This window comes from Leptodactylus fuscus, chromosome 7 (assembly GCF_031893055.1).
Source record: "Leptodactylus fuscus isolate aLepFus1 chromosome 7, aLepFus1.hap2, whole genome shotgun sequence".
NCBI classification, from domain to species: Eukaryota; Metazoa; Chordata; class Amphibia; order Anura; family Leptodactylidae; genus Leptodactylus; species Leptodactylus fuscus.
The window spans coordinates 155,075,807-155,136,754 of NC_134271.1; the positions used below are offsets into that span (position 1 = coordinate 155,075,807).

The 60,948-nt window shown below is 44.0% G+C and overlaps 1 protein-coding gene across 1 annotated transcript; it reads left to right on the forward strand.

Moving 5' to 3' along the window:
• The first annotated feature begins 48,326 nt into the window (after window positions 1-48,326).
• ADAR (adenosine deaminase RNA specific) lies at window positions 48,327-60,603 on the forward strand. The gene is made up of 15 exons (XM_075283323.1): window positions 48,327-48,406; window positions 49,044-50,332; window positions 50,451-50,631; window positions 50,708-50,838; window positions 50,917-51,052; window positions 51,934-52,148; window positions 52,276-52,429; window positions 57,178-57,349; window positions 57,423-57,516; window positions 57,591-57,710; window positions 57,811-57,944; window positions 58,030-58,212; window positions 58,595-58,707; window positions 58,784-58,908; window positions 58,992-60,603. The coding sequence occupies exons 2-15, from the start codon at window positions 49,701-49,703 to the stop codon at window positions 59,230-59,232; spliced, it is 2,631 nt and encodes an 876-aa protein (XP_075139424.1). The 5' UTR covers window positions 48,327-48,406; window positions 49,044-49,700; the 3' UTR covers window positions 59,233-60,603.
• Window positions 60,604-60,948: the final 345 nt, after the last annotated feature.

A 60,948-nucleotide genomic window follows, 5' to 3' on the forward strand; every position in this document is an offset into this window, starting at 1 on the left:
GATACACAGCTCAGTATACAGTATATCACACAGGATAGGACTAGATACACAGCTCAGTATACAGTATCACACAGGATAGGATTAGATACACAGCTCAGTATACAGTATCACACAGGATAGGATTAGATACGCAGCTCAGTATACTGTATCACACAGGATAGGATTAGATACACAGCTCAGTATACAGTATCACACAGGATAGGATTAGATACACAGCTCAGTATACAGTATCACACAGGATAGGATTAGATACACAGCTCAGTATACAGTATCACACAGGATAGGATTAGATACACATATCAGTATACAGTATCACACAGGACAGGATTAGATACATAGCTCAGTATACAGTATCACACAGGATAGGATTAGATACACAGCTCAGTATACTGTATCACACAGGATAGGATTGGATACACAGCTCATTATACAGTATCACACAGGATAGGATTAGATACACAGCTCAGTATACAGTATCACACAGGATAGGATTAGATACACAGCTCAGTATACAGTATCACACAGGATAGGATTAGATACAGCTCAGTATACAGTATCACACAGGATAGGATTAGATACGCAGCTCAGTATACTGTATCACACAGGATAGGATTAGATACGCAGCTCAGTATACAGTGTCACACAGGATAGGATTAGATACACAGCTCAGTATACAGTATCACACAGGATAGGATTAGATACACAGCTCAGTATACAGTATCACACAGGATAGGATTAGATACACATCTCAGTATACAGTATCACACGGGACAGGATTAGATACACAGCTCAGTATACAGTATCACACAGGATAGGATTAGATACACATCTCAGTATACAGTATCACACAGGACAGGATTAGATACATAGCTCAGTATACAGTATCACACAGGATAGGATTAGATACACAGCTCAGTATACTGTATCACACAGGATAGGATTGGATACACATATCAGTATACAGTATCACACAGGACAGGATTAGATACATAGCTCAGTATACAGTATCACACAGGATAGGATTAGATACACAGCTCAGTATACTGTATCACACAGGATAGGATTGGATACACAGCTCATTATACAGTATCACACAGGATAGGATTAGATACACAGCTCAGTATACAGTATCACACAGGATAGGATTAGATACACAGCTCAGTATACAGTATCACACAGGATAAGATTAGATACACAGCTCAGTATACAGTATCACACAGGATAGGATTAGATACACAGCTCAGTATACAGTATCACACAGGATAGGATTAGATACAGCTCAGTATACAGTATCACACAGGATATGATTAGATACGCAGCTCAGTATACTGTATCACACAGGATAGGATTAGATATGCAGCTCAGTATACAGTGTCACACAGGATAGGATTAGATACACAGCTCAGTATACAGTATCACACAGGATAGGATTAGATACACAGCTCAGTATACAGTATCACACAGGATAGGATTAGATACACATCTCAGTATACAGTATCACACGGGACAGGATTAGATACACAGCTCAGTATACAGTATCACACAGGATAGGATTAGATACACATCTCAGTATACAGTATCACACAGGATAGGATTAGATACACAGCTCAATATACAGTATCACAGGAGAGGATTAGATACACAGCTCAGTATACAGTATCACACAGGATAGGATTAGATACACAGCTCAGTATACAGTATCACACAGGATAGGATTAGATACACAGCTCAGTATACAGTATCACACAGGATAGGATTAGATACACAGCTCAATATACAGTATCACACAGGATAGGATTAGATACACATCTCAGTATACAGTATCACACAGGATAGGATTAGATACACAGCTCAATATACAGTATCACAGGAGAGGATTAGATACACAGCTCAGTATACAGTATCACACAGGATAGGATTAGATACACAGCTCAGTATACAGTATCACACAGGATAGGATTAGATACACAGCTCAGTATACAGTATCACACAGGATAGGATTAGATACACAGCTCAGTATACAGTATCACACAGGATAGGATTAGATACACAGCTCAGTATACAGTATCACACAGGATAAGATTACATACACAGCTCAGTATACAGTATCACACAGGATAGGATTAGATACACTGCTCAGTATACAGTATCACACAGGATAGGATTAGATACACAGCTCAGTATACAGTATCACACAGGATAGGATTAGATACACTGCTCAGTATACAGTATCACACAGGATAGGATTAGATACACAGCTCAGTATACAGTATCACACAGGATAAGATTAGATACACAGCTCAGTATACAGTATCACACAGGATAAGATTAGATACACTGCTCAGTATACAGTATCACACAGGATAGGATTAGATACACTGCTCAGTATACAGTATCACACAGGATAGGATTAGATACACAGCTCAGTATACAGTATCACACAGGATAAGATTAGATACACAGCTCAGTATACAGTATCACACAGGATAAGATTAGATACACAGCTCAGTATACAGTATCACACAGGATAGGATTAGATACAGCTCAGTATACAGTATCACACAGGATAGGATTAGATACACAGCTCAGTATACAGTATCACACAGGATAGGATTAGATACACAGCTCAGTATACAGTATCACACAGGAGAGGATTAGATACACAGCTCAGTATACAGTATCACACAGGATAGGATTAGATACACAGCTCAGTATACAGTATCACAGGAGAGGATTAGATACAGCTCAGTATACAGTATCACACAGGATAGGATTAGATACACAGCTCAGTATACAGTATCACACAGGATAGGATTAGATACACAGCTCAGTATACAGTATCACACAGGAGAGGATTAGATACACAGCTCAGTATACAGTATCACACAGGATAGGATTAGATACACAGCTCAGTATACAGTATATCACACAGGATAGGACTAGATACACAGCTCAGTATACAGTATCACACAGGATAGGATTAGATACACAGCTCAGTATACAGTATCACACAGGATAGGATTAGATACGCAGCTCAGTATACTGTATCACACAGGATAGGATTAGATACACAGCTCAGTATACAGTATCACACAGGATAGGATTAGATACACAGCTCAGTATACAGTATCACACAGGATAGGATTAGATACACAGCTCAGTATACAGTATCACACAGGATAGGATTAGATACACATATCAGTATACAGTATCACACAGGACAGGATTAGATACATAGCTCAGTATACAGTATCACACAGGATAGGATTAGATACACAGCTCAGTATACAGTATCACACAGGATAGGATTAGATACACATATCAGTATACAGTATCACACAGGAGAGGATTAGATACACAGCTCAGTATACAGTATCACACAGGATAGGATTAGATACACAGCTCAGTATACAGTATATCACACAGGATAGGACTAGATACACAGCTCAGTATACAGTATCACACAGGATAGGATTAGATACACAGCTCAGTATACAGTATCACACAGGATAGGATTAGATACGCAGCTCAGTATACTGTATCACACAGGATAGGATTAGATACACAGCTCAGTATACAGTATCACACAGGATAGGATTAGATACACAGCTCAGTATACAGTATCACACAGGATAGGATTAGATACACAGCTCAGTATACAGTATCACACAGGATAGGATTAGATACACATATCAGTATACAGTATCACACAGGACAGGATTAGATACATAGCTCAGTATACAGTATCACACAGGATAGGATTAGATACACAGCTCAGTATACTGTATCACACAGGATAGGATTAGATACACAGCTCAGTATACAGTATCACACAGGATAGGATTAGATACACAGCTCAGTATACAGTATCACACAGGATAGGATTAGATACAGCTCAGTATACAGTATCACACAGGATAGGATTAGATACGCAGCTCAGTATACTGTATCACACAGGATAGGATTAGATACGCAGCTCAGTATACAGTGTCACACAGGATAGGATTAGATACCCAGCTCAGTATACAGTATCACACAGGATAGGATTAGATACACAGCTCAGTATACAGTATCACACAGGATAGGATTAGATACACATCTCAGTATACAGTATCACACGGGACAGGATTAGATACACAGCTCAGTATACAGTATCACACAGGATAGGATTAGATACACATCTCAGTATACAGTATCACACAGGACAGGATTAGATACACAGCTCAGTATACAGTATCACACAGGATAGGATTAGATACACAGCTCAATATACAGTATCACAGGAGAGGATTAGATACACAGCTCAGTATACAGTATCACACAGGATAGGATTAGATACACTGCTCAGTATACAGTATCACACAGGATAGGATTAGATACACAGCTCAGTATACAGTATCACGCAGGATAGGATTAGATACACATCTCAGTATACAGTATCACACAGGATAGGATTAGATACACATCTCAGTATACAGTATCACACAGGACAGGATTAGATACACAGCTCAGTATACAGTATCACACAGGATAGGATTAGATACACAGCTCAATATACAGTATCACAGGAGAGGATTAGATACACAGCTCAGTATACAGTACAGTATACAGTATCACACAGGATAGGATTAGATACACATCTCAGTATACAGTATCACACAGGACAGGATTAGATACACAGCTCAGTATACAGTATCACACAGGATAGGATTAGATACACAGCTCAATATACAGTATCACAGGAGAGGATTAGATACACAGCTCAGTATACAGTATCACACAGGATAGGATTAGATACACTGCTCAGTATACAGTATCACACAGGATAGGATTAGATACACAGCTCAGTATACAGTATCACACAGGATAGGATTAGATACACAGCTCAGTATACAGTATCACACAGGATAGGATTAGATACACAGCTCAGTATACAGTATCACACAGGATAAGATTAGATACACAGCTCAGTATACTGTATCACACAGGATAGGATTAGATACGCAGCTCAGTATACAGTGTCACACAGGATAGGATTAGATACACATCTCAGTATACAGTATCACACCGGATAGGATTAGATACACAGCTCAGTATACAGTATCACACAGGATAGGATTAGATACACAGCTCAGTATACAGTATCACACAGGATAGGATTAGATACACAGCTCAGTATACAGTATCACACAGGATAGGATTAGATACACAGCTCAGTATACAGTATCACACAGGATAAGATTAGATACACAGCTCAGTATACTGTATCACACAGGATAAGATTAGATACACAGCTCAGTATACTGTATCACACAAGATAGGATTAGATACACAGCTCAGTATACAGTATCACAGGAGAGGATTAGATACACAGCTCAGTATACAGTATCACACAGGATAGGATTAGATACACAGCTCAGTATACGATATCACACAGGATAGGATTAGATACACTGCTCAGTATACAGTATCACACAGGATAGGATTAGATACACAGCTCAGTATACAGTATCACACAGGATAGGATTAGATACACAGCTCAGTATACAGTATCACACAGGATAAGATTAGATACACAGCTCAGTATACAGTATCACACAGGATAGGATTAGATACAGCTCAGTATACAGTATCACACAGGATAGGATTAGATACACAGCTCAGTATACAGTATCACACAGGATAGGATTAGATACACAGCTCAGTATACAGTATCACACAGGATAGGATTAGATACACAGCTCAGTATACAGTATCACACAGGAGAGGATTAGATACACAGCTCAGTATACAGTATCACACAGGATAGGATTAGATACACAGCTCAGTATACAGTATCACAGGAGAGGATTAGATACAGCTCAGTATACAGTATCACACAGGATAGGATTAGATACACAGCTCAGTATACAGTATCACACAGGATAGGATTAGATACACAGCTCAGTATACAGTATCACACAGGAGAGGATTAGATACACAGCTCAGTATACAGTATATCACACAGGATAGGACTAGATACACAGCTCAGTATACAGTATCACACAGGATAGGATTAGATACACAGCTCAGTATACAGTATCACACAGGATAGGATTAGATACACAGCTCAGTATACTGTATCACACAGGATAGGATTAGATACACAGCTCAGTATACAGTATCACACAGGATAGGATTAGATACACAGCTCAGTATACAGTATCACACAGGATAGGATTAGATACACAGCTCAGTATACAGTATCACACAGGAGAGGATTAGATACACAGCTCAGTATACAGTATCACACAGGATAGGATTAGATACACAGCTCAGTATACAGTATCACAGGAGAGGATTAGATACAGCTCAGTATACAGTATCACACAGGATAGGATTAGATACACAGCTCAGTATACAGTATCACACAGGATAGGATTAGATACACAGCTCAGTATACAGTATCACACAGGAGAGGATTAGATACACAGCTCAGTATACAGTGTCACACAGGATAGGATTAGATACACATCTCAGTATACAGTATCACACCGGATAGGATTAGATACACAGCTCAGTATACAGTATCACACAGGATAGGATTAGATACACAGCTCAGTATACAGTATCACACAGGATAGGATTAGATACACAGCTCAGTATACTGTATCACACAAGATAGGATTAGATACACAGCTCAGTATACAGTATCACAGGAGAGGATTAGATACACAGCTCAGTATACAGTATCACACAGGATAGGATTAGATACACAGCTCAGTATACGATATCACACAGGATAGGATTAGATACACTGCTCAGTATACAGTATCACACAGGATAGGATTAGATACACAGCTCAGTATACAGTATCACACAGGATAGGATTAGATACACAGCTCAGTATACAGTATCACACAGGATAAGATTAGATACACAGCTCAGTATACAGTATCACACAGGATAGGATTAGATACAGCTCAGTATACAGTATCACACAGGATAGGATTAGATACACAGCTCAGTATACAGTATCACACAGGATAGGATTAGATACACAGCTCAGTATACAGTATCACACAGGAGAGGATTAGATACACAGCTCAGTATACAGTATCACACAGGATAGGATTAGATACACAGCTCAGTATACAGTATCACAGGAGAGGATTAGATACAGCTCAGTATACAGTATCACACAGGATAGGATTAGATACACAGCTCAGTATACAGTATCACACAGGATAGGATTAGATACACAGCTCAGTATACAGTATCACACAGGAGAGGATTAGATACACAGCTCAGTATACAGTATATCACACAGGATAGGACTAGATACACAGCTCAGTATACAGTATCACACAGGATAGGATTAGATACACAGCTCAGTATACAGTATCACACAGGATAGGATTAGATACACAGCTCAGTATACTGTATCACACAGGATAGGATTAGATACACAGCTCAGTATACAGTATCACACAGGATAGGATTAGATACACAGCTCAGTATACAGTATCACACAGGATAGGATTAGATACACAGCTCAGTATACAGTATCACACAGGAGAGGATTAGATACACAGCTCAGTATACAGTATCACACAGGATAGGATTAGATACACAGCTCAGTATACAGTATCACAGGAGAGGATTAGATACAGCTCAGTATACAGTATCACACAGGATAGGATTAGATACACAGCTCAGTATACAGTATCACACAGGATAGGATTAGATACACAGCTCAGTATACAGTATCACACAGGAGAGGATTAGATACACAGCTCAGTATACAGTATCACACAGGATAGGATTAGATACACAGCTCAGTATACAGTATATCACACAGGATAGGACTAGATACACAGTTCAGTATACAGTATCACACAGGATAGGATTAGATACACAGCTCAGTATACAGTATCACACAGGATAGGATTAGATACACAGCTCAGTATACAGTATCACACAGGATAAGATTAGATACACAGCTCAGTATACAGTATCACACAGGATAGGATTAGATACACAGCTCAGTATACAGTATCACACAGGATAGGATTAGATACAGCTCAGTATACAGTATCACACAGGATATGATTAGATACGCAGCTCAGTATACTGTATCACACAGGATAGGATTAGATACGCAGCTCAGTATACAGTGTCACACAGGATAGGATTAGATACACAGCTCAGTATACAGTATCACACAGGATAGGATTAGATACACAGCTCAGTATACAGTATCACACAGGATAGGATTAGATACACAGCTCAGTATACAGTATCACACAGGATAGGATTAGATACACATATCAGTATACAGTATCACACAGGACAGGATTAGATACATAGCTCAGTATACAGTATCACACAGGATAGGATTAGATACACAGCTCAGTATACAGTATCACACAGGATAGGATTAGATACACATATCAGTATACAGTATCACACAGGAGAGGATTAGATACACAGCTCAGTATACAGTATCACACAGGATAGGATTAGATACACAGCTCAGTATACAGTATATCACACAGGATAGGACTAGATACACAGCTCAGTATACAGTATCACACAGGATAGGATTAGATACACAGCTCAGTATACAGTATCACACAGGATAGGATTAGATACGCAGCTCAGTATACTGTATCACACAGGATAGGATTAGATACACAGCTCAGTATACAGTATCACACAGGATAGGATTAGATACACAGCTCAGTATACAGTATCACACAGGATAGGATTAGATACACAGCTCAGTATACAGTATCACACAGGATAGGATTAGATACACATATCAGTATACAGTATCACACAGGACAGGATTAGATACATAGCTCAGTATACAGTATCACACAGGATAGGATTAGATACACAGCTCAGTATACTGTATCACACAGGATAGGATTAGATACACAGCTCAGTATACAGTATCACACAGGATAGGATTAGATACACAGCTCAGTATACAGTATCACACAGGATAGGATTAGATACAGCTCAGTATACAGTATCACACAGGATAGGATTAGATACGCAGCTCAGTATACTGTATCACACAGGATAGGATTAGATACGCAGCTCAGTATACAGTGTCACACAGGATAGGATTAGATACCCAGCTCAGTATACAGTATCACACAGGATAGGATTAGATACACAGCTCAGTATACAGTATCACACAGGATAGGATTAGATACACATCTCAGTATACAGTATCACACGGGACAGGATTAGATACACAGCTCAGTATACAGTATCACACAGGATAGGATTAGATACACATCTCAGTATACAGTATCACACAGGACAGGATTAGATACACAGCTCAGTATACAGTATCACACAGGATAGGATTAGATACACAGCTCAATATACAGTATCACAGGAGAGGATTAGATACACAGCTCAGTATACAGTATCACACAGGATAGGATTAGATACACTGCTCAGTATACAGTATCACACAGGATAGGATTAGATACACAGCTCAGTATACAGTATCACGCAGGATAGGATTAGATACACATCTCAGTATACAGTATCACACAGGATAGGATTAGATACACATCTCAGTATACAGTATCACACAGGACAGGATTAGATACACAGCTCAGTATACAGTATCACACAGGATAGGATTAGATACACAGCTCAATATACAGTATCACAGGAGAGGATTAGATACACAGCTCAGTATACAGTACAGTATACAGTATCACACAGGATAGGATTAGATACACATCTCAGTATACAGTATCACACAGGACAGGATTAGATACACAGCTCAGTATACAGTATCACACAGGATAGGATTAGATACACAGCTCAATATACAGTATCACAGGAGAGGATTAGATACACAGCTCAGTATACAGTATCACACAGGATAGGATTAGATACACTGCTCAGTATACAGTATCACACAGGATAGGATTAGATACACAGCTCAGTATACAGTATCACACAGGATAGGATTAGATACACAGCTCAGTATACAGTATCACACAGGATAGGATTAGATACACAGCTCAGTATACAGTATCACACAGGATAAGATTAGATACACAGCTCAGTATACTGTATCACACAGGATAGGATTAGATACGCAGCTCAGTATACAGTGTCACACAGGATAAGATTAGATACACAGCTCAGTATACTGTATCACACAGGATAGGATTAGATACGCAGCTCAGTATACAGTGTCACACAGGATAGGATTAGATACACATCTCAGTATACAGTATCACACCGGATAGGATTAGATACACAGCTCAGTATACAGTATCACACAGGATAGGATTAGATACACAGCTCAGTATACAGTATCACACAGGATAGGATTAGATACACAGCTCAGTATACAGTATCACACAGGATAGGATTAGATACACAGCTCAGTATACAGTATCACACAGGATAAGATTAGATACACAGCTCAGTATACAGTATCACACAGGATAGGATTAGATACACAGCTCAGTATACGATATCACACAGGATAGGATTAGATACACTGCTCAGTATACAGTATCACACAGGATAGGATTAGATACACAGCTCAGTATACAGTATCACACAGGATAGGATTAGATACACAGCTCAGTATACAGTATCACACAGGATAAGATTAGATACACAGCTCAGTATACAGTATCACACAGGATAGGATTAGATACAGCTCAGTATACAGTATCACACAGGATAGGATTAGATACACAGCTCAGTATACAGTATCACACAGGATAGGATTAGATACACAGCTCAGTATACAGTATCACACAGGATAGGATTAGATACACAGCTCAGTATACAGTATCACACAGGAGAGGATTAGATACACAGCTCAGTATACAGTATCACACAGGATAGGATTAGATACACAGCTCAGTATACAGTATCACAGGAGAGGATTAGATACAGCTCAGTATACAGTATCACACAGGATAGGATTAGATACACAGCTCAGTATACAGTATCACACAGGATAGGATTAGATACACAGCTCAGTATACAGTATCACACAGGAGAGGATTAGATACACAGCTCAGTATACAGTATATCACACAGGATAGGACTAGATACACAGCTCAGTATACAGTATCACACAGGATAGGATTAGATACACAGCTCAGTATACAGTATCACACAGGATAGGATTAGATACACAGCTCAGTATACTGTATCACACAGGATAGGATTAGATACACAGCTCAGTATACAGTATCACACAGGATAGGATTAGATACACAGCTCAGTATACAGTATCACACAGGATAGGATTAGATACACAGCTCAGTATACAGTATCACACAGGAGAGGATTAGATACACAGCTCAGTATACAGTATCACACAGGATAGGATTAGATACACAGCTCAGTATACAGTATCACAGGAGAGGATTAGATACAGCTCAGTATACAGTATCACACAGGATAGGATTAGATACACAGCTCAGTATACAGTATCACACAGGATAGGATTAGATACACAGCTCAGTATACAGTATCACACAGGAGAGGATTAGATACACAGCTCAGTATACAGTGTCACACAGGATAGGATTAGATACACATCTCAGTATACAGTATCACACCGGATAGGATTAGATACACAGCTCAGTATACAGTATCACACAGGATAGGATTAGATACACAGCTCAGTATACAGTATCACACAGGATAGGATTAGATACACAGCTCAGTATACTGTATCACACAAGATAGGATTAGATACACAGCTCAGTATACAGTATCACAGGAGAGGATTAGATACACAGCTCAGTATACAGTATCACACAGGATAGGATTAGATACACAGCTCAGTATACGATATCACACAGGATAGGATTAGATACACTGCTCAGTATACAGTATCACACAGGATAGGATTAGATACACAGCTCAGTATACAGTATCACACAGGATAGGATTAGATACACAGCTCAGTATACAGTATCACACAGGATAAGATTAGATACACAGCTCAGTATACAGTATCACACAGGATAGGATTAGATACAGCTCAGTATACAGTATCACACAGGATAGGATTAGATACACAGCTCAGTATACAGTATCACACAGGATAGGATTAGATACACAGCTCAGTATACAGTATCACACAGGAGAGGATTAGATACACAGCTCAGTATACAGTATCACACAGGATAGGATTAGATACACAGCTCAGTATACAGTATCACAGGAGAGGATTAGATACAGCTCAGTATACAGTATCACACAGGATAGGATTAGATACACAGCTCAGTATACAGTATCACACAGGATAGGATTAGATACACAGCTCAGTATACAGTATCACACAGGAGAGGATTAGATACACAGCTCAGTATACAGTATATCACACAGGATAGGACTAGATACACAGCTCAGTATACAGTATCACACAGGATAGGATTAGATACACAGCTCAGTATACAGTATCACACAGGATAGGATTAGATACACAGCTCAGTATACTGTATCACACAGGATAGGATTAGATACACAGCTCAGTATACAGTATCACACAGGATAGGATTAGATACACAGCTCAGTATACAGTATCACACAGGATAGGATTAGATACACAGCTCAGTATACAGTATCACACAGGAGAGGATTAGATACACAGCTCAGTATACAGTATCACACAGGATAGGATTAGATACACAGCTCAGTATACAGTATCACAGGAGAGGATTAGATACAGCTCAGTATACAGTATCACACAGGATAGGATTAGATACACAGCTCAGTATACAGTATCACACAGGATAGGATTAGATACACAGCTCAGTATACAGTATCACACAGGAGAGGATTAGATACACAGCTCAGTATACAGTATCACACAGGATAGGATTAGATACACAGCTCAGTATACAGTATATCACACAGGATAGGACTAGATACACAGTTCAGTATACAGTATCACACAGGATAGGATTAGATACACAGCTCAGTATACAGTATCACACAGGATAGGATTAGATACACAGCTCAGTATACAGTATCACACAGGATAAGATTAGATACACAGCTCAGTATACAGTATCACACAGGATAGGATTAGATACACAGCTCAGTATACAGTATCACACAGGATAGGATTAGATACAGCTCAGTATACAGTATCACACAGGATATGATTAGATACGCAGCTCAGTATACTGTATCACACAGGATAGGATTAGATACGCAGCTCAGTATACAGTGTCACACAGGATAGGATTAGATACACAGCTCAGTATACAGTATCACACAGGATAGGATTAGATACACAGCTCAGTATACAGTATCACACAGGATAGGATTAGATACACATCTCAGTATACAGTATCACACGGGACAGGATTAGATACACAGCTCAGTATACAGTATCACACAGGATAGGATTAGATACACATCTCAGTATACAGTATCACACAGGACAGGATTAGATACACAGCTCAGTATACAGTATCACACAGGATAGGATTAGATACAGCTCAGTATACTGTATCACACAAGATAGGATTAGATACACAGCTCAGTATACAGTATCACAGGAGAGGATTAGATACACAGCTCAGTATACAGTATCACACAGGATAGGATTAGATACACAGCTCAGTATACGATATCACACAGGATAGGATTAGATACACTGCTCAGTATACAGTATCACACAGGATAGGATTAGATACACAGCTCAGTATACAGTATCACACAGGATAGGATTAGATACACAGCTCAGTATACAGTATCACACAGGATAAGATTAGATACACAGCTCAGTATACAGTATCACACAGGATAGGATTAGATACAGCTCAGTATACAGTATCACACAGGATAGGATTAGATACACAGCTCAGTATACAGTATCACACAGGATAGGATTAGATACACAGCTCAGTATACAGTATCACACAGGAGAGGATTAGATACACAGCTCAGTATACAGTATCACACAGGATAGGATTAGATACACAGCTCAGTATACAGTATCACAGGAGAGGATTAGATACAGCTCAGTATACAGTATCACACAGGATAGGATTAGATACACAGCTCAGTATACAGTATCACACAGGATAGGATTAGATACACAGCTCAGTATACAGTATCACACAGGAGAGGATTAGATACACAGCTCAGTATACAGTATATCACACAGGATAGGACTAGATACACAGCTCAGTATACAGTATCACACAGGATAGGATTAGATACACAGCTCAGTATACAGTATCACACAGGATAGGATTAGATACACAGCTCAGTATACTGTATCACACAGGATAGGATTAGATACACAGCTCAGTATACAGTATCACACAGGATAGGATTAGATACACAGCTCAGTATACAGTATCACACAGGATAGGATTAGATACACAGCTCAGTATACAGTATCACACAGGAGAGGATTAGATACACAGCTCAGTATACAGTATCACACAGGATAGGATTAGATACACAGCTCAGTATACAGTATCACAGGAGAGGATTAGATACAGCTCAGTATACAGTATCACACAGGATAGGATTAGATACACAGCTCAGTATACAGTATCACACAGGATAGGATTAGATACACAGCTCAGTATACAGTATCACACAGGAGAGGATTAGATACACAGCTCAGTATACAGTATCACACAGGATAGGATTAGATACACAGCTCAGTATACAGTATCACACAGGATAGGATTAGATACACAGCTCAGTATACAGTATCACACAGGATAGGATTAGATACACAGCTCAGTATACAGTATCACACAGGATAAGATTAGATACACAGCTCAGTATACAGTATCACACAGGATAGGATTAGATACACAGCTCAGTATACAGTATCACACAGGATAGGATTAGATACAGCTCAGTATACAGTATCACACAGGATATGATTAGATACGCAGCTCAGTATACTGTATCACACAGGATAGGATTAGATACGCAGCTCAGTATACAGTGTCACACAGGATAGGATTAGATACACAGCTCAGTATACAGTATCACACAGGATAGGATTAGATACACAGCTCAGTATACAGTATCACACAGGATAGGATTAGATACACATCTCAGTATACAGTATCACACGGGACAGGATTAGATACACAGCTCAGTATACAGTATCACACAGGATAGGATTAGATACACATCTCAGTATACAGTATCACACAGGACAGGATTAGATACACAGCTCAGTATACAGTATCACACAGGATAGGATTAGATACACAGCTCAATATACAGTATCACAGGAGAGGATTAGATACACAGCTCAGTATACAGTATCACACAGGATAGGATTAGATACACAGCTCAGTATACAGTATCACACAGGATAGGATTAGATACACAGCTCAGTATACAGTATCACACAGGATAGGATTAGATACACAGCTCAGTATACAGTATCACACAGGATAGGATTAGATACACAGCTCAGTATACAGTATCACACAGGATAAGATTACATACACAGCTCAGTATACAGTATCACACAGGATAGGATTAGATACACTGCTCAGTATACAGTATCACACAGGATAGGATTAGATACACAGCTCAGTATACAGTATCACACAGGATAGGATTAGATACACTGCTCAGTATACAGTATCACACAGGATAGGATTAGATACACAGCTCAGTATACAGTATCACACAGGATAAGATTAGATACACAGCTCAGTATACAGTATCACACAGGATAAGATTAGATACACTGCTCAGTATACAGTATCACACAGGATAGGATTAGATACACTGCTCAGTATACAGTATCACACAGGATAGGATTAGATACACAGCTCAGTATACAGTATCACACAGGATAAGATTAGATACACAGCTCAGTATACAGTATCACACAGGATAAGATTAGATACACAGCTCAGTATACAGTATCACACAGGATAGGATTAGATACAGCTCAGTATACAGTATCACACAGGATAGGATTAGATACACAGCTCAGTATACAGTATCACACAGGATAGGATTAGATACACAGCTCAGTATACAGTATCACACAGGAGAGGATTAGATACACAGCTCAGTATACAGTATCACACAGGATAGGATTAGATACACAGCTCAGTATACAGTATCACAGGAGAGGATTAGATACAGCTCAGTATACAGTATCACACAGGATAGGATTAGATACACAGCTCAGTATACAGTATCACACAGGATAGGATTAGATACACAGCTCAGTATACAGTATCACACAGGAGAGGATTAGATACACAGCTCAGTATACAGTATCACACAGGATAGGATTAGATACACAGCTCAGTATACAGTATATCACACAGGATAGGACTAGATACACAGCTCAGTATACAGTATCACACAGGATAGGATTAGATACACAGCTCAGTATACAGTATCACACAGGATAGGATTAGATACGCAGCTCAGTATACTGTATCACACAGGATAGGATTAGATACACAGCTCAGTATACAGTATCACACAGGATAGGATTAGATACACAGCTCAGTATACAGTATCACACAGGATAGGATTAGATACACAGCTCAGTATACAGTATCACACAGGATAGGATTAGATACACATATCAGTATACAGTATCACACAGGACAGGATTAGATACATAGCTCAGTATACAGTATCACACAGGATAGGATTAGATACACAGCTCAGTATACAGTATCACACAGGATAGGATTAGATACACATATCAGTATACAGTATCACACAGGAGAGGATTAGATACACAGCTCAGTATACAGTATCACACAGGATAGGATTAGATACACAGCTCAGTATACAGTATATCACACAGGATAGGACTAGATACACAGCTCAGTATACAGTATCACACAGGATAGGATTAGATACACAGCTCAGTATACAGTATCACACAGGATAGGATTAGATACGCAGCTCAGTATACTGTATCACACAGGATAGGATTAGATACACAGCTCAGTATACAGTATCACACAGGATAGGATTAGATACACAGCTCAGTATACAGTATCACACAGGATAGGATTAGATACACAGCTCAGTATACAGTATCACACAGGATAGGATTAGATACACATATCAGTATACAGTATCACACAGGACAGGATTAGATACATAGCTCAGTATACAGTATCACACAGGATAGGATTAGATACACAGCTCAGTATACTGTATCACACAGGATAGGATTAGATACACAGCTCAGTATACAGTATCACACAGGATAGGATTAGATACACAGCTCAGTATACAGTATCACACAGGATAGGATTAGATACAGCTCAGTATACAGTATCACACAGGATAGGATTAGATACGCAGCTCAGTATACTGTATCACACAGGATAGGATTAGATACGCAGCTCAGTATACAGTGTCACACAGGATAGGATTAGATACACAGCTCAGTATACAGTATCACACAGGATAGGATTAGATACACAGCTCAGTATACAGTATCACACAGGATAGGATTAGATACACATCTCAGTATACAGTATCACACGGGACAGGATTAGATACACAGCTCAGTATACAGTATCACACAGGATAGGATTAGATACACATCTCAGTATACAGTATCACACAGGACAGGATTAGATACACAGCTCAGTATACAGTATCACACAGGATAGGATTAGATACACAGCTCAATATACAGTATCACAGGAGAGGATTAGATACACAGCTCAGTATACAGTATCACACAGGATAGGATTAGATACACTGCTCAGTATACAGTATCACACAGGATAGGATTAGATACACAGCTCAGTATACAGTATCACGCAGGATAGGATTAGATACACATCTCAGTATACAGTATCACACAGGATAGGATTAGATACACATCTCAGTATACAGTATCACACAGGACAGGATTAGATACACAGCTCAGTATACAGTATCACACAGGATAGGATTAGATACACAGCTCAATATACAGTATCACAGGAGAGGATTAGATACACAGCTCAGTATACAGTACAGTATACAGTATCACACAGGATAGGATTAGATACACATCTCAGTATACAGTATCACACAGGACAGGATTAGATACACAGCTCAGTATACAGTATCACACAGGATAGGATTAGATACACAGCTCAATATACAGTATCACAGGAGAGGATTAGATACACAGCTCAGTATACAGTATCACACAGGATAGGATTAGATACACTGCTCAGTATACAGTATCACACAGGATAGGATTAGATACACAGCTCAGTATACAGTATCACACAGGATAGGATTAGATACACAGCTCAGTATACAGTATCACACAGGATAGGATTAGATACACAGCTCAGTATACAGTATCACACAGGATAAGATTAGATACACAGCTCAGTATACTGTATCACACAGGATAGGATTAGATACGCAGCTCAGTATACAGTGTCACACAGGATAGGATTAGATACACATCTCAGTATACAGTATCACACCGGATAGGATTAGATACACAGCTCAGTATACAGTATCACACAGGATAGGATTAGATACACAGCTCAGTATACAGTATCACACAGGATAGGATTAGATACACAGCTCAGTATACAGTATCACACAGGATAGGATTAGATACACAGCTCAGTATACAGTATCACACAGGATAAGATTAGATACACAGCTCAGTATACTGTATCACACAGGATAAGATTAGATACACAGCTCAGTATACTGTATCACACAAGATAGGATTAGATACACAGCTCAGTATACAGTATCACAGGAGAGGATTAGATACACAGCTCAGTATACAGTATCACACAGGATAGGATTAGATACACAGCTCAGTATACGATATCACACAGGATAGGATTAGATACACTGCTCAGTATACAGTATCACACAGGATAGGATTAGATACACAGCTCAGTATACAGTATCACACAGGATAGGATTAGATACACAGCTCAGTATACAGTATCACACAGGATAAGATTAGATACACAGCTCAGTATACAGTATCACACAGGATAGGATTAGATACAGCTCAGTATACAGTATCACACAGGATAGGATTAGATACACAGCTCAGTATACAGTATCACACAGGATAGGATTAGATACACAGCTCAGTATACAGTATCACACAGGATAGGATTAGATACACAGCTCAGTATACAGTATCACACAGGAGAGGATTAGATACACAGCTCAGTATACAGTATCACACAGGATAGGATTAGATACACAGCTCAGTATACAGTATCACAGGAGAGGATTAGATACAGCTCAGTATACAGTATCACACAGGATAGGATTAGATACACAGCTCAGTATACAGTATCACACAGGATAGGATTAGATACACAGCTCAGTATACAGTATCACACAGGAGAGGATTAGATACACAGCTCAGTATACAGTATATCACACAGGATAGGACTAGATACACAGCTCAGTATACAGTATCACACAGGATAGGATTAGATACACAGCTCAGTATACAGTATCACACAGGATAGGATTAGATACACAGCTCAGTATACTGTATCACACAGGATAGGATTAGATACACAGCTCAGTATACAGTATCACACAGGATAGGATTAGATACACAGCTCAGTATACAGTATCACACAGGATAGGATTAGATACACAGCTCAGTATACAGTATCACACAGGAGAGGATTAGATACACAGCTCAGTATACAGTATCACACAGGATAGGATTAGATACACAGCTCAGTATACAGTATCACAGGAGAGGATTAGATACAGCTCAGTATACAGTATCACACAGGATAGGATTAGATACACAGCTCAGTATACAGTATCACACAGGATAGGATTAGATACACAGCTCAGTATACAGTATCACACAGGAGAGGATTAGATACACAGCTCAGTATACAGTGTCACACAGGATAGGATTAGATACACATCTCAGTATACAGTATCACACCGGATAGGATTAGATACACAGCTCAGTATACAGTATCACACAGGATAGGATTAGATACACAGCTCAGTATACAGTATCACACAGGATAGGATTAGATACACAGCTCAGTATACTGTATCACACAAGATAGGATTAGATACACAGCTCAGTATACAGTATCACAGGAGAGGATTAGATACACAGCTCAGTATACAGTATCACACAGGATAGGATTAGATACACAGCTCAGTATACGATATCACACAGGATAGGATTAGATACACTGCTCAGTATACAGTATCACACAGGATAGGATTAGATACACAGCTCAGTATACAGTATCACACAGGATAGGATTAGATACACAGCTCAGTATACAGTATCACACAGGATAAGATTAGATACACAGCTCAGTATACAGTATCACACAGGATAGGATTAGATACAGCTCAGTATACAGTATCACACAGGATAGGATTAGATACACAGCTCAGTATACAGTATCACACAGGATAGGATTAGATACACAGCTCAGTATACAGTATCACACAGGAGAGGATTAGATACACAGCTCAGTATACAGTATCACACAGGATAGGATTAGATACACAGCTCAGTATACAGTATCACAGGAGAGGATTAGATACAGCTCAGTATACAGTATCACACAGGATAGGATTAGATACACAGCTCAGTATACAGTATCACACAGGATAGGATTAGATACACAGCTCAGTATACAGTATCACACAGGAGAGGATTAGATACACAGCTCAGTATACAGTATATCACACAGGATAGGACTAGATACACAGCTCAGTATACAGTATCACACAGGATAGGATTAGATACACAGCTCAGTATACAGTATCACACAGGATAGGATTAGATACACAGCTCAGTATACTGTATCACACAGGATAGGATTAGATACACAGCTCAGTATACAGTATCACACAGGATAGGATTAGATACACAGCTCAGTATACAGTATCACACAGGATAGGATTAGATACACAGCTCAGTATACAGTATCACACAGGAGAGGATTAGATACACAGCTCAGTATACAGTATCACACAGGATAGGATTAGATACACAGCTCAGTATACAGTATCACAGGAGAGGATTAGATACACAGCTCAGTATACAGTATCACACAGGATAGGATTAGATACACAGCTCAGTATACGATATCACACAGGATAGGATTAGATACACTGCTCAGTATACAGTATCACACAGGATAGGATTAGATACACAGCTCAGTATACAGTATCACACAGGATAGGATTAGATACACAGCTCAGTATACAGTATCACACAGGATAAGATTAGATACACAGCTCAGTATACAGTATCACACAGGATAGGATTAGATACAGCTCAGTATACAGTATCACACAGGATAGGATTAGATACACAGCTCAGTATACAGTATCACACAGGATAGGATTAGATACACAGCTCAGTATACAGTATCACACAGGAGAGGATTAGATACACAGCTCAGTATACAGTATCACACAGGATAGGATTAGATACACAGCTCAGTATACAGTATCACAGGAGAGGATTAGATACAGCTCAGTATACAGTATCACACAGGATAGGATTAGATACACAGCTCAGTATACAGTATCACACAGGATAGGATTAGATACACAGCTCAGTATACAGTATCACACAGGAGAGGATTAGATACACAGCTCAGTATACAGTATATCACACAGGATAGGACTAGATACACAGCTCAGTATACAGTATCACACAGGATAGGATTAGATACACAGCTCAGTATACAGTATCACACAGGATAGGATTAGATACACAGCTCAGTATACTGTATCACACAGGATAGGATTAGATACACAGCTCAGTATACAGTATCACACAGGATAGGATTAGATACACAGCTCAGTATACAGTATCACACAGGATAGGATTAGATACACAGCTCAGTATACAGTATCACACAGGAGAGGATTAGATACACAGCTCAGTATACAGTATCACACAGGATAGGATTAGATACACAGCTCAGTATACAGTATCACAGGAGAGGATTAGATACAGCTCAGTATACAGTATCACACAGGATAGGATTAGATACACAGCTCAGTATACAGTATCACACAGGATAGGATTAGATACACAGCTCAGTATACAGTATCACACAGGAGAGGATTAGATACACAGCTCAGTATACAGTATCACACAGGATAGGATTAGATACACAGCTCAGTATACAGTATATCACACAGGATAGGACTAGATACACAGTTCAGTATACAGTATCACACAGGATAGGATTAGATACACAGCTCAGTATACAGTATCACACAGGATAGGATTAGATACACAGCTCAGTATACAGTATCACACAGGATAAGATTAGATACACAGCTCAGTATACAGTATCACACAGGATAGGATTAGATACACAGCTCAGTATACAGTATCACACAGGATAGGATTAGATACAGCTCAGTATACAGTATCACACAGGATATGATTAGATACGCAGCTCAGTATACTGTATCACACAGGATAGGATTAGATACGCAGCTCAGTATACAGTGTCACACAGGATAGGATTAGATACACAGCTCAGTATACAGTATCACACAGGATAGGATTAGATACACAGCTCAGTATACAGTATCACACAGGATAGGATTAGATACACATCTCAGTATACAGTATCACACGGGACAGGATTAGATACACAGCTCAGTATACAGTATCACACAGGATAGGATTAGATACACATCTCAGTATACAGTATCACACAGGACAGGATTAGATACACAGCTCAGTATACAGTATCACACAGGATAGGATTAGATACAGCTCAGTATACTGTATCACACAAGATAGGATTAGATACACAGCTCAGTATACAGTATCACAGGAGAGGATTAGATACACAGCTCAGTATACAGTATCACACAGGATAGGATTAGATACACAGCTCAGTATACGATATCACACAGGATAGGATTAGATACACTGCTCAGTATACAGTATCACACAGGATAGGATTAGATACACAGCTCAGTATACAGTATCACACAGGATAGGATTAGATACACAGCTCAGTATACAGTATCACACAGGATAAGATTAGATACACAGCTCAGTATACAGTATCACACAGGATAGGATTAGATACAGCTCAGTATACAGTATCACACAGGATAGGATTAGATACACAGCTCAGTATACAGTATCACACAGGATAGGATTAGATACACAGCTCAGTATACAGTATCACACAGGAGAGGATTAGATACACAGCTCAGTATACAGTATCACACAGGATAGGATTAGATACACAGCTCAGTATACAGTATCACAGGAGAGGATTAGATACAGCTCAGTATACAGTATCACACAGGATAGGATTAGATACACAGCTCAGTATACAGTATCACACAGGATAGGATTAGATACACAGCTCAGTATACAGTATCACACAGGAGAGGATTAGATACACAGCTCAGTATACAGTATATCACACAGGATAGGACTAGATACACAGCTCAGTATACAGTATCACACAGGATAGGATTAGATACACAGCTCAGTATACAGTATCACACAGGATAGGATTAGATACACAGCTCAGTATACTGTATCACACAGGATAGGATTAGATACACAGCTCAGTATACAGTATCACACAGGATAGGATTAGATACACAGCTCAGTATACAGTATCACACAGGATAGGATTAGATACACAGCTCAGTATACAGTATCACACAGGAGAGGATTAGATACACAGCTCAGTATACAGTATCACACAGGATAGGATTAGATACACAGCTCAGTATACAGTATCACAGGAGAGGATTAGATACAGCTCAGTATACAGTATCACACAGGATAGGATTAGATACACAGCTCAGTATACAGTATCACACAGGATAGGATTAGATACACAGCTCAGTATACAGTATCACACAGGAGAGGATTAGATACACAGCTCAGTATACAGTATCACACAGGATAGGATTAGATACACAGCTCAGTATACAGTATATCACACAGGATAGGACTAGATACACAGTTCAGTATACAGTATCACACAGGATAGGATTAGATACACAGCTCAGTATACAGTATCACACAGGATAGGATTAGATACACAGCTCAGTATACAGTATCACACAGGATAAGATTAGATACACAGCTCAGTATACAGTATCACACAGGATAGGATTAGATACACAGCTCAGTATACAGTATCACACAGGATAGGATTAGATACAGCTCAGTATACAGTATCACACAGGATATGATTAGATACGCAGCTCAGTATACTGTATCACACAGGATAGGATTAGATACGCAGCTCAGTATACAGTGTCACACAGGATAGGATTAGATACACAGCTCAGTATACAGTATCACACAGGATAGGATTAGATACACAGCTCAGTATACAGTATCACACAGGATAGGATTAGATACACATCTCAGTATACAGTATCACACGGGACAGGATTAGATACACAGCTCAGTATACAGTATCACACAGGATAGGATTAGATACACATCTCAGTATACAGTATCACACAGGACAGGATTAGATACACAGCTCAGTATACAGTATCACACAGGATAGGATTAGATACACAGCTCAATATACAGTATCACACAGGATAGGATTAGATACACAGCTCAGTATACAGTATCACACAGGATAGGATTAGATACAGCTCAGTATACAGTATCACACAGGATATGATTAGATACGCAGCTCAGTATACTGTATCACACAGGATAGGATTAGATACGCAGCTCAGTATACAGTGTCACACAGGATAGGATTAGATACACAGCTCAGTATACAGTATCACACAGGATAGGATTAGATACACAGCTCAGTATACAGTATCACACAGGATAGGATTAGATACACATCTCAGTATACAGTATCACACGGGACAGGATTAGATACACAGCTCAGTATACAGTATCACACAGGATAGGATTAGATACACATCTCAGTATACAGTATCACACAGGACAGGATTAGATACACAGCTCAGTATACAGTATCACACAGGATAGGATTAGATACAGCTCAGTATACTGTATCACACAAGATAGGATTAGATACACAGCTCAGTATACAGTATCACAGGAGAGGATTAGATACACAGCTCAGTATACAGTATCACACAGGATAGGATTAGATACACAGCTCAGTATACGATATCACACAGGATAGGATTAGATACACTGCTCAGTATACAGTATCACACAGGATAGGATTAGATACACAGCTCAGTATACAGTATCACACAGGATAGGATTAGATACACAGCTCAGTATACAGTATCACACAGGATAAGATTAGATACACAGCTCAGTATACAGTATCACACAGGATAGGATTAGATACAGCTCAGTATACAGTATCACACAGGATAGGATTAGATACACAGCTCAGTATACAGTATCACACAGGATAGGATTAGATACACAGCTCAGTATACAGTATCACACAGGAGAGGATTAGATACACAGCTCAGTATACAGTATCACACAGGATAGGATTAGATACACAGCTCAGTATACAGTATCACAGGAGAGGATTAGATACAGCTCAGTATACAGTATCACACAGGATAGGATTAGATACACAGCTCAGTATACAGTATCACACAGGATAGGATTAGATACACAGCTCAGTATACAGTATCACACAGGAGAGGATTAGATACACAGCTCAGTATACAGTATATCACACAGGATAGGACTAGATACACAGCTCAGTATACAGTATCACACAGGATAGGATTAGATACACAGCTCAGTATACAGTATCACACAGGATAGGATTAGATACACAGCTCAGTATACTGTATCACACAGGATAGGATTAGATACACAGCTCAGTATACAGTATCACACAGGATAGGATTAGATACACAGCTCAGTATACAGTATCACACAGGATAGGATTAGATACACAGCTCAGTATACAGTATCACACAGGAGAGGATTAGATACACAGCTCAGTATACAGTATCACACAGGATAGGATTAGATACACAGCTCAGTATACAGTATCACAGGAGAGGATTAGATACAGCTCAGTATACAGTATCACACAGGATAGGATTAGATACACAGCTCAGTATACAGTATCACACAGGATAGGATTAGATACACAGCTCAGTATACAGTATCACACAGGAGAGGATTAGATACACAGCTCAGTATACAGTATCACACAGGATAGGATTAGATACACAGCTCAGTATACAGTATATCACACAGGATAGGACTAGATACACAGTTCAGTATACAGTATCACACAGGATAGGATTAGATACACAGCTCAGTATACAGTATCACACAGGATAGGATTAGATACACAGCTCAGTATACAGTATCACACAGGATAAGATTAGATACACAGCTCAGTATACAGTATCACACAGGATAGGATTAGATACACAGCTCAGTATACAGTATCACACAGGATAGGATTAGATACAGCTCAGTATACAGTATCACACAGGATATGATTAGATACGCAGCTCAGTATACTGTATCACACAGGATAGGATTAGATACGCAGCTCAGTATACAGTGTCACACAGGATAGGATTAGATACACAGCTCAGTATACAGTATCACACAGGATAGGATTAGATACACAGCTCAGTATACAGTATCACACAGGATAGGATTAGATACACATCTCAGTATACAGTATCACACGGGACAGGATTAGATACACAGCTCAGTATACAGTATCACACAGGATAGGATTAGATACACATCTCAGTATACAGTATCACACAGGACAGGATTAGATACACAGCTCAGTATACAGTATCACACAGGATAGGATTAGATACACAGCTCAATATACAGTATCACACAGGATAGGATTAGATACACAGCTCAGTATACAGTATCACACAGGATAGGATTAGATACACAGCTCAGTATACAGTATCACACAGGATAAGATTAGATACACAGCTCAGTATACAGTATCACACAGGATAGGATTAGATACACAGCTCAGTATACAGTATCACACAGGATAAGATTACATACACAGCTCAGTATACAGTATCACACAGGATAGGATTAGATACACTGCTCAGTATACAGTATCACACAGGATAGGATTAGATACACAGCTCAGTATACAGTATCACACAGGATAGGATTAGATACACTGCTCAGTATACAGTATCACACAGGATAGGATTAGATACACAGCTCAGTATACAGTATCACACAGGATAAGATTAGATACACAGCTCAGTATACAGTATCACACAGGATAAGATTAGATACACTGCTCAGTATACAGTATCACACAGGATAGGATTAGATACACTGCTCAGTATACAGTATCACACAGGATAGGATTAGATACACAGCTCAGTATACAGTATCACACAGGATAAGATTAGATACACAGCTCAGTATACAGTATCACACAGGATAAGATTAGATACACAGCTCAGTATACAGTATCACACAGGATAGGATTAGATACAGCTCAGTATACAGTATCACACAGGATAGGATTAGATACACAGCTCAGTATACAGTATCACACAGGATAGGATTAGATACACAGCTCAGTATACAGTATCACACAGGATAGGATTAGATACACAGCTCAGTATACAGTATCACACAGGAGAGGATTAGATACACAGCTCAGTATACAGTATCACACAGGATAGGATTAGATACACAGCTCAGTATACAGTATATCACACAGGATAGGACTAGATACACAGCTCAGTATACAGTATCACACAGGATAGGATTAGATACACAGCTCAGTATACAGTATCACACAGGATAGGATTAGATACGCAGCTCAGTATACTGTATCACACAGGATAGGATTAGATACACAGCTCAGTATACAGTATCACACAGGATAGGATTAGATACACAGCTCAGTATACAGTATCACACAGGATAGGATTAGATACACAGCTCAGTATACAGTATCACACAGGATAGGATTAGATACACATATCAGTATACAGTATCACACAGGACAGGATTAGATACATAGCTCAGTATACAGTATCACACAGGATAGGATTAGATACACAGCTCAGTATACTGTATCACACAGGATAGGATTGGATACACAGCTCATTATACAGTATCACACAGGATAGGATTAGATACACAGCTCAGTATACAGTATCACACAGGATAGGATTAGATACACAGCTCAGTATACAGTATCACACAGGATAGGATTAGATACAGCTCAGTATACAGTATCACACAGGATAGGATTAGATACGCAGCTCAGTATACTGTATCACACAGGATAGGATTAGATACGCAGCTCAGTATACAGTGTCACACAGGATAGGATTAGATACACAGCTCAGTATACAGTATCACACAGGATAGGATTAGATACACAGCTCAGTATACAGTATCACACAGGATAGGATTAGATACACATCTCAGTATACAGTATCACACGGGACAGGATTAGATACACAGCTCAGTATACAGTATCACACAGGATAGGATTAGATACACATCTCAGTATACAGTATCACACAGGACAGGATTAGATACACAGCTCAGTATACAGTATCACACAGGATAGGATTAGATACACAGCTCAATATACAGTATCACAGGAGAGGATTAGATACACAGCTCAGTATACAGTATCACACAGGATAGGATTAGATACACTGCTCAGTATACAGTATCACACAGGATAGGATTAGATACACAGCTCAGTATACAGTATCACGCAGGATAGGATTAGATACACATCTCAGTATACAGTATCACACAGGATAGGATTAGATACACATCTCAGTATACAGTATCACACAGGACAGGATTAGATACACAGCTCAGTATACAGTATCACACAGGATAGGATTAGATACACAGCTCAATATACAGTATCACAGGAGAGGATTAGATACACAGCTCAGTATACAGTACAGTATACAGTATCACACAGGATAGGATTAGATACACATCTCAGTATACAGTATCACACAGGACAGGATTAGATACACAGCTCAGTATACAGTATCACACAGGATAGGATTAGATACACAGCTCAATATACAGTATCACAGGAGAGGATTAGATACACAGCTCAGTATACAGTATCACACAGGATAGGATTAGATACACTGCTCAGTATACAGTATCACACAGGATAGGATTAGATACACAGCTCAGTATACAGTATCACACAGGATAGGATTAGATACACAGCTCAGTATACAGTATCACACAGGATAGGATTAGATACACAGCTCAGTATACAGTATCACACAGGATAAGATTAGATACACAGCTCAGTATACTGTATCACACAGGATAGGATTAGATACGCAGCTCAGTATACAGTGTCACACAGGATAGGATTAGATACACATCTCAGTATACAGTATCACACCGGATAGGATTAGATACACAGCTCAGTATACAGTATCACACAGGATAGGATTAGATACACAGCTCAGTATACAGTATTACACAGGATAAGATTAGATACACAGCTCAGTATACTGTATCACACAGGATAAGATTAGATACACAGCTCAGTATACTGTATCACACAAGATAGGATTAGATACACAGCTCAGTATACAGTATCACAGGAGAGGATTAGATACACAGCTCAGTATACAGTATCACACAGGATAGGATTAGATACACAGCTCAGTATACGATATCACACAGGATAGGATTAGATACACTGCTCAGTATACAGTATCACACAGGATAGGATTAGATACACAGCTCAGTATACAGTATCACACAGGATAAGATTAGATACACAGCTCAGTATACAGTATCACACAGGATAGGATTAGATACAGCTCAGTATACAGTATCACACAGGATAGGATTAGATACACAGCTCAGTATACAGTATCACACAGGATAGGATTAGATACACAGCTCAGTATACAGTATCACACAGGAGAGGATTAGATACACAGCTCAGTATACAGTATCACACAGGATAGGATTAGATACACAGCTCAGTATACAGTATCACAGGAGAGGATTAGATACAGCTCAGTATACAGTATCACACAGGATAGGATTAGATACACAGCTCAGTATACAGTATCACACAGGATAGGATTAGATACACAGCTCAGTATACAGTATCACACAGGAGAGGATTAGATACACAGCTCAGTATACAGTATCACACAGGATAGGATTAGATACACAGCTCAGTATACAGTATATCACACAGGATAGGACTAGATACACAGCTCAGTATACAGTATCACACAGGATAGGATTAGATACACAGCTCAGTATACAGTATCACACAGGATAGGATTAGATACGCAGCTCAGTATACTGTATCACACAGGATAGGATTAGATACACAGCTCAGTATACAGTATCACACAGGATAGGATTAGATACACAGCTCAGTATACAGTATCACACAGGATAGGATTAGATACACAGCTCAGTATACTGTATCACACAGGATAGGATTAGATACACAGCTCAGTATACGGTATCACAGGATAGGTTTAGATACACAGCTCAGTATACAGTATCACACAGGATAGGATTAGATACACAGCTCAGTATACAGTATCACACAGGATAGGATTAGATACACAGCTCAGTATACAGTATCACACTGGATAGGATTAGATACACAGGTCAGTATACAGTATCACACAGGATAGGATTAGATACGCAGCTCAGTATACTGTATCACACAGGATAGGATTAGATACGCAGCTCAGTATACAGTGTCACACAGGATAGGATTAGATACACAGCTCAGTATACTGTATCACACAGGATAGGATTGGATACACAGCTCATTATACAGTATCACACAGGATAGGATTAGATACACAGCTCAGTATACAGTATCACACAGGATAGGATTAGATACACATATCAGTATACAGTATCACACAGGACAGGATTAGATACATAGCTCAGTATACAGTATCACACAGGATAGGATTAGATACACAGCTCAGTATACTGTATCACACAGGATAGGATTAGATACATAGCTCATTATACAGTATCACACAGGATAGGATTAGATACACAGCTCAGTATACAGTATCACACAGGATAGGATTAGATACACAGCTCAGTATACAGTATCACACAGGATAAGATTAGATACACAGCTCAGTATACAGTATCACACAGGATAGGATTAGATACACAGCTCAGTATACAGTATCACACAGGATAGGATTAGATACAGCTCAGTATACAGTATCACACAGGATAGGATTAGATACGCAGCTCAGTATACTGTATCACACAGGGTAGGATTAGATACGCAGCTCAGTATACAGTGTCACACAGGATAGGATTAGATACACAGCTCAGTATACAGTATCACACAGGATAGGATTAGATACACAGCTCAGTATACAGTATCACACGGGATAGGATTAGATACACATCTCAGTATACAGTATCACACGGGACAGGATTAGATACACAGCTCAGCATACAGTATCACACAGGATAGGATTAGATACACATCTCAGTATACAGTATCACACAGGACAGGATTAGATACACAGCTCAGTATACAGTATCACACAGGATAGGATTAGATACACAGCTCAGTATACAGTATCACAGGAGAGGATTAGATACACAGCTCAGTATACAGTATCACACAGGATAGGATTAGATACACAGCTCAGTATACGGTATCACACAGGATAGGATTAGATACACTGCTCAGTATACAGTATCACACAGGATAGGATTAGATACACAGCTCAGTATACAGTATCACACAGGACAGGATTAGATACACAGCTCAGTATACAGTATCACACAGGATAGGATTAGATACACAGCTCAGTATACAGTATCACAGGAGAGGATTAGATACACAGCTCAGTATACAGTATCACACAGGATAGGATTAGATACACAGCTCAGTATACGGTATCACACAGGATAGGATTAGATACACAGCTCAGTATACAGTATCACACAGGATAGGATTAGATACACATCTCAGTATACAGTATCACACGGGACAGGATTAGATACACAGCTCAGCATACAGTATCACACAGGATAGGATTAGATACACATCTCAGTATACAGTATCACACAGGACAGGATTAGATACACAGCTCAGTATACAGTATCACACAGGATAGGATTAGATACACAGCTCAGTATACAGTATCACAGGAGAGGATTAGATACACAGCTCAGTATACAGTATCACACAGGATAGGATTAGATACACAGCTCAGTATACGGTATCACACAGGATAGGATTAGATACACTGCTCAGTATACAGTATCACACAGGATAGGATTAGATACACAGCTCAGTATACAGTATCACACAGGATAGGATTAGATACACAGCTCAGTATACAGTATATCACACAGGATAGGATTAGATACACAGCTCAGTATACAGTATACACAGGATAGGATTAGATACACAGCTCAGTATACAGTATCACACAGGATAGGATTAGATACACAGCTCAGTATACAGTATCACACAGGATAGGATTAGATACACAGCTCAGTATACAGTATCACACAGGATAGGATTAGATACACAGCTCAGTATACAGTATCACACAGGATAGGATTAGATACACAGCTCAGTATACAGTATCACACAGGATAGGATTAGATACACAGCTCAGTATACAGTATATCACACAGGATAGGACTAGATACACAGCTCAGTATACAGTATCACACAGGATAGAATTAGATACACAGCTCAGTATACAGTATCACACGGGGTAGGATTAGATACACCGCTCAGTATACAGTATCACACAGGATAGGATTAGATACACAGCTCAGTATACAGTATCACACGGGATAGGATTAGATACACAGCTCAGTATACAGTATCACAGGAGAGGATTAGATACACAGCTCAGTATACAGTATCACACAGGATAGGATTAGATACACAGCTCAGTATACAGTATCACAGGAGAGGATTAGATACACAGCTCAGTATACAGTATCACACAGGATAGGATTAGATACACAGCTCAGTATACAGTATCACACAGGATAGGATTAGATACACAGCTCAGTATACAGTATCACAGGAGTGGATTAGATACACAGCTCAGTATACAGTATCACACAGGATAGGATTAGATACACAGCTCAGTATACAGTATCACACAGGATAGGATTAGATACACAGCTCAGTATACAGTATCACACAGGATAGGATTAGATACACAGCTCAGTATACTGTATCACACAGGATAGGATTAGATACACAGCTCAGTATACAGTATCACACAGGATAGGATTAGATACACAGCTCAGTATACAGTATCACACAGGATAGGATTAGATACAGCTCAGTATACAGTATCACACAGGATAGGATTAGATACACAGCTCAGTATACAGTATCACACAGGATAGGATTAGATACGCAGCTCAGTATACAGTATCACACAGGATAGGATTAGATACACGGCTCAGTATACAGTATCACACAGGATAGGATTAGATACACAGCTCAGTATACAGTATCACACAGGATAGGATTAGATACACAGCTCAGTATACAGTGTCACACAGGATAGGATTAGATACACAGCTCAGTATACAGTATCACACAGGATAGGATTAGATACACAGCTCAGTATACAGTATCACACAGGATAGGATTAGATACACAGCTCAGTATACAGTATCACACAGGATAGGATTAGATACACAGCTCAGTATACAGTATCACACAGGATAGGATTAGATACACAGCTCAGTATACAGTATCACACAGGATAGGATTAGATACACAGCTCAGTATACAGTATCACACAGGATAGGATTAGATACACAGCTCAGTATACAGTATCACACAGGATAGGATTAGATACACAGCTCAGTATACAGTATCACACAGGATAGGATTAGATACACAGCTCAGTATACAGTATCACACAGGATATGATTAGATACAGCTCAGTATACAGTATCACACAGGATAGGATTAGATACACAGCTCAGTATACAATATCACACAGGACAGGCTTAGATACACATCTCAGTATACAGTATAGGATTAGATACACAGCTCAGTATACAGTATCACACAGGATAGGATTAGATACACAGCTCAGTATACAGTATCACAGGAGAGGATTAGATACACAGCTCAGTATACAGTATCACACAGGATAGGATTAGATACACAGCTCAGTATACTGTATCACACAGGATAGGATTAGATACACAGCTCATTATACAGTATCACACAGGATAGGATTAGATACACAGCTCAGTATACAGTATCACACAGGATAGGATTAGATACACAGCTCAGTATACAGTATCACACAGGATAGGATTAGATACACAGCTCAGTATACAGTATCACACAGGATAGGATTAGATACACAGCTCAGTATACAGTATATCACACAGGATAGGACTAGATACACAGCTCAGTATACAGTATCACACAGGATAGAATTAGATACACAGCTCAGTATACAGTATCACACGGGGTAGGATTAGATACACCGCTCAGTATACAGTATCACACAGGATAGGATTAGATACACAGCTCAGTATACAGTATCACACGGGATAGGATTAGATACACAGCTCAGTATACAGTATCACAGGAGAGGATTAGATACACAGCTCAGTATACAGTATCACACAGGATAGGATTAGATACACAGCTCAGTATACAGTATCACAGGAGAGGATTAGATACACAGCTCAGTATACAGTATCACACAGGATAGGATTAGATACACAGCTCAGTATACAGTATCACACAGGATAGGATTAGATACACAGCTCAGTATACAGTATCACAGGAGTGGATTAGATACACAGCTCAGTATACACTATCACACAGGATAGGATTAGATACACAGCTCAGTATACAGTATCACACAGGAGAGGATTAGATACACAGCTCAGTATACAGTATCACACAGGATAGGATTAGATACACAGCTCAGTATACAGTATCACACAGGATAGGATTAGATACACAGCTCAGTATACAGTATCACACAGGATAGGATTAGATACACAGCTCAGTATACAGTATCACACAGGATAGGATTAGATACACAGCTCAGTATACTGTATCACACAGGATAGGATTAGATACACAGCTCAGTATACAGTATCACACAGGATAGGATTAGATACACAGCTCAGTATACAGTATCACACAGGATAGGATTAGATACAGCTCAGTATACAGTATCACACAGGATAGGATTAGATACACAGCTCAGTATACAGTATCACACAGGATAGGATTAGATACGCAGCTCAGTATACAGTATCACACAGGATAGGATTAGATACACGGCTCAGTATACAGTATCACACAGGATAGGATTAGATACACAGCTCAGTATACAGTATCACACAGGATAGGATTAGATACACAGCTCAGTATACAGTGTCACACAGGATAGGATTAGATACACAGCTCAGTATACAGTATCACACAGGATAGGATTAGATACACAGCTCAGTATACAGTATCACACAGGATAGGATTAGATACACAGCTCAGTATACAGTATCACACAGGATAGGATTAGATACACAGCTCAGTATACAGTATCACACAGGATAGGATTAGATACACAGCTCAGTATACAGTATCACACAGGATAGGATTAGATACACAGCTCAGTATACAGTATCACACAGGATAGGATTAGATACACAGCTCAGTATACAGTATCACACAGGATAGGATTAGATACACAGCTCAGTATACAGTATCACACAGGATAGGATTAGATACACAGCTCAGTATACAGTATCACACAGGATATGATTAGATACAGCTCAGTATACAGTATCACACAGGATAGGATTAGATACACAGCTCAGTATACAATATCACACAGGACAGGCTTAGATACACATCTCAGTATACAGTATAGGATTAGATACACAGCTCAGTATACAGTATCACACAGGATAGGATTAGATACACAGCTCAGTATACAGTATCACAGGAGAGGATTAGATACACAGCTCAGTATACAGTATCACACAGGATAGGATTAGATACACAGCTCAGTATACTGTATCACACAGGATAGGATTAGATACACAGCTCATTATACAGTATCACACAGGATAGGATTAGATACACAGCTCAGTATACAGTATCACACAGGATAGGATTAGATACACAGCTCAGTATACAGTATCACACAGGATAGGATTAGATACACAGCTCAGTATACAGTATCACACAGGATAGGATTAGATACACAGCTCATTATACAGTATCACACAGGATAGGATTAGATACACAGCTCAGTATACAGTATCACACAGGATAGGATTAGATACACAGCTCAGTATACAGTATCACACAGGATAGGATACCGCAGCCATGTGTTCTGTGGTAATGAATGACGTTGTCACCTGCCCTGTCAGTGCTATTACTGAGAAGTGGTGCAGTACAGCCGCGCTGACCTCAGGGGGCGCTGTATCCCAGTGACTGGAGACAAGCCATACAACAGAACACTCGCATTACCAGCCTCTACCACCAGATGTCATGAGCAGGCTCAGTGTGTCATTGCGCATGCGTTTGGGCCGTTATTGTTGCGTGACGTCACCATCCGCAGACCTTGGTGCTTTGATATCGCGGGATTGCTCCGGAAACGGAAACCAACCGACCGGAAACAGTGCTGTGTGAGGCGAAGGTGGGAAGGTGCCGGCCGCTGCTGCAACCACGGGGTCGGTGAGTGTGCCGGTCCGAGGGGGGTCGGGGTGCGTTCATTGCTGTCTGCGGAGGAGCGTAATGTATGAGCCGGTGGGGGGCGCTGCGGGGAGCAACGTGTTTCATTCATAGGCCATCCCGCCATTGTGCGTGTGGTCATGTGACATGATATGTGCGGCCTATTGTCTGCAGAGAGGTCATGTGTGTGGCCCTGTTGCCTGGTTACCGCCTGTGTGGCCCCTGATGACAGCTAGTAATGGTGTAGTCCTATCATATAGCCAGCCCGGCCCCTCCTGACATGGCTGATAACACATAGTAATAGATTGTATTCTCCTGTCCTACAGTCGGCCTCTCCTCTCCTGACATGGCTGATAACACATAGTAATAGATTGTATTCCCCTGTCCTACAGTCGGCCTCTCCTCTCCTGACATGGCTGATAACACATAGTAATAGATTGTATTCTCCTGTCCTACAGTCGGCCTCTCCTCTCCTGACATGGCTGATAACAGATAGTAATAGATTGTATTCCCCTGTCCTACAGTCGGCCTCTCCTCTCCTGACATGGCTGATAACAGATAGTAATAGATTGTATTCCCCTGTCCTACAGTCAGCCTCTCCTCTCCTGACATGGCTGATAACAGATAGTAATAGATTGTATTCCCCTGTCCTACAGTCGGCCTCTCCTGACATGGCTGATAACAGATAGTAATAGATTGTATTCCCCTGTCCTACAGTCGTCCTCTCCTGACATGGCTGATAACAGATAGTAATAGATTGTATTCCCCTGTCCTACAGTCGGCCTCTCCTCTCCTGACATGGCTGATAACAGATAGTAATAGATTGTATTCCCCTGTCCTACAGTCGGCCTCTCCTGTCATGGCTGATAACAGATAGTAATAGATTGTATTCCCCTGTCCTACAGTCGGCCTCTCCTGACATGGCTGATAACAGGTAGTAATAGATTGTATTCTCCTGTCCTACAGTCGGCCTCTCCTGTCATGGCTGATAACAGATACTAATAGATTGTATTCCCCTGTCCTACAGTCGGCCTCTCCTGACATGGCTGATAACAGATAGTAATAGATTGTATTCTCTTGTCCTACAGTCGGCCTATCCTGTCATGGCTGATAACAGATAGTAATAGATTGTATTCTCCTGTCCTACAGTCGGCCTCTCCTCTCCTGACATGGCTGATAACAGATAGTAATAGAATGTATTCCCCTGTCCTACAGTCGGCCTCTCCTCTCCTGACATGGCTGATAACAGATAGTAATAGATTGTATTCCCCTTTCCTACAGTCGGCCTCTCCTGACATGGCTGATAACAGATAGTAATAGATTGTATTCTCCTGTCCTACAGTCGGCCTCTCCTCTCCTGACATGGCTGATAACAGATAGTAATAGATTGTATTCCCCTTTCCTACAGTCGGCCTCTCCTGACATGGCTGATAACAGATAGTAATAGATTGTATTCTCCTGTCCTACAGTCGGCCTCTCCTAACATGGCTGATAACAGATAGTAATAGATTGTATTCCCCTTTCCTACAGTCGGCCTCTCCTCTCCTGACATGGCTGATAACAGATAGTAATAGATTGTATTCCCCTGCCCTACAGTCGGCCTCTCCTCTCCTGACATGGCTGATAACAGATAGTAATAGATTGTATTCCCCTGTCCTACAGTCGGCCTCTCCTGACACGGCTGATAACAGATAGTAATAGATTGTATTCCCCTGTCTTACAGGCGGCCTCTCCTCTCCTGACATGGCTGATAACAGATAGTAATAGATTGTATTCCCCTGTCCTACAGTCGGCCCCTCCTGTCATGGCTGATAACAGATAGTAATAGATTGTATTCCCCTGTCCTACAGTCGGCCTCTCCTGACATGGCTGATAACAGATAGTAATAGATTGTATTCCCCTGTCCTACAGTCGGCCTCTCCCCTCCTGACATGGCTGGTAACAGATGGTAATAGATTGTATTCTCTTGTCCTACAGTCGGCCTCTCCTGACATGGCTGATATCAGATAGTAATAGATTGTATTCCCCTGTCCTACAGTCGGCCTCTCCTCTCCTGTCATGGCTGATAACAGATAATAATAGATTGTATTCCCCTGTCCTATAGTCGGCCTCTCCCCTCCTGGCTGATAACAGATAGTAATAGATTGTATTCCCCTGTCCTACAGTCGGCCTCTTCTCTCCTGACATGACTGATAACAGATAGTAATAGATTGTATTCCCCTGTCCTACAGTCGGCCTCTCCTGACATGGCTGATAACAGATAGTAATAGATTGTATTCTCCTGTCCTACAGTCGGCCTCTCCTCTCCTGACATGGCTGATAACAGATAGTAATAGATTGTATTCCCCTGTCCTACAGTCGGCCCCTCCTGTCATGGCTGATAACAGATAGTAATAGATTGTATTCTCCTGTCCTACAGTCGGCCTCTCCTCTCCTGACATGGCTGATAACAGATAGTAATAGATTGTATTCTCCTGTCCTACAGTCGGCCTCTCCTCTCCTGACATGGCTGATAACAGACAGTAATAGTTTGTATTCCCCTGTCCTACAGTCGGCCTCTCCTGACATGGCTGATAACAGATAGTAATAGATTGTATTCTCCTGTCCTATAGTCCGTCTCTCCTCTCCTGACATGGCTGATAACAGATAGTAATAGATTGTATTCCCCTGTCCTACAGTCGGCCTCTCCTCTCCTGACATGGCTGATAACAGATAGTAACAGATTGTATTCCCCTATCCTACAGTCGGTCTCTCCCGTCATGGCTGATAACAGATAGTAATAGATTGTATTCTCCTGTCCTACAGTCGGCCTCTCCTGTCATGGCTGATAACAGATACTAATAGATTGTATTCCCCTGTCCTACAGTCGGCCTCTCCTGACATGGCTGATAACAGATAGTAATAGATTGTATTCTCCTGTCCTACAGTCGGCCTCTCCTGACATGGCTGATAACAGATAGTAATAGATTGTATTCCCCTGTCCTACAGTCGGCCCCTCCTGTCATGGCTGATAACAGATAGTAATAGATTGTATTCCCCTGTCCTACAGTCGGCCTCTCCTGACATGGCTGATAACAGATAGTAATAGATTGTATTCCCCTGTCCTACAGTCAGCCTCTCCTCTCCTGACATGACTGATAACAGATAGTAATAGATTGTATTCTCCTGTCCTACAGTCGGCCTCTCCTGTCATGGCTGATAACAGATAGTAATAGATTGTATTCTCCTGTCCTACAGTCGGCCTCTCCTCTCCTGACATGGCTGATAACAGATAGTAATAGATTGTATTCCCCTGTCCTACAGTCAGCCTCTCCTCTCCTGACATGGCTGATAACAGAGAGTAATAGATTGTATTCCCCTGTCCTACAGTCGTCCTCTCCTGACATGGCTGATAACAGATAGTAATAGATTGTATTCCCCTGTCCTACAGTCGGCCTCTCCTCTCCTGACATGGCTGATAACAGATAGTAATAGATTGTATTCCCCTGTCCTACAGTCGGCCTCTCCTGTCATGGCTGATAACAGATAGTAATAGATTGTATTCTCCTGTCCTCCAGTCGGCCTCTCCTCTCCTGACATGGCTGATAACAGATAGTAATAGATTGTATTCCCCTGTCCTACAGTCGGCCTCTCCTGACATGGCTTATAACAGATAGTAATAGATTGTATTCTCCTGTCCTACAGTCGGCCTCTCCTGTCATGGCTGATAACAGATACTAATAGATTGTATTCCCCTGTCCTACAGTCGGCCTCTCCTGACATGGCTGATAACAGATAGTAATAGATTGTATTCTCTTTTCCTACAGTCGGCCTATCCTGTCATGGCTGATAACAGATAGTAATAGATTGTATTCTCCTGTCCTACAGTCGGCCTCTCCTGACATGGCTGATAACAGATAGTAATAGATTGTATTCCCCTGTCCTACAGTCGGCCTCTCCTCTCCTGACATGGCTGATATCAGATAGTAATAGATTGTATTCTCCTGTCCTACAGTCGGCCTCTCCTCTCCTGACATGGCTGATAACAGATAGTAATAGAATGTATTCCCCTGTCCTACAGTCGGCCTCTCCTCTCCTGACATGGCTGATAACAGATAGTAATAGATTGTATTCCCCTTTCCTACAGTCGGCCTCTCCTGTCATGGCTGATAACAGATAGTAATAAATTGTATTCACCTGTCCTACAGTCGGCCTCTCCTGACATGGCTGATAACAGATAGTAATAGATTGTATTCTCCTGTCCTACAGTCGGCCTCTCCTCTCCTAACATGGCTGATAACACATAGTAATAGATTGTATTCCCCTTTCCTACAGTCGGCCTCTCCTCTCCTGACATGGCTGATAACAGATAGTAATAGATTGTATTCCCCTGTCCTACAGTCGGCCTCTCCTCTCCTGACATGGCTGATAAAAGATAGTAATAGATTGTATTCCCCTTTCCTACAGTCGGCCTCTCCTCTCCTGACATGGCTGATAACAGATAGTAATAGATTGTATTCCCCTTTCCTACAGTCGGCCTCTCCTCTCCTGACATGGCTGATAACAGATAGTAATAGATTGTATTCCCCTGTCCTACAGTCGGCCTCTTCTCTCCTGACATGACTGATAACAGATAGTAATAGATTGTATTCCCCTGTCCTACAGTCGGCCTCTCCTGACATGGCTGATAACAGATAGTAATAGATTGTATTCTCCTGTCCTACAGTCGGCCTCTCCTGACATGGCTGATAACAGATAGTAATAGATTGTATTCCCCTGTCCTACAGTCGGCCCCTCCTGTCATGGCTGATAACAGATAGTAATAGATTGTATTCCCCTGTCCTACAGTCTGCCCCTCCTGTCATGGCTGATAACAGATAGTAATAGATTGTATTCTCCTGTCCTACAGTCGGCCTCTCCCCTCCTGACATGGCTGGTAACAGATAGTAATAGATTGTATTCTCCTGTCCTACAGTCGGCCTCTCCTGACATGGCTGATATCAGATAGTAATAGATTGTATTCCCCTGTCCTACAGTCGGCCTCTCCTCTCCTGTCATGGCTGATAACAGATAATAATAGATTGTATTCCCCTGTCCTATAGTCGGCCTCTCCCCTCCTGGATGATAACAGATAGTAATAGATTGTATTCCCCTGTCCTACAGTCGGCCTCTCCTCTCCTGTCATGGCTGATAACAGATAATAATAGATTGTATTCCCCTGTCCTATAGTCGGCCTCTCCCCTCCTGGATGATAACAGATAGTAATAGATTGTATTCCCCTGTCCTACAGTCGGCCTCTCCTCTCCTGTCATGGCTGATAACAGATAATAATAGATTGTATTCCCCTGTCCTACAGTCGGCCTCTCCTCTCCTGACATGGCTGATAACACATAGTAATAGATTGTATTCCCCTGTCCTACAGTCGGCCTCTTCTCTCCTGACATGACTGATAACAGATAGTAATAGATTGTATTCCCCTGTCCTACAGTCGGCCTCTCCTGACATGGCTGATAACAGATAGTAATAGATTGTATTCTCCTGTCCTACAGTCGGCCTCTCCTCTCCTGACATGGCTGATAACAGATAGTAATAGATTGTATTCCCCTGTCCTACAGTCGGCCCCTCCTGTCATGGCTGATAACAGATAGTAATAGATTGTATTCTCCTGTCCTACAGTCGGCCTCTCCTCTCCTGACATGGCTGATAACAGATAGTAATAGATTGTATTCTCCTGTCCTACAGTCGGCCTCTCCTCTCCTGACATGGCTGATAACAGATAGTAATAGTTTGTATTCCCCTGTCCTACAGTCGGCCTCTCCTGACATGGCTGATAACAGATAGTAATAGATTGTATTCCCCTGTCCTACAGTCGGCCTCTCCTCTCCTGACATGGCTGATAACAGATAGTAACAGATTGTATTCCCCTGTCCTACAGTCGGCCTCTCCCGTCATGGCTGATAACAGATAGTAATAGATTGTATTCTCCTGTCCTACAGTCGGCCTCTCCTGTCATGGCTGATAACAGATACTAATAGATTGTATTCCCCTGTCCTACAGTCGGCCTCTCCTGACATGGCTGATAACAGATAGTAATAGATTGTATTCTCCTGTCCTACAGTCGGCCTCTCCCCTCCTGACATGGCTGGTAACAGATAGTAATAGATTGTATTCTCCTGTCCTACAGTCGGCCTCTCCTGACATGGCTGATATCAGATAGTAATAGATTGTATTCCCCTGTCCTACAGTCGGCCTCTCCTCTCCTGTCATGGCTGATAACAGATAATAATAGATTGTATTCCCCTGTCCTATAGTCGGCCTCTCCCCTCCTGGATGATAACAGATAGTAATAGATTGTATTCCCCTGTCCTACAGTCGGCCTCTCCTCTCCTGTCATGGCTGATAACAGATAATAATAGATTGTATTCCCCTGTCCTATAGTCGGCCTCTCCCCTCCTGGATGATAACAGATAGTAATAGATTGTATTCCCCTGTCCTACAGTCGGCCTCTCCTCTCCTGTCATGGCTGATAACAGATAATAATAGATTGTATTCCCCTGTCCTACAGTCGGCCTCTCCTCTCCTGACATGGCTGATAACACATAGTAATAGATTGTATTCCCCTGTCCTACAGTCGGCCTCTTCTCTCCTGACATGACTGATAACAGATAGTAATAGATTGTATTCCCCTGTCCTACAGTCGGCCTCTCCTGACATGGCTGATAACAGATAGTAATAGATTGTATTCTCCTGTCCTACAGTCGGCCTCTCCTCTCCTGACATGGCTGATAACAGATAGTAATAGATTGTATTCCCCTGTCCTACAGTCGGCCCCTCCTGTCATGGCTGATAACAGATAGTAATAGATTGTATTCTCCTGTCCTACAGTCGGCCTCTCCTCTCCTGACATGGCTGATAACAGATAGTAATAGATTGTATTCTCCTGTCCTACAGTCGGCCTCTCCTCTCCTGACATGGCTGATAACAGATAGTAATAGTTTGTATTCCCCTGTCCTACAGTCGGCCTCTCCTGACATGGCTGATAACAGATAGTAATAGATTGTATTCCCCTGTCCTACAGTCGGCCTCTCCTCTCCTGACATGGCTGATAACAGATAGTAACAGATTGTATTCCCCTGTCCTACAGTCGGCCTCTCCCGTCATGGCTGATAACAGATAGTAATAGATTGTATTCTCCTGTCCTACAGTCGGCCTCTCCTGTCATGGCTGATAACAGATACTAATAGATTGTATTCCCCTGTCCTACAGTCGGCCTCTCCTGACATGGCTGATAACAGATAGTAATAGATTGTATTCTCCTGTCCTACAGTCGGCCTCTCCTGACATGGCTGATAACAGATTGTAATAGATTGTATTCCCCTGTCCTACAGTCGGCCCCTCCTGTCATGGCTGATAACAGATAGTAATAGATTGTATTCCCCTGTCCTACAGTCGGCCTCTCCTGACATGGCTGATAACAGATAGTAATAGATTGTATTCCCCTGTCCTACAGTCGGCCTCTCCCCTCCTGGCTGATAACAGATAGTAATAGATTGTATTCCCCTGTCCTACAGTCGGCCTCTCTTCTCCTGACATGGCTGATAACACATAGTAATAGATTGTATTCCCCTGTCCTACAGTCGGCCTCTCCTCTCCTGACATGACTGATAACAGATAGTAATAGATTGTATTCCCCTGTCCTACAGTCGGCCTCTCCTCTCCTGACATGGCTGATAACAGATAGTAATAGATTGTATTCTCCTGTCCTCCAGTCGGCCTCTCCTCTCCTGACATGGCTGATAACAGATAGTAATAGATTGTATTCTCCTGTCCTACAGTCGGCCTCTCCTGTCATGGCTGATAACAGATACTAATAGATTGTATTCTCCTGTCCTCCAGTCGGCCTCTCCTCTCCTGACATGGCTGATAACAGATAGTAATAGATTGTATTCCCCTGTCCTACAGTCGGCCTATCCTGTCATGGCTGATAACAGATAGTAATAGATTGTATTCTCCTGTCCTACAGTCGGCCTCTCCTCTCCTGACATGGCTGATAACAGATAGTAATAGAATGTATTCCCCTGTCCTACAGTCGGCCTCTCCTCTCCTGACATGGCTGATAACAGATAGTAATAGATTGTATTCCCCTTTCCTACAGTCGGCCTCTCCTGTCATGGCTGATAACAGATAGTAATAAATTGTATTCACCTGTCCTACAGTCGGCCTCTCCTGACATGGCTGATAACAGATAGTAATAGATTGTATTCTCCTGTCCTACAGTCGGCCACTCCCCTCCTGACATGGCTGATAACAGATAGTAATAGATTGTATTCCCCTGTCCTACAGTCGGCCTCTCCTGACATGGCTGATAACAGATAGTAATAGATTGTATTCCCCTTTCCTACAGTCGGCCTCTCCTCTCCTGACATGGCTGATAACAGATAGTAATAGATTGTATTCCCCTGTCCTACAGTCGGCCTCTCCTGACATGGCTGATAACAGATAGTAATAGATTGTATTCCCCTGTCCTACAGTCGGCCTCTCCTGACATGGCTGATAACAGATAGTAATAGATTGTATTCCCCTGTCCTACAGTCGGCCTCTCCTGACATGGCTGATAACAGATAGTAATAGATTGTATTCCCCTGTCCTACAGTCGGCCTCTCTTCTCCTGACATGGCTGATAACACATAGTAATAGATTGTATTCCCCTGTCCTACAGTCGGCCTCTCCTCTCCTGACATGACTGATAACAGATAGTAATAGATTGTATTCCCCTGTCCTACAGTCGGCCTCTCCTCTCCTGACATGGCTGATAACAGATAGTAATAGATTGTATTCTCCTGTCCTCCAGTCGGCCTCTCCTCTCCTGACATGGCTGATAACAGATAGTAATAGATTGTATTCTCCTGTCCTACAGTCGGCCTCTCCTGTCATGGCTGATAACAGATACTAATAGATTGTATTCTCCTGTCCTCCAGTCGGCCTCTCCTCTCCTTACATGGCTGATAACAGATAGTAATAGATTGTATTCCCCTGTCCTACAGTCGGCCTATCCTGTCATGGCTGATAACAGATAGTAATAGATTGTATTCTCCTGTCCTACAGTCGGCCTCTCCTCTCCTGACATGGCTGATAACAGATAGTAATAGAATGTATTCCCCTGTCCTACAGTCGGCCTCTCCTCTCCTGACATGGCTGATAACAGATAGTAATAGATTGTATTCCCCTTTCCTACAGTCGGCCTCTCCTGTCATGGCTGATAACAGATAGTAATAAATTGTATTCACCTGTCCTACAGTCGGCCTCTCCTGACATGGCTGATAACAGATAGTAATAGATTGTATTCTCCTGTCCTACAGTCGGCCACTCCCCTCCTGACATGGCTGATAACAGATAGTAATAGATTGTATTCCCCTGTCCTACAGTCGGCCTCTCCTGACATGGCTGATAACAGATAGTAATAGATTGTATTCCCCTTTCCTACAGTCGGCCTCTCCTCTCCTGACATGGCTGATAACAGATAGTAATAGATTGTATTCCCCTGTCCTACAGTCGGCCTCTCCTGACATGGCTGATAACAGATAGTAATAGATTGTATTCCCCTGTCCTACAGTCGGCCTCTCCTGACATGGCTGATAACAGATAGTAATAGATTGTATTCCCCTGTCCTACAGTCGGCCTCTCCCCTCCTGGCTGATAACAGATAGTAATAGATTGTATTCCCCTGTCCTACAGTCGGCCTCTCTTCTCCTGACATGGCTGATAACACATAGTAATAGATTGTATTCCCCTGTCCTACAGTCGGCCTCTCCTCTCCTGACATGACTGATAACAGATAGTAATAGATTGTATTCCCCTGTCCTACAGTCGGCCTCTCCTCTCCTGACATGGCTGATAACAGATAGTAATAGATTGTATTCTCCTGTCCTCCAGTCGGCCTCTCCTCTCCTGACATGGCTGATAACAGATAGTAATAGATTGTATTCTCCTGTCCTACAGTCGGCCTCTCCTGTCATGGCTGATAACAGATACTAATAGATTGTATTCTCCTGTCCTCCAGTCGGCCTCTCCTCTCCTGACATGGCTGATAACAGATAGTAATAGATTGTATTCCCCTGTCCTACAGTCGTTCTATCCTGTCATGGCTGATAACAGATAGTAATAGATTGTATTCTCCTGTCCTACAGTCGGCCTCTCCTCTCCTGACATGGCTGATAACAGATAGTAATAGAATGTATTCCCCTGTCCTACAGTCGGCCTCTCCTCTCCTGACATGGCTGATAACAGATAGTAATAGATTGTATTCCCCTTTCCTACAGTCGGCCTCTCCTGTCATGGCTGATAACAGATAGTAATAAATTGTATTCACCTGTCCTACAGTCGGCCTCTCCTGACATGGCTGATAACAGATAGTAATAGATTGTATTCTCCTGTCCTACAGTCGGCCACTCCCCTCCTGACATGGCTGATAACAGATAGTAATAGATTGTATTCCCCTGTCCTACAGTCGGCCTCTCCTGACATGGCTGATAACAGATAGTAATAGATTGTATTCCCCTTTCCTACAGTCGGCCTCTCCTCTCCTGACATGGCTGATAACAGATAGTAATAGATTGTATTCCCCTGTCCTACAGTCGGCCTCTCCCCTCCTGACACGGCTGATAACAGATAGTAATAGATTGTATTCTCCTGTCCTACAGTCGGCCTCTCCTGACATGGCTGATAACAGACAGTAATAGATTGTATTCCCCTGTCCTACAGTCGGCCTCTCCTCTCCTGACATGGCTGATAACAGATAGTAATAGATTGTATTCCCCTGTCCTACAGTCGGCCTCTCTCCTCCTGACATGACTGATAACAGATAGTAATAGATTGTATTCTCCTGTCCTACAGTCGGCCTATCCTGTCATGGCTGATAACAGATAGTAATAGATTGTATTCTCCTGTCCTACAGTCGGCCTCTCCTCTCCTGACATGGCTGATAACAGATAGTAATACATGGTATTCCCCTGTCCTACAGTCGGCCTCTCCTCTCCTGACATGGCTGATAACAGATAGTAATAGATTGTATTTCCCTGTCCTACAGTCGGCCTCTCCTGACATGGCTGATAACAGATAGTAATAGATTGTATTCCCCTGTCCTACAGTCTGCCTCTCCTGACATGGCTGATAACAGATAGTAATACATGGTATTCCCCTGTCCTACAGTCGGCCTCTCCTGACATGGCTGATAACAGATAGTAATAGATTGTATTCCCCTGTCCTACAGTCGGCCTCTCCTGACATGGCTGATATCAGATAGTAATAGATTGTATTCTCCTGTCCTACAGTCGGCCTCTCCTCTCCTGACATGGCTGATAACAGATAGTAATAGATTGTATTCCCCTGTCCTACAGTCGGCCTCTCCTCTCCTGACATGGCTGACACCAGAGAGCAGTATCCTTGGGCTGCCCCTGCCCTCCTGCCTCAGGATCCCTGTGTACAGATCACATTACTCCCGCTGCCTCTTCATTCATGTGTCTGTAGTCTGTAGCTCCTCCCATGCCCTCCTCTGATTGGTTACATTCCTGATGTCTGTATGATGATGGGGTGGGGTTAGCAGAGAAAGGAAACTGAAACTTTTCTTCCTTGTCCCCGGGCCGCTCTCCAGCTCTTCCTCTCCCCTCCCGTCTCCTCTCCTTGTCCCCCCTATGCCGGCAGCTCTGGCCTCGCAGTCTCTCCCCCGCAGGAGCCAGGTAAGTGTCTGTACACACTGGGCTCGCTCTTCCTGCAGTCTTACACACACGGCCATTGTTGTCAGGTGTAGGGATTGTGTTACACACGGGATGAATCCTGCTGACACATTGGGGGTTACATTCTACCCCCCTCAGGTCATGTGATCAGATTGGCTAGTTACCTGGGGGCTGCGACTACCTGTGAACATTGGGGGGGAAGAAGACAGATCCAGTGGGAGAAGGGGGCGGTGTTGGGTCTGATCACATGACCTAGGTCACAACCAATTCCTCTCTAGAGACCCCGTAACAAGATGCACGACTGTGGCGGCCATGTTGTTGGTTATTTTAGGGGACTGGCTGATAACAGGGAGCATTCGCTTCTACCTCTATGACTACAGCCCCCAGCGTGCGCAGACAGGCAGACAGGGTGTATGCTGGGACTTGTAGTGCTGAGGGTCATCCCTTTAAGTTTAAAGCAAATTGCATCTGAGGCCCCGCCTCCTTAGATACCAGTCACATGACAGTCTGTTCCCCCCCAGCTGCACACATGCCATGGTCCAGTATGTGGCGCTCACGTGTGTTCCTGCTGGGAGTTGTAGTTGCGTTGCGTCAGGTTGTGGTGTGAGCTGCGTCTGACTGTGTCTTCTCCTCTCGGCAGGGCCATTCACCTGTTGTATGAGTGGAGATCCACCCGCTCCTCATCGCTCCTCCCGCCCGCCGGCAATGAACGCCAGGTCCTACAGAGGGCGCCACTCTAACCCGCCGCCCGCTAGCCGTAACCCTAACCCTTTCTCTTTCGTTAACCCTTTCCTCTCACAGGAGCAGCAGAACCTCCTCCGAGAACAACGAGCCTTTCTCCTCGGCGGTCAGTCGGACTTCCCCCCGTTTCACCATCCCTCCTGGACTTCTTACCGCCACCCCCCGAGGCACTACAACCCTCAGAAGCCCCCGCCGCCCGCTCCCACGACACGTCCACCCCCCTCTCCCCGCCCACCCTACTAAGGGTCCAGCCGACCAAGGCGCCCATCATCTGACCAAGCAGTTCCAGCGTCTGGTCGTGTCCCAGAATCCTCTAGAGGGCGCTCTGCTGCAGCGTTTCTCAGCCCTCCGTGAAGGCGACTTCCTGACCGCCATCGGTTTATCGCGGGCTTTACGGGTAGAGAAAAAAATTGTCAACCGCCATCTTTACAGCCTCGAGGGCAGCCGCTTACTGTGCAGAGAAGACGGCAAGCCCCCCAGGTGGAGGCTGGCAAAGAGCGGTAGTGCGCCCCCCGACGACAAGCAGGAAGAGGAGTCAGCCCTGTCACAAGAAGCCATGACGGAGACCAAGGAGAAGCTGTGCGAGTACCTGTACGAGACCCCGGGCTCCACCCCCGCCAGCATCCGCAAAGGCCTCGGCCTGACCAAGATCAACGAGATCAACCAGCTCCTGAGCACCCTGGAGAAGCAGGGCGAGGTGTGCCGGCAGGGCAACTCCACCAAGTGGTCGCTGACCGACAAGAAGCGCGAGAGGATGTTCCTCAAGAAGAGAGCGGCTGAGATCCACGAGAACGAGCAGGCCCCCGGCACCGAGGACGACGTGACTAACTCCGAGAATGGCCAGCAGAGGGCAGCGCCGGTCGTCTCCAGCGTAACGCCAGAAGTGAAAGAGGACGCCGACATGACCAGCGAGGAGCCGCCTGCCAAGCGTATGAAGGACACGCCGGTGGACTACGAGAACGGCCGCTGGGCCCTGGACGATGTCGCTGAACGGGACGAGAGCGGCCTAGATGTGCAGTCCACCGCCGGGCAGAACTACGAGCCCGCCAAGGAATGCTCCCGGCTGGACAAGCTGCTGGCCTGCCAGGCCAAGAACCCGGTCAGCGGCCTGCTGGAGTTCACACACTTCTTCTCTCTTCAGTGCGACTTTGTGCTCCTGGACCAGAGCGGGCCGTCACATGACCCCAGGCAAGTGGCCCGTAGTCTATAGGGGGGCCCAATAGGGTTGTTATAGGCTAGCATCACCCTAGGAGGGGGGTCGAAACAGAGTGCAGAGATTTATTATTGCGCCCTCTATCTGTCTCAGGTTTAAGATCCAAGCAGTGATCGATGGCCGCCGCTTCCCCGAGGCCGAGGCCAGCAGCAAAAAGACGGCGAAGAAGGAGGCGGCCGCCCTGGCCCTGCGTATCCTACTGCGTGAGGAACAAGGAGGGACTCAGGACGAGGTGCTGGCAGAGCACACCGCCGTAGAGACCCCCGAAGATGTGGTAAGGACCCCGCTGAGCTATAGTGACTGGAGCCCTCTAGTGGTGCGCGTGTGTAATGCCTGATCTCTCCCTGCAGAAGAGCGCCCCCGCTGCGCCTCTGATTGGAGGGAAGAATCCCATCAGCATCCTGATGGAGCACAGCCAGAAATCCGGGAACATGTGTGAATTCCAGCTGGTGTGTCAGGAAGGTCCCCCGCACGACCCCAAGTGAGTGTCAGGGCTACACAGGGGGCGCTATCGCACCGGGTAGGGGGGCTAGCCTGTAATGTAATGTCGTCTTCACAGGTTCACATACGCTGTCAAAATGGGCAGCCAGACCTTTCCCGCCGTGGTGGCCAACAGCAAGAAGATGGCGAAACAGATGGCCGCCGAGGCCGCCGTCAAAATTCTGCTGGGAGACAACCTGCTACAGCCTGAGAAGGTGAGGGGAGGGGCTTCATGTATGTCATAGTGGAGAGGGGAGGGGCTTCATGTATGTCATACTGTAGTGGGGAGGTGAGGGGCTTCATGTATGTCATAGTGTAGTGGAGAGGGGAGGGGCTTCATGTATGTCATACTGTAGTGGAGAGGGGAGGGGCTTCATGTATTTCCTAGAGGGGAGGGGCTTCATGTATTTCCTAGTGGAGAGGGGAGGGGCTTCATGTATTTCCTAGTGGAGAGGGGAGGGGCTTCATGTATTTCCTAGTGGAGAGGGGAGGGGCTTCATGTATGTCATACTGTAGTGGGGAGGTGAGGGGCTTCATGTATGTCATACTGTAGTGGAGAGGGGAGGGGCTTCATGTATTTCCTAGAGGGGAGGGGCTTCATGTATTTCCTAGTGGAGAGGGGAGGGGCTTCATGTATTTCCTAGTGGGGAGGGGAGGGGCTTCATATATGTCAGTGGAGAGGGGAGGGGCTTCATATATGTCTTAGTGGAGAGTGGAGGGGCTTCATGTATGTCATATTGTATGTATGAGGGGAGGGGCTTCATGTATGCCATAGTGTAGTGGGGAGGGGCTTCATGTATGTCTTAGTGGAGAGAGGAGGGGCTTCATGTATGTCATAGTGGAGAGGGGAGGGGCTTCATGTATGTCATAGTGGAGAGGGGAGGGGCTTCATGTATGTCATAGTGGAGAGGGGAGGGGCTTCATGTATGTCCATGTATGTCATAGTGGGGAGGGGCTTCATGTATGTCATACTGTAGTGGAGGGGGGGGTTCATGTATGTTATAGTCTATGGATGAGAGGGTAATTCATATATTCCAGTGTGTGTGGGGGGAGGGGAGGGTTCTTCTAGGGTCACTAATGTCGTCTCCCCCCTCAGCCGGAGCCGGTGTCTGAGGTCATGACCATGGATTTCCCCCCGATCCCGGACCTGTCCGTGGAGGATCTAAAGATGGCCCAGAAGTCGGGGGTTGGAGACTTCATCAAATATCTGAACGCCAACCCTGTCAGTGGTCTCCTGGAGTATTCTCGCGCCAAGGGCTTTGCTGCAGAATTTAAGATGGTCAGCCAGACCGGCCCGCCACATGATCCCAAGTAAGACCCCCACTCTATTATATACCTGGAGATCACCCAGCTTTCCCAGATACATTTTGGGCATAGCAGTACAACCTTTAGTTGGTTCTCCGATTCCGCTCACTTTCATCTTTTTCTTTCTCTACAGATTTGTGTTCCAAGCCAAAGTCGGGGGTCGGTGGTTCCCCCCTGTCACTGCGTCCAATAAGAAACAAGCCAAGGCCGAGGCGGCCGATGCAGCTCTGAGGGTCCTGATCGGGGAGGCAGAGAAAGCGATCCGGGAGGGAGACAGCATGACGGAGGTGAGGAGGGTGGGGGAGGGGCGACCTGATACCGGGACATTCAATAGTCTCCACATCACTGGAACTGTAAGCGATCGCCCCGCAGAACATGATCCGCCAAGACGGCAGCTGTGATACCTGGCACAGGATAATGGGGTCACCGCAGCGGCGACCTGCCTCCAGAGGGGGTGCTCACATGACCACAGGTGTGGTACGGCTCATGGCAGGAGAGGCAGCGGCCCCGTAATAGGCATCATTGCGTCCTGGACTGTGGCCAAAGGCTGGAAACCTGAGGGTTTGTTACAATGTGTCAGTGCAAGCAAGCAACGTGGATTACTGACTGTATCTCACCATACTTAAGAAACCGTCCCTCGCCCCGTCCTCTCCTGCCAACTATCGTCCCATCTCACTGCTCCCGTACGCCTCAAAACTGCTTGAGCAACACGTCCACTCCGAACTCTCCTCCTACCTCTCGTCCAACCTGCTCTGTGACAGACTCCAGTCAGGCTTCAGACCCCGGCACTCCACTGACACTGCCCTAACAAAAGTCACTAACGACCTGCTAACCGCCAAAGCCAAGCTCCATTACTCTGTCCTCCTCCTCCTTGTCCTCTCCTCTGTCCTCCTCCTCCTTGACCTCTCCTCTGTCCTCCTCCTCCTCCTTGTCCTCTCCTCTGTCCTCCTCCTCCTTGACCTCTCCTCTGTCCTCCTCCTCCTTGTCCTCTCCTCCATCCTCCTCCTCCTTGTCTTCTCCTCTGTCCTCCTCCTCCTCCTTGACCTCTCCTCTGTCCTCCTCCTCCTTGTCCTCTCCTCCATCCTCCTCCTCCTTGTCCTCTCCTCCATCCTCCTCCTCCTTGTCCTCTCCTCCGTCCTCCTCCTCCTTGTCCTCTCCTCTGTCCTCCTCCTCCTTGTCCTCTCCTCCGTCCTCCTCCTCCTCCTTGTCCTCTCCTCTGTCCTCCTCCTCCTCCTTGTCCTCTCCTCTGTCCTCCTCCTCCTCCTTGTCCTCTCCTCTGTCCTCCTCCTCCTCCTTGTCCTCTCCTCTGTCCTCCTCCTCCTCCTTGTCCTCTCCTCTGTCCTCCTCCTCCTCCTTGTCCTCTCCTCTGTCCTCCTCCTCCTCCTTGTCCTCTCCTCTGTCCTCCTCCTCCTCCTTGTCCTCTCCTCTGTCCTCCTTGTCCTCTCCTCTGTCCTCCTCCTCCTTGTCCTCTCCTCCATCCTCCTCCTCCTTGTCCTCTCCTCTGTCCTCCTCCTCCTCCTTGTCCTCTCCTCTGTCCTCCTCCTCCTCCTTGTCCTCTCCTCTGTCCTCCTCCTCCTCCTTATCCTCTCCTCCGTCCTCCTCCTCCTCCTTGTCCTCTCCTCTGTCCTCCTCCTCCTCCTTGTCCTCTCCTCTGTCCTCCTCCTCCTCCTTGTCCTCTGTCCTCCTCCTCCTCCTTGTCCTCTCCTCCGTCCTCCTCCTCCTCCTTGACCTCTCCTCCGTCCTCCTCCTCCTTGTCCTCTCCTCCATCCTCCTCCTCCTTGTCCTCTCCTCCATCCTCCTCCTCCTTGTCCTCTCCTCCATCCTCCTCCTCCTTGACCTCTTCCCGTCCTCCTCGTCCTCTCCTCTGTCCTCCTCCTCCTTGACCTCTCCTCTGTCCTCCTCCTCCTTGACCTCTCCTCTGTCCTCCTCCTCCTTGACCTCTCCTCTGTCCTCCTCCTCCTTGTCCTCTCCTCTGTCCTCCTCCTCCTTGTCCTCTCCTCCGTCCTCCTCCTCCTTGACCTCTCCTCCTCCTTGTCCTCTCCTCTGTCCTCCTCCTCCTTGACCTCTCCTCTGTCCTCCTCCTCCTTGACCTCTCCTCTATCCTCCTCCTCCTTGACCTCTCCTCTGTCCTCCTCCTCCTCCTTGACCTCTCCTCTGTCCTCCTCCTCCTTGTCCTCTCCTCCATCCTCCTCCTCCTTGACCTCTCCTCCTCCTTGTCCTCTCCTCTGTCCTCCTCCTCCTTGACCTCTCCTCTGTCCTCCTCCTCCTTGACCTCTCCTCTATCCTCCTCCTCCTTGACCTCTCCTCTGTCCTCCTCCTCCTCCTTGACCTCTCCTCTGTCCTCCTCCTCCTCCTTGACCTCTCCTCTGTCCTCCTCCTCCTTGTCCTCTCCTCTGTCCTCCTCCTCCTTGTCCTCTCCTCCGTCCTCCTCCTCCTTGTCCTCCTCCTCCTTGTCCTCTCCTCTGTCCTCCTCCTCCTTGACCTCTCCTCTGTCCTCCTCCTCCTTGTCCTCTCCTCCGTCCTCCTCCTCCTTGTCCTCCTCCTCCTTGTCCTCTTCTCTGTCCTCCTCCTCCTTGACCTCTCCTCCGTCCTCCTCCTCCTTGTCCTCCTCCTCCTCCTTGTCCTCTCCTCTGTCCTCCTCCTCCTTGACCTCTCCTCTGTCCTCCTCCTCCTTGACCTCTCCTCTGTCCTCCTCCTCCTTGTCCTCTCCTCCGTCCTCCTCCTCCTTGTCCTCCTCCTCCTCCTTGACCTCTCCTCTGCCTTTGACACAGTTGACCACTCCCTCCTGTTAGAAATTCTCTCATCCCTTGGCATCTCAGACCTGGCCCATTCCTGGATCTCCTCATATCTCACCGACCGCACATTTAGCATCTCCCACTCGCACACCACCTCCTCACCTCGCCCTCTCTCTGTAGGTGTCCCCCAAGGCTCCGTCCTAGGACCCCTCCTGTTCTCCATCTACACCCTTGGCCTGGGCCAACTCATAGAATCTCATGGTTTCCAGTACCACTGCTATGCCGATGACACCCAAATCTACATCTCTGGACCTGACATTACCTCCCTGCTGGCCAGAATTCCAGACTGTCTAGCGGCCATAGCCTCCTTCCTCTCCTCCCGCTTTCTCAAACTCAACATGGAGAAAACAGAGTTCATCATCTTCTGGCTACCTATAGCCCAGCGAATTGAGTTCAAGCTACTAACGCTAACATACAAAGCCATCCACAACCTGTCCCCTCCATATATCTCTGACCTCACCTGTCCCCTCCATATATCTCTGACCTCACCTGTCCCCTCCATATATCTCTGACCTCACCTGTCCCCTCCATATATCTCTGACCTCACCTGTCCCCTCCATATATCTCTGACCTCACCTGTCCCCTCCATATATCTCTGACCTCATCCACATCCTGTCCCCTCCATATATCTCTGACCTCACCTGTCCCCTCCATATATCTCTGACCTCACCTGTCCCCTCCATATATCTCTGACCTCATCCACATCCTGTCCCCTCCATATATCTCTGACCTCACCTGTCCCCTCCATATATCTCTGACCTCATCCACATCCTGTCCCCTCCATATATCTCTGACCTCATCCACACCTGTCCCCTCCATATATCTCTGACCTCACCTGTCCCCTCCATATATCTCTGACCTCACCTGTCCCCTCCATATATCTCTGACCTCACCTGTCCCCTCCATATATCTCTGACCTCATCCACACCTGTCCCCTCCATATATCTCTGACCTCATCCTCACCTGTCCTCTCCATATATCTCTGACCTCATCCTCACCTGTCCCCTCCATATATCTCTGACCTCATCCTCACCTGTCTCCTCCATATATCTCTGACCTCACCTGTCCCCTCCATATATCTCTGACCTCATCCTCACCTGTCACCTCCATATATCTCTGACCTCACCTGTCCCCTCCATATATCTCTGACCTCATCCTCACCTGTCACCTCCATATATCTCTGACCTCACCTGTCCCCTCCATATATCTCTGACCTCATCCCCACCTGGCCCCTCCATATATCTCTGACCTCATCCTCACCTGTCCCCTCCATATATCTCTGACCTCATCCACACCTGTCCCCTCCATATATCTCTGACCTCATCCTCCCCTGTCCCCTCCATATATCTCTGACCTCATCCCCACCTGTCCCCTCCATATATCTCTGACCTCATCCTCCCCTGTCCCCTCCATATATCGCTGACCTCATCCACAACCTGTCCCCTCCATATATCTCCAACCTCATCCTCACCTGTCACCTCCATATATCTCTGACCTCACCTGTCCCCTCCATATATCTCTGACCTCATCCTCACCTGTACCCTCCATATATCTCTGACCTCACCTGTCCCCTCCATATATCTCTGACCTCATCCTCACCTGTCCCCTCCATATATCTCTGACCTCACCTGTCCCCTCCATATATCTCTGACCTCACCTGTCCCCTCCATATATCTCTGACCTCATCCTCACCTGTCCCCTCCATATATCTCTGACCTCATCCCCACCTGTCCCCTCCATATATCTCTGACCTCACCTGTCCCCTCCATATATCTCTGACCTCACCTGTCCCCTCCATATATCTCTGACCTCACCTGTCCCCTCCATATATCTCTGACCTCACCTGTCCCCTCCATATATCTCTGACCTCACCTGTCCCCTCCATATATCTCTGACCTCATCCTCACCTGTCCCCTCCATATATCTCTGACCTCACCTGTCCCCTCCATATATCTCTGACCTCACCTGTTCCCCTCCATGTATCTCTGACCTCATCTCCCGCTACCTGCCCACACGTAACCTCAGATCCTCCAACGACCTCCTACTCCGCTCTTCTCTCATCCGCTCCTCACACATCTGCTTCAATACTTCCTGATCCATTGTAACAAACCCCCAGCTCTGAGGATTGCTCGGTCAGGATGACGTTTCCGACTACAGATCCTGATGCTGTCCTACATGATGGTGGGGCTTGTAGTTTTCTGATCCCGGTAGTGACCTCTTACTGCTCTTCCTGTCGGCAGCTCCCGGTCAGCGGCAGCACCTTCCACGACCAGATCGCCATGCTCAGCCATCACAAGTTCAACAGCCTGACGGCCCGCATCCAGAACAGCCTCCTGGGGAGGAAGATCCTGGCGGCCATCATCATGAGGCGCCACAGCGAGGACCTGGGCGTGGTCGTTAGTATAGGCACTGGTGAGTGTCGCCCTCTGTGGGCGGGGGTGGGTACTGTCCGCCACAGGCGACTCTGACTGCTTTCTTTCTCCAGGTAACCGGTGTGTGAAGGGCGAGGAGCTGAGCCTGCGCGGGGAGACGGTCAACGACTGCCACGCTGAGATCATCGCCCGCAGGGGCTTCATCAGGTCAGTCGTCCTGCTGGGACTTGTAGTTCAGGTCGGAGATATTTCGGTGTCCTCCTAATGGTTTCTGTCCGCAGGTTCTTGTATGATCAGCTAATGAAGTACAACGCGGACTCCCCGGAGGACAGTATATTCGAGGAGTCTGAGGGCGTTATGCTGAGGATTCGCCCGGGGGTCACCTTCCACCTCTACATCAGGTCAGTGGTTTCGGCTCGGGCGTATATGGCGGACTGTGCTCTATCTACTACTCCCTGTTATCAGCCGTTTCGGTGCACTTACAGCTCTGTCTCCCTGCAGTACCGCTCCCTGCGGAGACGGGGCGCTCTTTGACAAGTCTTGCAGCGACCAACCATGCGCAGAGGGCGACAAGCAGCATTATCCGCTCTTCGAGAACCCCAAACAAGGAAAGCTGCGAACCAAAGTGGAGAACGGTGCGTATGTCCTGGGCCGCAGGCGGCGCCCTCTGTCTGTCTGATTTATAGTGCGGTCATGTGACCTGTGCCCTTGTATCCGCAGGCGAGGGCACCATCCCCGTGGAGTCCAGCGACATTGTCCCTACCTGGGATGGTATACAACATGGCGAGCGGCTCCGCACCATGTCCTGCAGTGATAAGATCCTTCGCTGGAATGTGCTGGGCCTCCAGGGCGCCGTCCTGTCTCATTTTATTGAGCCAGTGTACCTCAGCTCCGTCACCCTCGGTATGTACCCCGAAATGTAGCAGAGCTGGACTTGTGCATACAACGCGGTCACATGATATTACACACTTGGCTCTGCTACATCTTCCTAATGTGGAGTAGTGCGAGGTTCTGAGCTGCAATTGTATCGCATCTTCTGCTCTACACCCATCCAGAGCTGCAATCTCAATTCAGCTGTTGTACTGATTCCGAGAATGGGGCTTCAGTTCTCCTGTCCTGATGGTGCGGAGGGCCGCGCATGCACCCTGCGGAGATGGCGACGTACAGCACATGACCGAATGCAGGGTGCATGCTCGGCTTCCTACTTCCTCAGGATCGGTCACCCCCTATGATCTTGGTACGCCCCGCTGACGTTCTCCTCCATTTTCCGATTTCTCCGTTTTAGGCTACCTGTTCAGCAAAGGTCACCTGACCCGGGCGATCTGCTGCCGGATGGCGAGGGACGGGGACACCTTCCAGAAGCAGTTACCGGATCTCTTTGTGGTCAATCACCCCGAGGTATGAGGGATACTCGCCCGCTTCTCGCCCGCCCCGCACCCTCCCACACCTTCACTAACCCGATATACTTTTGCAGGTCGGACGGGTCAGCGTGTACGACTCTCATCGGCAAACCGGGAAGACCAAGGAGTCGAGCGTGAACTGGTGCCTAGCTGACGACGAGGTGGAGGTCCTGGATGGAACGAAGGGCAAAGTCGAAGGGTCAGTGACGTCCCGATACCTGGAGAACGCGAGCGGGTGTTTTTGAGGTTCCCTTTCTCACGCGCTGTTTTTTGGTGTCGCAGGTGCCGGCTGGAAGTCTCCCGCGTGTCCAAGCTCCACATGTTCGTCTTGTTCCAGAACCTTTGCGTCCTGCGCGGCCGCCAGGAGTTCCTGCAGTACACGTCTTACAGCGACATCAAAGCCGCGGCCACCCCCTACCAGCGGGCCAAAGGACAGTTCTTTAAAGCCCTGCGGGAGATGGGATACGGCAACTGGATCAGCAAACCGCAGGAGGAGAAGAGCTTCAACCTGGCCACAAATTAACGACGTACAATTATTTTATTTTTTTTATTTTTCAGGCGCTGTTTTTTGTTTTTGTAACGGAATGTCACTAGGTCTGCACTGACGGGTTGGGGGAGGTGACCCCAGCACCAGTCTGCCAGACCCCTCCTGAAACCTATCCGCACCCCGCGCCGCCGCTGCCGCCCTCTACCCCTCCTCCATCGTTTTTATTTGTAGTGTTGTCGTCTGCAGGATTAATTTCCCATTGTAACCCCTTCCTTCCTTCCTGGTGTATCTGCTTATTCCAGCGCCCCCTGCAGGGGAGTCCTCCCAGCAGCTCCGCAGACCGTTGATGTCACCCACTTACTGCCGCGCCTGTTGCTAGGTGACGGCTCCAATTATTTATTTTACCGTCGTAATTAACTTTCCCCGCGATAAAGATATTTTTAGTTTTGACAAAAATGAGTGGGAGGAGCCAAAACCTCCTGCGGCACGAGGGGGGGGGGGCAAAATAGGAAGGGTTAACCCAACCTGAACCAGCTCTTACCCCGCCATCCCCTTCCCAGTTGAAAATGTTGCAGCGCGTGCCTTAAAGTGTCCCTGCCGCCATATTGGTGCTGCATCTCCAATCAGCAGCCCTAAGTATGGAGTCAGGCCTTGTTGTGGCGGCCGCCTGTACATTGTCTCCTCCTCGTCCCGCTGGTCTTCTGCAAGGAGGCTCATGGTGACCTAGGAGTTGTCCCCTTCTCCTCATCCCGCTGGGCTGCTGTGAGGATGCTCATGGTGGCCTGTGCATTGTCCCCTCCTCCTCCTCTTCCTGCTGGTCTTCTGCAAGGAGGCTCGTGGTCTCTGCATTGTCCTCCTCCTCATCCTGCTGGCCTTCTGCAAGGATGGTCATGGTGGTGGCCTGTGCATTGTCCCCCTCCTCCTCCTCCTCATCCTGCTGGTCTTCTGCAAGGATGGTCATGGTGGTGGCCTGTGCATTGTCCCCCCTCCTCCTCCTCATCCTGCTGGTCTTCTGCGAGGAGGCTCATGTTGACCTGTGCATTGTCCCCTTCTCCTCATCCCGCTGGTGTTCTGCGAGGAGGCTCACGGCGGGCGGCAGCGTTGGCGCGGGTGCGGTTTTCTTTTAGTGTTTGCTATCAGACTATTTTTTATATAGTTAGTTTTTTTTTTGCATTCTGAGGTTGTGCGGTTTCGTAGAGTCTTTGGTTTCCAGTGCATGTCTGACTGCTGCCGCTTCCTGTAAATGCAGACGTTCTCTGTTAGATTCGTAGTCAGACATCGGCCGCCGTAACATTCGCCAGTTTGGTTTTTTTTCCCTATTTTTTTTTTTTAATTTTCTTTTTTTAGAAACATTCCACAAACCAATTTAAAAAAAAAAATTAATAATAATAAAAAAAAATAATAAAATTTTTTTTCCCAAACTGGATTGTGTCCTCCCAGGTGTCCGGATCTTTTTCTATCTCCCGTGTACAAAGCTCCGCCCTTCACCGCTGCTTTGCGTGTTCTTCCCGTGTCGTAGACATTGGAGTTGCATGATTCTCGAGTTTTTTTATTTTTTCCTTCTTATTTTTACTTGTTCCTGTAGGTCAGTTTTTTTTTTCTTTTCTTCTTTTTCCTTCTTTTGAGGCTCTTGATGATGCGACCAGACTGACTGGACAGTGAATCGCCGCGGCGGGAGAACGCCAAACCTGCGCTGTGTCCGATCTTTGTAAGATGTACCTGGTCTTGAAAACAATGGAGATATATATTGAT

Coding starts and splice junctions, on each gene's coding strand:
- ADAR (XM_075283323.1), top strand. CDS start 49,701: ATGACGGAGACCAAGGAGAAGCTGTGCGAGTACCTGTACGAGACCCCG. Junction 50,839..50,916: donor GGTCCCCCGCACGACCCCAA/GTGAGTGTCAGG, acceptor TCGTCTTCACAG/GTTCACATACGCTGTCAAAA. Junction 57,945..58,029: donor GCGAACCAAAGTGGAGAACG/GTGCGTATGTCC, acceptor TTGTATCCGCAG/GCGAGGGCACCATCCCCGTG.